The sequence below is a fragment of the Pyrus communis genome, chromosome 1 (assembly GCF_041283825.1).
Source record: "Pyrus communis isolate YQ-2024b chromosome 1, ASM4128382v1, whole genome shotgun sequence".
NCBI classification, from domain to species: domain Eukaryota; kingdom Viridiplantae; phylum Streptophyta; class Magnoliopsida; order Rosales; family Rosaceae; genus Pyrus; species Pyrus communis.
This window is the reverse complement of record NC_142565.1, coordinates 17,448,396-17,520,484: the sequence shown is the minus strand read 5'-3', so window position 1 is coordinate 17,520,484 and position 72,089 is coordinate 17,448,396. Positions and strand designations below refer to the sequence as shown.

Here is a 72,089-nt window from a genome sequence, read left to right as displayed (position 1 = left end):
TTGGCTCTCACTGCCGAAATAATGCCGTGTCTCACGCCGCTACGCTCGCCAACAAACGTAACCATAGGTAGTCCCGGGCGATGAAATGTAACTTTCTTCTCATAACAATCAATATTGGCTCGATTAAAGTGTAGCCAATCAGTGCCCTAAATGACATCAAACTCAACAATATCCAACGGAATGAGGTTAGCTGGCATAACCTCATCCTCCACTAACATTGGGCACCCTGAGTACATCCAGCCCACCTGACACGTCTCTCATCTAGGCATCCAAAACTCTAACTCAAACCCGAGAGGTGTGAGATTATCTTGTGTCAATTGAGCAAATGTATGAGAAATAACCGAATAAGTAGCACCACAATCAATCAACACTCTAGCAAAGTGACCAAGGATATTTAACGTACCCATGATCAAATCTGTGTTGTTCTGGGCATCTTGCACTGTGAGGTTATGAATACGGCCCTGAGGCTGCTAGAAGCACCCTCTCTCTGCTGAGACTGTACTCTTGAATACCACTGTGATTCGTCGGCTGGATAAGGAGGATATGGGGTATACCTTTCAGGGTACTGCTAATATCCGCTCTGGTAGCCACTTGGATAATACGGATCCTGAGGATAAGGGTATGGCACTGCTGAATAAGGGGCAACATCTCCTTGGTAATGGTAAGCACCCCCATGACCTGTCTGCCCATAATCGCTCGGTGCTGGAGCCTACTGACTAGGAACTGGTGGTGGTAAGGAAGGCATTTGGGGCCTCTACTGACCCTGTGGACAATTTGCTGCCCGATGTCCGACCTGTCCACAAGTAAAACATCCTCGACTGCTCTATCTGCACTCGCCAAAGTGTCGGCTGTTACATCTCTAACAAAACGAAGCTCCTGAACCACCAGAACCGCCAGCATCTCACTGCCTCTGAAAACGTAGGCGTCCGGCAAACCTACCACATCTATGTTGGCCTGTAGAACTTATGCGTCCACTAAACGAACTAGAGCTAGCCCCGCTTCTTTTAAAACTCTGAATCTTCCGGGGTCCCTGAGATGCTTGACCTTTACCACTATCCTCTTTCTTTTGATTACCATCATTCTCTTCTTCTTCACTTTCACTAGGCATATTCTCAGAATCCTCAATCTTCAACAAAATCTAGTAGAACTCCTAATAAGTATCGCAAGGAGTAATGGTCACCATAGAATGCCACTTTTTTCTTAGTAACCAATATGAAACGACGAAGCATCTCAACTGGATTAGCAACAACTTCCAGGTGATAATGGGACAAATCAGTGAATCTTCTGTAATACTCATTCGCTGTCAACTTCCCCTGCTTCAAATCAGTAAATTCTTGCTTCTTGCGATCAATATACTCTGGCGGAACAAACCTTTTCCGAAACAACCATTTAAACAATTCCCAGTCAGTAGCTTCCTCTACGGTTAAATAACGAACCTCCTGTCCCCACCAGGACGCCGATTCTTTACCTAAGAACCATGAAGTCATCTCTACCCACCTTTCAGAAGGAAGATTCCCTTGACTTTGCAACACAAGAAAAGTCTTTTCAATATGCTCAAGCCACCGCTCAGCTCTATCATAACCTTTATGACCCTCAAACTTATCCAGCTTAAGATTATACATGGTTTCCAGAGGAGTCCTCTGAGGACGGCAGAGCGTAGACTAAATTGCATGAGCTATAGCTTCCCCCAACTGAGTTATATCGGGGAAACTAGGCTCAGCTGAGCGACGTGGTTCTCAACGAGGCGGCATAGTTTTGACAGAAAACACCAAAAATAATTAGAATACTCATGAATAATGTAGGACTGCCAAACCTAGGCTCTATACCAAACTGACACACCCCGATCCAAAATTTGGGGCGTGCTGGCCGTCACGTGAGGGTGACGTAGCCAAGTGCGCAATGCGGAAGTAAAGGAGTGAAAATATGAGGAAATAAAGTCAACAAAATAATTACAATAAAAAAAATCAGTGAGTGATAGTGACAAACATGGAAGGAAAAAGGCAAAGTAGAAGTTCAAGTATCCTAGGTGCAGTCCAGAATAAATAAACACTACACAAAGTGATAACTAGAAAATCCTACATGGAGGGTGCTCCGTCAGAACTGCCTCAATGCCTCGTTCGCCACCCACGTCCTTGCTACCTAAAACCTAGAGGGGCGCAAAACAGAAAATGTGAGTGGGCAAAAACAAAGTTTTCCAAACCATTTCAATACCAAGTTATAACCCCTCGCTGTAAAACCTATATACTTTCTATAAAATATTATACGTACTCGTATATCAAATCATACTAAAAACGATAAAGCTCAAATATGCCATGCCAGAATATGCCGCGTCAAAATATCCAAACAAATAGTATAAGCATCAAGCAGGTGAGATAAAACAATCAAAATATGCTGATAATATCAGTACGTCAGCTGAAGTCACCTAAAGTGACCTATACAGCTGAAACTATAACTTCTCAACCATTATCCTACACACGAGTCGGAACCACTTATAATGGTATGTACGACAGGCTGGTGCATATAAACACGCTCAGTGCTACGATCACGTGAAGGCTGTGCGATGTATCGCAAGTCACCTACGAGTCGGAACCATCTATAGTGGTCTGTACGACAGGTTGGCACCTGCCTTGGATCCAAGGTGAGCGTACGGTGCGGGAAGTGAACGATCACGTGAAGGCTAGGCCCTACTCTGGTGGAGCACAATCACCAAGGTGCAGGAATATAAGTTATAACTCAATTTCATCAACGCCACATCTATCACTAACAACATACTTATCTGACTTACCTGAACGTCCGCGGCATCAAAGCATAACCAACACAATCACAATAATAATAACAATGATATTCGACATGGCATTTCAATTATAAACCATTTCGATTATAAAATCATTAAAGCGTAATTTCTGGAAAGATACCAATCATAATATATATATATATATACTGAAAACAAAAGCCCACTCATTGATACGTAAAAGGGTCGTAAGCCCCAAGCCTTGCATGGCTGCGCTCGTCATCTGGATAGTCCTCACCTATATGCAAAACAACTATAAAGCCATCAATTTAATGCACATAACCAACCTTAGGTAATAACTTCTCATACATTGCTCAATTAGGGTCTTTGAATATACCAACATGATCTACTCAACCTCACGAACATCCCCATACTTTTAAAATAATTTCCCGACCTTCCACGCGCTAGCCACGCGTGGGCACGTGCCAAGCACACTGACGGAGACCTTAACGGCGTTAGGGAATATTCTGTCCAAGAATGGAATATACCGTTAAAACTAAACTGACGTTGTTAACTGCCATTAGGAATATTCCGTCAGAGTTGACAGAATATTCTTCGTCTTCTCCGGTGATCCTCGCCGGAGCCACCATTGACCGTCGTTTGCGTCGCCGAAAACTGGGAAATTTTTCAAAACTTCATATCTTCTTCATTTCTCAACCAAATTCCATGAAATTTGAACCAAAATGAAGCTTACAACGAGTAGAACAAAACCTTACCACTTTGGGGACCTAAAACCAACAGAAACTCGCCGGAGAAATTCCACAAAATCCGGCCAACCTTAGAACTTGTTATCCTGACATCCAAAATCCTTCAAACTTGTTCCCCGAGCTTCGTGAGAAGGCTTTAAAGCTCCCTACGACCTCAAAACTCGATGAAACCTCCACGATCACAAGTGCATGAACGATGCATGAAAACTGGGTTCTCGGGTTCTCAGGTTTTCGAAGGTCTCACGTCCTAAAATTGGTATGGATGAGTTCCTGGGCTTGCTAGGAGTCCAAAACCAACCTTCAAACCTTCGATCCGTGCATGGAAAGTTGGCTTCGAAGTTTGTCTGTACACTTGCAAAGGAATGGAAGAAATCCGAGAGAGAGAGAAGAGAGAGAGAGAGTCACGGGAAAGAAGGAGATGGGTGTGTGTGAGTGTATGGTCCAGATGGCAGCCCACCAACGAAAACAAAACAAACAACACTTTACAACGCCAATTAACGTTCAGGAGGAAAATCGTCTTTTCACACCTACGGTACAAATAATTCGGGACGGACTGTCACGTAAATAACTAGTTTTTCATTTAGTTTTATTTTATTTTCTATTCATTGCTACTTCTCTCTCTTAAATAATTTTACTTAATTTTTAAAAATAAATATATTATATAGAACTATTTATATCTTTTCATTTTTCATCTTTAATAATAAATTTAATTTTTTACACAAATAAGAACAAAAATTAAATAAAGTAAAAACACCTTGTGCACTAGGCCTCTTTTTTCCACCCACCTACTGCCTAGCGATATTTTGAGCATTACAAAAACCTGTAAACCCAAATCTTGCATAATATTATTTATCACTTTCATGCAAAGATCTTATTTGCGTCGACGTAGATCCTTGATGTCTCTTCATTTTTGTCAATCATACAGTATGCACTTATGTGGAAAGCGTGGGGCCCACGGTTGTCAAGTTGTCATTAACGATCCAAAATCACGAAAAGAACAAAAGAGCATGCAAGTGGCGACAGAGGTTTTAAATTTTATAGGCCGGTTGGTGATGAGTTGGGTCCCCATCTGCTCGATCTGTCAGGACTCAGGACTCACAGGACTCGATACCGCAGTGGGAAGCTGAGAAAAGCAAAGTGGTACGGCGGTGGTCCACGGTTACTTTTGCTGAAACGGACGCATCAACCACGCGTCTGGTATATTAATTAGCACATGAGAGATTCACTCGTGCCGTTAATTTAGCACATGTCGATCGTCTGTTCGATGAACGACATATTTTTTTAAATACGTAATAAATATTTATTATACAATAATATTTTTGAAAGTAAATCTTGATTACATATACAAGCATGCACGCTCGCATCGGTAATTTTAGAGTGTGTGTATATTACAGTCCAACTTAAACATTACTGTTTCCAACCACCAAAACTAATTTGAACGCTAAAAGGATGTGAAGCGAGTCCTACGTCAGAGGAGAAAACAATAACTTAAGATTTAAATCCAGGCGGTTCACTTATAATTGCATCAGGGTTTTGAGATAAAATCCTATACCCAATACCATCTAGGATACTGAGCCTCGTTGGTTAAGTTGAAAATAATATTAGTGCATGGTTTTAAGATAAAAACCTACACCTAAAATTGATTATGCTTCGATATCATCCACAGTACTAGGTTTGGATAATTAAATTTGAACAATATAAGTGCACTTTGGACTTAAAATAGAAAGTTGTCTGTAAGTTTGAACTGAGTGTCTTTGAACTAGACCTGATAATTTCTTACACGACTCGTAAATGACACAAAAATAACAAGTTTCGAGTCAACACGATAACTAATAGGGTCGTTATCGGTTCACACGATAAGAACCCGTTAATAACGGATACTTAACAAGTTTATACGAGGATGACATGCGGGTAACCTGTTTCGGCACGTTAAGAAAAAAGTTACTTTAATGATTTTATTTTTTTTAAAGTACTAAAAATACTTAGTATAAAATACAATAGCCATAGTGTATATGTATATATTGTGTATTAAATATGTATTATTGTATTATTATTATTATTATAATAAATTTTAAAAATTTAAGTTTTATTTATTTACTTATTTTTATAATAGACTATAGGTAAAGAGTGTGACAACTCGTCCCTAATTCTACGATTTTATAAATTTTTAAAAGTATGAATTGACGAAAATGCCCTTATAGGCAAGGATGTTGATTTTCGTTGACCAATGGATTGTAAGATGTATGAAACATTCTTGTAGTATATCCTCGTAGTGCTAGTCGCTAGGAACGCATGGGCACAAGCAGATTTGAATTTGGAACAAAAACAAAATATTACGGAATTCAAAATGTAAGGATATTTTGGTCATTTCACAAATGGAGATATTTCTTCACTTTAGGCCTCTACATGATTGACATTCTTATAGTATATCCGGCAAGCATATACATAGACAACAACCACAAAGACCACACCATCATCACCACCATTTGGATCCCCCCTCTCCCTCACCTCTTTGCGTTCTTACCCTTTCTCTTTGCTTTGCGTTGTGCACAGCCACAGTGCACGTGAAGACCAATGAGGTCTCGAGGTTTCCGGCCAAGGTAAGCTTCAGGGTCCTTTCCTTTCCCTTCATTTAGTTAAAATGGTTGACTTTTGAGCTTAGTTACGGATTGTACACGTGATTTGACGCATAACTCAACTCGGGAAGCATTTGCCATATTTTCCGACAAGGTCCGTCAACTTTTGAGCTAATTTCTGGCCAACTCCAGCTACAACACAACTCCAAAACGTTACGAATCTCTTCTCCTAGTGTCAAGCTTCATTTTAACTTTTGAATCATTACAAATGGTGTAGAATTGAGCTCAAACGGAGCTCGGGAAATATTGCCCAGATTTTGACCAAACCTATAGCCTGAAACTGGGTACACTCAACCCGTGACCCACGACCCCACTTTAAACCTAGCCCAAAACCTTGGGCCTATGTAATCCTAGTCCAAACCCAATCCTTTAAACCCGGCCCAAAGCCTTAACCCAATAACCCATAACCTAGGCCCAAACTCGGATCTGACCCGGACCAAACACATCTTCTTGGGCCTGCGTGTGGGTGTGCATCATGGCCGACACATAGAGCACACGCGCCTCAGCCGCTTTCCACTGCAGCGTTGGCGAACTTTCCAGACAGCCACCTTGTGGCAGCGCGTGCAACGGCGCGTGGAGGAACCTGAGGTCTGTCCTTAGGTTTCTCGACATGCCGAATCCGAATCCGCTCTCCGTTTTCCGAAAATCGACCATTTTAAAATAGTTTCTTTATTCGTACTTTGTACGAAAACACGTTTATACGTTAGTACGTTACGTATTTGCATAAATGGTTTCGTTTCTAGGCAAAACGCATCGCAAGGACTCGATGCTACAACGCAGGTTCGACTCAATGACATGATCTGTGAGTGGGTCATTTCTTTTATAAAGTATATAGATATTGGTTAGTTTCCACACACACATATATATATATATATATATTCATTAATGAATATTCTACGTAGTTGTCATAATTAAATTAACATTTATAAGAAATGTGTTATTGTTGGGAAATTATGAAATAATCTTACATGATGCACATGTAAACTTACTATAAGGGGATGCCTTAATTATATTTAAGGTCATGAATGGTATTATATTGACTAGAATTGTTGAATTACTGTGGCTTGATCATATTTACATTATCTGCTCGTCGTTGTTGCATCAGTGTTAATACTCACCCAGGACCAGGGCCAGTCTTTCACGTGTATGTACACATCACACCATACGCTCACTTTGGATCCATTGTAGGTGCCAGTCCTGTCCTAGTTTTCTATAGGCAATTAGGACTCGTATGTCCTGCGCATATCGCCAGTCTTCATGTGATTGTAGTACTAGAGCGTAAATCATTATTAGATCTAGTCTTGTTCATGTTAGAATACCTTTGAATGAACTCGTTTGTTAGCATATGTTGATGAACACTCGATATGATACGATTTTTTATGTGGGATATTGTGACTATCGAACGTTAGGTGGTTATTTACGAAATATATTGTTACGTATTGAATTCTTGAGATATTACAGGCTACGGTAAGTACTTTCATACTATACGTATTATGTATATTTTGGAAACTAGACTTGTTTTACGGCGAGGGGTTAATATGTTTTCGAAAAGGGTTTTTATAAAACTTTATTTTTAGGCCCACTCACCTTTATTTTTCGCCCCTCCAGGTTCTAATAGCAGAGCTTTCATATCGACGAGGATTCTTGGCCAATCTTGATATAGGTGATTACCTTCGATGATATAATTCTTATTCTACACTACTGTACTTTACTATGCTCTAACATCACGTGTGAATTAGGTTCATTCCCGCTCACAAGTGCACTCTTATATTTAGGCATTTTTAGTTTTAAATTTATTCACAGTTTTTACATCACTACACTTTATGGCTTCGTCACCCTCATGGTGTCTGCCATCACAACTCGATTCGGAGTCCATGTGGACATTCCGGGTCGGTGTGTGTTAGTTTGGTATCAGGGCATAAGTTTGGAAAGTATAGCATTCATCACACGCGTGATGTAAGCATTCTCGGTTGTTGAGCCTAATTTCCGAATCTTGTCACCTCGTCGAATACGAAAAATGTGTTAAATTTTTCTAAGTTTTGAGTGACTTAGATGACTTATTAATCTTCTAGAAGAACATTTTGTCGACCACCTCTAGACTTTAAACAAAGAGTTTCATTGCCAAGGAAAATCCCGATTCGGAGACGAGTTTGTGGCCTTGAAGCAGGGCTATTGTGTCGGTAATTGTGTACCACCAAAGGCTTTACTCATCAATTCCATTACTATTATCTTGTCATCTTGACCAACCCTTTCGAGTTAGCAAACCAAGACTAGTTTTGATTCCTTGGCAAAATCCGTTAGTATACCATCTATTAGAATTCCTACAAAGTTTACTTCGTTAAGATTCCAGAAATGTCTTGAGCGACAACCTGATGCTAAATTGGTAACACTCGGCAGAAGAAGATCTAAAAGGACAACCACTTTTGGTCCCCGATAGCACTAATCTTTTCAAACGCACTAGTGATCATTCCAAATCTTCAGGAGGAAGATCAACTTCCGTTTAAGTCTGTTCTAAGGTAGATTATTAGCAAATTCCTTTTTGATAGGAGCATATTCATGCGACTTAAATGGCTTGTTCTCGTGCATTTACGTTATGTTTCTTTAGTTATTTTAGTCCTTTAAGCTATTTTCGTGTGTTTGTAGGTCCAAAGGGCTAAAGGAGCAAAAAGATGCATTTTGGAGACTTTTGGAGCACTTTTGGGCTAAGGATGGATAGCTTATGCTTGGCGCCAAAATGTTGGACGAAATTGAAGACCAAAGTGTTGGAACTTTGTTCCCTTTAGTTTTAGGACATTTAAACCTTCCAATTCCCTTATGCCGTGCATCTCCACCTTTCTCCCAAAACCATACACATGCATTCATTATTCATTCCCTCACATGCTCCCATTACTTATCATATCATTCACCACTTATCATTCATCACTTATCATTCACCACTTATCACTTATCATATCATTCACCACTTATCATTCATCAAACACATGCATTCACATGTTTTCACAATCTGCCATCATTCCAACCAAAACCGTGCACATGCTATCACCATGCATTCACATGCACTTGTTCCTCCATCATTGCACCAACAACAACATTGCACATGCACTCCCTTTAATTAATTAACCCACATGCACCCTTTATTCTTTCATCATTCCAGCCACTCCACAATCCCATTCATCAACACATGCATCCACATGCATTCACCCTTTAAACCATTAAATCCACATGCCTTCCTATTCAATTAAATCAGCCACATGCATTCATCATCATAACCTAGCTGTCATTCCACTTCATTGCACATGCATCTTCAAATAAATCAGATTTCCATCATATTCACATGCATTCCATCCTTTAAAACATTGCACATGCACTCCCTTTAATTAATTAAGCCACATGCACTCCCATCCATTTCATCATTGCAGCCAACACATGCTTTCACATGCATTTTCAGATTGTCCCCTTGCACATGCAGCCACATTCCCTCCTAGCTGTCATGTTCCCCCCATTTCACCTATAAATAAGCATCCATTGCATTCATACTCATTCATTCACTCTTCCATATTCCAGAAATTCGTCAAAACCTCTCCACACCCTTGCAACAGCCACCAAAACACTTTTCTCCTCCATTACAGCCACTCCAACCACTCCCCAAACCATTCACACCATCAAACTATCCTTAGACCTTGTGCTACAACGAAGAGGAAGATAAGAGGGCCTAAACGTTCATACAATTCAAGTTTGAGTTGTTGGAATGTTTAGGTGTTTCTTTGATTTCAATGTTTAATTTCAATACTCTTTGTTTTGTACGAATGAGGAATGGAAGAGAAGAGGGCCTAAACGTTCATACAATTCAAGTTTGAGTTGTTGGAATGTTTAGGTGTTTCTTTGATTCCAATGTTTAAATTCAACTAAACCCCCCCTTTGCTAGGGGGGGATTCGAAATAAATGTTTATGCTTGCATTTTGATTTGATTACTTCTAATTGCGTTTCATAAGTTGTGGATTCAATTTGTTTAACTATTTGATTGATAACTTATTTATGTATGTTTATTGAGAGTGCACACTTAATTTTCATGCATGAATTTGACGCTAGAATATAAGTGAGTTTCACCTAATAGTTACAAACTTATATTCACAAGTAGTGGAGGTTGCTTATAAACAATCGCGTTAAACGAATTCTTGGCATAAGTTTCATGCAATCATAGTAACGAATGCCCCGTCAACACTTATAATTTTCATAGAGCGTAATGATTCTTGCTTGTATCTCTATTATGCAATCATGTAGGGGACTTGTGGGGAATGTTTTGGGTTGTCGTATGCAATCATCCAATTCAATAACGTTAGGAAGATTTGAAGGTTAATTAGTGCATCACGGTTAACTTGGGGTGTTGAGAATTAATGATTTATTGAAATGCAATTGGAAATCATTTTATTATGCAAGTATAACATGTATGGAGATGAACCCCTTAGCTAGCCTTCATTCCATTCATTCTATCACATTCACATTTACATTTTGCTTTAATTTACAATCTGTACATTTTAGTTTAATTTCGTATAAACCTAAATCCCCCTTTACTTTAATGTCAAATTAGTTAGAAATACATTTAGTTTGTGTTTATAAGTGTTTTGTTTCATTTTGTTTCCCAAATTCGTCCAAAGTACTCAAGGTGCTCAAAACTGCCCAGAAAGTGTTTTTAAGGCAGTTTAGAGTGCTTTGGGTACTGTTTGAGTCTTTTGGTTTGTTTTAGTGTTTTAAAGTTTAGTTTTACATTCTTTGAGTCTAGTTTAGTGTTTTATATTACGTTTTTACGTTTGTGATTCAATTTGTTACATAAATTCGTCCAAAGTACTCAAAGTGCTCAAAACTGCCCAGAAAGTGATTTTAAGGCAGTTTTGAGTGTTTTGGGAAATGTTTGAGTCTTTTGGTTTGTTTTAGTGTTTTAAAGTTTAGTTTTGCATTCCTTGAGTCTAGTATAGTGTTTCATATTGTTATTTTACGTTTCTGAGTCAAATCCAAGTGGTTAACAATCCCTCCTAATCCCCGGTCCAGAACGATCCCTACTTATACTTATACTACAATTGACAAAAAGAGGGTTTAATTTGTGTGCGTATAAATCACGCATCAAATTTTGGCGCCGTTGCCGGGGATTAGCAACTTTGCTAATCCTTTGGATTGTTATTTTCGTTTTCTTATTAGTTTTAGTTTTAGTTTCTGTTATGTATTTTAGTTTTAGTTTTTGATTTGTGTTTTGTCCTAAAGAAGCACAACATGGCACTTGATAATGCTTCTCTTTTGTCACAGCTCATGGAAAGGTCCCAAATGCAAAGCATTGATATATTTGATCTTCAATCAAGGAATAACATGTTTTCCAATACTTACAATTCGGATTGGAGTGATCATTCAACTTCTATGTGGTGGGAACCTCAAAATGTTCAACAAGAAGGATATTGGCAGCCACCTCATATTCAATATGCCCAACCAAACTCAAGTTCGTCAATAGATTATAATCAAAAGCTTAATGAATTAATTTGTTTGGTGCAGGGCTCACAAAATCAAGTCAAGGAGGGCCAAAATCAAGACAAAAGGTTGGACCACTTGGAAATGCAAATTGGGCAGATCGCGGAGTTCGTAGGACAGTTTCGAGACCAAGGCGAACTCCCTAGTTCAACCATTGCAAATCCGAAGGGAGAATTTGAAACTGCCAAGGAAATCATGTTGAGAAGTGACAAAGAGGTTGGAACGGACCCTCAACCATCAAAATCAAATCACAAGGAAGAGGAATACACCCAACCCACGGAAAGGGTGGAAACACCTTTACCGGAGGCACCTATTGCTCCTATGCCATCTAATTCAGGTATGGTTGTTCCAAATTTCATTATTTTTAACCCCGTTCCAACAAATATCCCTATTCCTTGCAGATTCATGACTTCCAAGGAAGAAGAAGGTGAAAAAGACATCTTGGAACCCCTTCCAAAGGTGCAAAATAGGGAATTTCATGAAGGTATCAAAGAGGACATATTTGCAACCACAATTCCCAAGGAAGTTGGATTTTATGACACGGGACAAGTCATAACTTTCGAAGGGGTGTTTATTCTTAAGTTCTTGTCGGAACACAAAGGTAAGACGCCTCCCCGAATTTCAATTTTCTTTTATACTAATATGTCGTTAATGATTCAGGCATCCACCCTAGAATTTAAACTATTACCGGATCATTTCAAGTATCACCGCCCATTCAAAGACCAATTCCATGCCGTTTGATTTGAATAAAATAAAAAAAAATAAAAAATAAAAAATAAAAAAAAAATAGAGATAAAAAGAAAAATAAAGCAGATGGAGCTTCACAAAGGTTGTTTACGTGAAGCCCCACTACGAGGCATCGGAGCGGAAGGCATAGTAGCGGAAGGCATCGAAGCGGAAGGCTTTGAAGTGGAAGGCATCGAAGCGGAAGGCATCGAAGCGGAAGGCATCGGAGCGGAAGGCATCGGAGCGGGAGGCATCGGAGCTAAAGCATTCCAGGCCTCAATACTTGGCCAAGCGCTGGATGAGCCAGGAAAAAGGTGCCTCTGGAGGAAAGACGAAAACCTTTGACGGTCACTGTTAATCCGACCTTCAGACTCTTGCAGCTCATCAAGCTTCCTCTTCATGCCCGTCGAATAGTTGTTGGCAAGCACGTGCAAACTTCTATTCTCGTACTTAAGCTGCTGGATCTCTTGCTTAAGACTTTCCACCTCTGCCATCAATGATTCCACCTGACGGGAGCGGGCAAGCAGGCGTTGGCCCATGTTGGACACAGAACTCGCACACTGAACACTAAGTGCGAGGGACTCTTGAACGGCCAACTCATCGGACCGTCCTGACAGCAGCCTACTATCTTTTGGAGTGAGGAGGTTCCTAGCTACTATTGTAGCTGTTGTGGCGTCCTGCATCACGGAGTCTTCACCTGTAAGAAGACCGTTAGAAGATAAGAAAGAAGGGCGCCATACGTTACCTTGACGCGGCGCGCCCGTATCACTGCTAAGGCTCAATTCCAAGCTAAGGTTCGATGAGTTTGCCATTTTTCAAAGGTGTTCAAAGATAAGGGTTGATGGAGTAAATTTTCAAAGGGTCGTAGTCGATTTTCAAGAATGGGAATTCTTCAGAGTGTGTTTGTTGTGGTGATCGATAGCTCTATAAAAAGCCAAGGCGACGCGTCCACCAATTCAAAAAAACCGGAATTTCCGGCGTAATTTAGGCGACGCGTTCTCGGCTTTTCAGAAAACGCGTTCAACTTTGTCAAAAGATTTCTGACAAAGCTGAAAACACGTGGAGGCCATCATCGCAACTACACGTCTTTAGCCGACAAGCGCAAAGTTCGGCGACGCTTTCTCTGCTTTTCAGTAAACGCGTGCAGCTTTGTCAAAAGGAGCCGCATCTGCACTACCACGTGTCGTTCAGAAAGAGAAGGGGCGTCGTTCAGAAATCGAAGGGGCGCCTGCTCAGAAATCGAAGAGGCGTCGTTCTGATATCGAAGAGACATTTGTCGACAAGGGTAAAAGAACAGTACCACCACTTGATATTATCTCTATATATGTCGACCTTCGTCTTTTATGGCAAGGCAAACCTGAAGAAAATGCCCAACTCTCCCTCACCTCTGAGGGCGCACTCCCAGCAAAGCCTTTCGAAATACTCAATTCTTTCTTCTTCCCCAAAGATGATACCAGATGCCTGGAGTACAGATGACCCAGGAGGAAACGGCGGATTGAAGTATGCTGATTCATTCACCGCTTCTTCAAAAGCAAAGGTATCTCATATCATCAAGGTCAAAAGCAAAAGTATCTCATATCATGCTCTTTCCCTGTCTTTTTCTTTGTCCTTGTTCTTACTCGCATGGCAAAGTAAAAGAAGCAATCAGCCGGCACTTGGAGTCAGTCTTCCGATCTGGAGCCAACTGCCTGGAATCTATTCCTGATTGCTTACCTAGCGTTGCTCTCGAGTAGTCATCTTCAACGGTTGATAAACTTCCGGAGAAGGGACCACTTCTGCAAAGGGGAGCGAGTAAGGCAAGTGAAAATGATACATTGAAGCATGTGGAGACAAACACAGGCTGAGTTATCCTCCAACCCTTTTCAATACGAATTGGAAAGATTGAACAAAGAAACAGACCAAAGGGGTAAGCTCAGACCTTCGGGGAAGACCAAAAGAATCCTCCAGCCCAGTAGCACAAAGGAAAATCAACAAGTGGAGGAGACCCAAAAGAATCCTGCTGCCCAGTTCAAGAGTAGCACAAAGGAAAATCAACGATGGGCAGAAACCAGTTCAAGAGAAAGCCTGTGGAATCACCAAGATCAATGCCTCAATGCAATTACCAAGGAGAAGATGGAATTTACACTCCATAACCAGATTTGCGTCCCTAAACTCTTCTCTTTGTTAAGTGACATTCTGCCATGTTTAGTATGTTTAGTTGCTTTTTGTGTGTTTACTTATGTTTTGTGTGAATCTATGCTTAAAACATTGAGGACAATGTTTGATTTAAGTGTGGGGGGGTAACTAAGTATATTTAATGCAAATTCGTGGGATTTTATCACCCATTACTTCAAATGTTGTTCCTTGCTGTTTTAAGGTGTTTTTAAGTTGTCTTAGAGTGTTTTTAGTATGTTTTGTTTTATAACTTCGAAAATCACATAAAAAGTTGAAAAACATGTTTTAAAAAGCCTAAAAAGAGTGTTTTGAGTCGTTTTTGTGTGTTTGTGTCTTAGGGTACCTTCCAACACAATGATAAGGATTTGGTTTGTAATTGCATGACTGTTAAAAAGAGTTATAAACATAGAGAAAAGTTTGATTTACTCTTGGTATATGCTTGGATATAGTTATAATGTATGACTTCACATGCAATCATAAAAGAAAAATTCGTTTTTGTAACATGCTTGAAGGAAGGAACTCAAACAAACGCTACAACCCTGTGAGACTCGAGCCATTACCTTCTTTGGAGAGTTATTTTCTGTGATTCTTTGTTTTCTAAAGTTGTTGCATGATCTCATTATTCCTTGCTTGGTTGCTACTTAGAATGCAATTGTATCATGATAGAACTAAATGCTAGAACTTATATCCGTTTCATTCAAAGCATGACATTGAATTGCATAACATATATCAAGATGAAGTTGTGTAGTTGCTACCATAGCCAAATAGCCTTACTTCCCATATTTCATATTTGTTGTAAGTTTTAACCCCGTTGAGCCTTGTTTAGCCTTTATTCTTTGTTTAACAACATTATCCTCACCTAGCCTAGTATAGGACAGTCCACACCCTTGTTCTTAAAAGATAGTGAGCATGACTTAAATGAATTCCTTTTGAGTACATTATGAAAGAAAATGAGTGTGGGGGAGAGAATGTTTTGTTCTTAAGTGTTTATGTATGTTTTGAGAGTCAAAAGAAAAAGAAAAAAAAAAAATTGTGAAAAACATATGAAAAAGAAAAACAGAAAAGAAAAGAAAGAAAGGAAAAAGAGTTTGTTCCCCCTTGTTGTTCAAAAGATTGAGTTTTCATTCAAAAGTGAATTCTACGTTAATTCAAATGCTTTGCTCGCTATTTCTTTAAGAACCTTTGTTTTCCATATCCCTTCTTTGTTAGCCAAAACACCTTTAGCCCCGTTTCAACCCGTATGCTTCAATCTTGATCGTTATGTGTTTCAAAATGTGGAGTTTGGAATTGATATGAGCTTATGGAATCACTGGTTCTCGTTCTAAGTAGTGGCATTCCATTCATGAGATCATATATATACATGTTAATAATTCCAGAAAATGCTTTCCTTGTTATAACATATGTGAGTGTTCGTCTACATGTTTACATCAATCTTCACACATATACCTAGTGTAGGGAGTGTAGTCAGAAAATCTATGTAAAAAAAAAACGAGAGTACATCTAGTAAGGAATTGAGCAAATTCTCTAAGGCATGTTACTACATTCAAAACATGGTTTTAAATGATTAATTGTGAATTAGTATGTGGTGACTATGATTAAGAATGTATTCAAGTGTGAAGATGACTAAAATCTATGGGACTAATGATTTTTAACTTGTCATGTGCATTGGAAATCCGTGAGACGATTGTTGGAAGGTGTAGGTTGTGTTTTGTTCGTTTTGTCTAGTTTCGTGTTCTTTTGTTGTTTTGTTTTGCTCGAGGACTAGCAAAAGATAAGTGTGGGGGTATTTGATAGGAGCATATTCATGCGACTTAAATGGCTTGTTCTCGTGCATTTACGTTATGTTTCTTTAGTTATTTTAGTCCTTTAAGCTATTTTCGTGTGTTTGTAGGTCCAAAGGGCTAAAGGAGCAAAAAGATGCATTTTGGAGACTTTTGGAGCACTTTTGGGCTAAGGATGGATAGCTTATGCTTGGCGCCAAAATGTTGGACGAAATTGAAGACCAAAGTGTTGGAACTTTGTTCCCTTTAGTTTTAGGACATTTAAACCTTCCAATTCCCTTATGCCGTGCATCTCCACCTTTCTCCCAAAACCATACACATGCATTCATTATTCATTCCCTCACATGCTCCCATTACTTATCATATCATTCACCACTTATCATTCATCACTTATCATTCACCACTTATCACTTATCATATCATTCACCACTTATCATTCATCAAACACATGCATTCACATGTTTTCACAATCTGCCATCATTCCAACCAAAACCGTGCACATGCTATCACCATGCATTCACATGCACTTGTTCCTCCATCATTGCACCAACAACAACATTGCACATGCACTCCCTTTAATTAATTAACCCACATGCACCCTTTATTCTTTCATCATTCCAGCCACTCCACAATCCCATTCATCAACACATGCATCCACATGCATTCACCCTTTAAACCATTAAATCCACATGCCTTCCTATTCAATTAAATCAGCCACATGCATTCATCATCATAACCTAGCTGTCATTCCACTTCATTGCACATGCATCTTCAAATAAATCAGATTTCCATCATATTCACATGCATTCCATCCTTTAAAACATTGCACATGCACTCCCTTTAATTAATTAAGCCACATGCACTCCCATCCATTTCATCATTGCAGCCAACACATGCTTTCACATGCATTTTCAGATTGTCCCCTTGCACATGCAGCCACATTCCCTCCTAGCTGTCATGTTCCCCCCATTTCACCTATAAATAAGCATCCATTGCATTCATACTCATTCATTCACTCTTCCATATTCCAGAAATTCGTCAAAACCTCTCCACACCCTTGCAACAGCCACCAAAACACTTTTCTCCTCCATTACAGCCACTCCAACCACTCCCCAAACCATTCACACCATCAAACTATCCTTAGACCTTGTGCTACAACGAAGAGGAAGATAAGAGGGCCTAAACGTTCATACAATTCAAGTTTGAGTTGTTGGAATGTTTAGGTGTTTCTTTGATTTCAATGTTTAATTTCAATACTCTTTGTTTTGTACGAATGAGGAATGGAAGAGAAGAGGGCCTAAACGTTCATACAATTCAAGTTTGAGTTGTTGGAATGTTTAGGTGTTTCTTTGATTCCAATGTTTAAATTCAACTAAACCCCCCCTTTGCTAGGGGGGGATTCGAAATAAATGTTTATGCTTGCATTTTGATTTGATTACTTCTAATTGCGTTTCATAAGTTGTGGATTCAATTTGTTTAACTATTTGATTGATAACTTATTTATGTATGTTTATTGAGAGTGCACACTTAATTTTCATGCATGAATTTGACGCTAGAATATAAGTGAGTTTCACCTAATAGTTACAAACTTATATTCACAAGTAGTGGAGGTTGCTTATAAACAATCGCGTTAAACGAATTCTTGGCATAAGTTTCATGCAATCATAGTAACGAATGCCCCGTCAACACTTATAATTTTCATAGAGCGTAATGATTCTTGCTTGTATCTCTATTATGCAATCATGTAGGGGACTTGTGGGGAATGTTTTGGGTTGTCGTATGCAATCATCCAATTCAATAACGTTAGGAAGATTTGAAGGTTAATTAGTGCATCACGGTTAACTTGGGGTGTTGAGAATTAATGATTTATTGAAATGCAATTGGAAATCATTTTATTATGCAAGTATAACATGTATGGAGATGAACCCCTTAGCTAGCCTTCATTCCATTCATTCTATCACATTCACATTTACATTTTGCTTTAATTTACAATCTGTACATTTTAGTTTAATTTCGTATAAACCTAAATCCCCCTTTACTTTAATGTCAAATTAGTTAGAAATACATTTAGTTTGTGTTTATAAGTGTTTTGTTTCATTTTGTTTCCCAAATTCGTCCAAAGTACTCAAGGTGCTCAAAACTGCCCAGAAAGTGTTTTTAAGGCAGTTTAGAGTGCTTTGGGTACTGTTTGAGTCTTTTGGTTTGTTTTAGTGTTTTAAAGTTTAGTTTTACATTCTTTGAGTCTAGTTTAGTGTTTTATATTACGTTTTTACGTTTGTGATTCAATTTGTTACATAAATTCGTCCAAAGTACTCAAAGTGCTCAAAACTGCCCAGAAAGTGATTTTAAGGCAGTTTTGAGTGTTTTGGGAAATGTTTGAGTCTTTTGGTTTGTTTTAGTGTTTTAAAGTTTAGTTTTGCATTCCTTGAGTCTAGTATAGTGTTTCATATTGTTATTTTACGTTTCTGAGTCAAATCCAAGTGGTTAACAATCCCTCCTAATCCCCGGTCCAGAACGATCCCTACTTATACTTATACTACAATTGACAAAAAGAGGGTTTAATTTGTGTGCGTATAAATCACGCATCACTTTTTCCGACCTTAAGACATTCTAGCCAATACTAGTTTCCCGAACTTCTTTTGGTGATGTACTCGTCATTTCGTTGGGTATGGGCACATGTGTATTAGTTGTTATACCTACAGTTAGTAGAAATCCCCGTGTAGCAAGTATTTTGCTAGAATCAACAAAACTAACTCATAGGACCAATTCTTTACCAGTCATCCGAAACTATCCACCTGAGCAAGCTCTAATCTGTAATCAGCCTATTGTGGCGTTACTAATTGACAATACAGTCCGATATCCAGAAGCTATCAACCAGTATTCATGCAGTATGATTTTTGATATTGGACACAGGTACTAGTATCTGGAAGTGATGCCTTTATGCCAAAATGTTGGTTCACAGTTTTAGGGTAACAAACAATATCAAAAATATCAAAAGTATCATATATGCGTAAATTAGTGGTGCGACTAATAGATTGATTAATATTGACTACTTGTGTCGAAGAAACTAAATCTTAGAAACTTAGGAGTAAACTTTGTTGGAGAATGGTAAACATGTAGTTGTTTTAACCATATTTTCCACTTAGGTAACCAAAATCACTTCAACCAACCATCTTTCCAATCACTTCCACAACCAAATATTAGTTTGAAGCACGAATTAGTTTCCCGCTATAAGAGCAAATTGAGGATCGAGAAAGCTGTGAAGACCTATTAGCATGTGGCGTATAGAAAGGAAGTATTATGGTGTGTTTCGAGGATTAATATCTCTAGCGTCATTTCTCAAAATTTTACTTCCAAATTGTGAAATGAAGTACACCATTGATTTACTTTCTTGTATTGTACCAGTTTTCCTTGCGCCTTTTCGAACGACTCCTTTGACATTGAGGAAATTTAGTTGTGAAAGCTTACTGATTAGGAATTTTTCCAACCAAGCACCTTATCTAGGGAATCTCAAACCTATCCGTGAAGGCGAAAGGTTGAACCTAGATTTTAGTAACTCAATTGGGTGACGATTAAAACCCGTTAACCCATACTTCGAATTAATGGTTTACCCGACCAACTTTTGGAACCCGAGTTTTCTTCCATAGCTTGACAAATTCGTAGTAGTCTTACCGATGACTTTCTCATCTACCCTAGCAACAAGAGCAAATTTTCTAAACATCGACAGTCAGCTTATTACCACGTTCCTCAAAGGTTAAATTGATACTTTTCTTGGGGGACATGATCTCAATGGATGATATTCTTTTCTTTTTCCCAAAAGGTTGTAGTGGAAGAAAATGATATTCTCACAAAGTGTTGTGAAATTTGAGATATCTTTGGTCTTGTCGATTTTAACAACAATTTGTTGGCGATTTTTCTGCTATAGTGTTTTCCTCACTTTCGATTGAGGAAAGTTAGTTTAGTTGTGATGTTAGATATGAATAAAATTTCTAACAACTTACGTGTTGTCTCTTCCCGAGCATTATTCTTACATTGTTCAACAACATCGATAATTTGGAGATCCACAATGACATTTTATTTAGATGACTTGGCTGGGTAGATGCAGCATGACGTGGTAACGCTTATGTTTCCCAACGGTTGGAACTGTATGAAGTGAACCACTTAACTCATGACTTAGAGCCAAGAGTTACCATCTTTACTTGAAAACCGGATGACACTTCTCTGTGGAGAAACGTGTCCAAAATCTTTATCAACCTTAGATCTTTCAAATACATCTTCTTTTGAAAAAAGCTAAATTTCTGACAACGACGATAGAGATACCAAACCAATGTCTACGATATCATCCCTACGATATCATCCCGGTTGTGCAAATGTAATTACTGATTACCGCAGCAAAAACATATATATCCTTGAACACTTTCAGCCTGTCTTATTCCATTTCAGTTGGAATTCAGGAGTATTGATATGACGTTACTTACAATCATTAGGAAATCGTTCGAGTGATTATAATCGCTTCTTGTATTCAAATAGAGATGGGGAAATATCATCATAAGCTCCCTGTATGAGCTACCTTGTACATGTGGAGATTATGATGATGTTCTGATGATTGTCGACCGACTTGACAAGTCAGCTCACCTTCCGTTGATTCTAGAGGGACAACATTTTAGACCATTTGGTAAAATTCTGCATTCTTAAATTTATTAGATTTTCTAGTGTTTCGATCAGTATGTACTCTAACTATGATTCCATATTCACCTAATTGTAGTGGAAGGTATTCCAGTTAACTTTGGGTACATGTCTACTTTAATGCACTTCGTACTATTTCTGAGGCAGGTAAACTGTCTAGAAGAATCATTGACATTGGAATTGCAATTGTGACCATTAATTTCTCAATCACCTAACAAATACTCTGCTAAGCGAATCTTTACCATTAGTTATTGAATATTCCAGAAGCTACCATTATAGCGAGATTTCATGCATTAATTCCAGTTACCTTGTATTCTATATTGATGGACTTGTTTGACCCTCAAATTCTTGATTGTTCTTTTAGCCTTCTCGACATAGTTTTTCCCTAAATTCGAGAGAAATTCACTATAAAACTACTCGCTAAGGTGTTATGAATTACATTGTTTGGCTACATGGTGTGCATGTCACTACTGTATCTCACCGTGATACGTGTTTCATTTCCAAGTCTTGGGAAGTCTCCTTGAAAACCATGGGTACTAAGTTTTTGTCCAATGCCACATTTCACCCTCAGACTAATTGCTAGTCTAAACGAACTATCCAAACCATAGTGGACATGTTGCATTTATTCGTTCTATAGTTTTAGGATGGTTATGATTGACACCTATCCCTGATAGACTTGCGTGTAACCACGGTTAAAATTTTCAATTTTGGGTATGTGACTGTTTAAGATGTTGTATGGAGACTTTATGCACAAGTAGATGATTGACAGACGAGTATTACGAACAAGTAATTGAATAATCGAGATTACAATTTGGGAAATTGTGTGCTATTTGCGTTGTCACCTGAGAGGGTAGTATGGAAGCACAGTCGAGGCGCTAATCAGACGATTTATATGTATTTCCCAATGAGGAGAAAAACTTGTGTGAGGCTTGGTTTACCACTAGACTTTGCTAAGTGGCACTACAATCCACTAAAAAATCGCCATGTGACAAGTCTTAAATGTAATTTTTTTTCCCATTCTTTTATATTTAGGATTCTCATAATTATATTTCTCACTAATTAATACACATCAATCTAATGGATATTTTTTTTGTTTTCTTTCTTTTTTTAAAAAAAGAGACAAGTGGTGGCAAGATACGGTTATCCATCCCAAATATTCCCTCCAATTTATGTTGCAGGACTCTTTCAATTTCTTCTCTCTCCCACTTCTTTGTCTCTCCGACTTTTTTCTCTCACTGTTCTTCAGAAAAAATTATGTACCCTAAACACTTTCTCCAACTTTTGTCATGGAAATCAATCAATAATCTTTAAGTTTTTTCGTTATTTATACAATACTTGATTTGATCATGTGAACTTGACATGAATAACCCATATCTATAGGTGTATTAGGGTTAGCCTAATTTTTTATTTGTTTTCGTTAACATGTTAATCTAATATTTGGGCTCAAATGTTAATCAATGTTATGGTTACTATGTTGATACGAATTACCCACATATTTATACAATAGTTTTTTCCGTTCTTTACTATGAGTATTTTATTAATGTGGTAGTCTTTTTTTTTTTTTTTTTTTTTTTGTTCAATTGGTAGGTTGCTGATGAGACAATGGAGTTTTAAGAAGATGTGGTGGTGAATTCTGACATTGAAGCCTTTCAAGTACGCAATGCTTATGCTATGAGGAAAGGGTTCAGTCTTCGTAAAGAGCATATTCGAAGAGATAAATCAAATAATATTACACAATGAGATTGTTTGGGAAGTTAAAGAAGGCAGGCATGCCCTGCAACATAAACTGGAGGGAATATTTGGGAAAAAAAAAGAAGGGGGGGGGGGAGGGACATTAAATTGATGCATATTAATTAGTGGAAAAAATAATTATGAGAATTTTAAATATAAAAGAATGAGAAAAAAAAAATTATATTTTAGACTTGTCACGTGGTGATTTTTGAGTGGATTGTAGTGCCATTTAGCAAAGTCCAGTGGCATGCTAAGCCCCACACAAGTTTTTCTTCCCAATGAGGGGTAAGATGGTTATAATGCACCCTTGGGAATGTGTTGCTTACATATCGAGACAAAAATGAGCTGTCGATATCATGGGCTGCAGACCATAATATCGATAACTTATTTGCTGTGTTCATTAAATAAGTGGACAAGTAGGTCTTTTTACGTTAGCATTTTTAGTTATTTATTGTTTGGGCTTGACCCCAAAGATACTACACACTTATCTTCAGAGTACGAGATGCATTGAGTGCGTAGGTGAAAAATATTATACGTTCAGTACAATTATCTTGACTTTACGTTACCATATATATATATATATGTATTTTGGTATGATGTTATTATACATATATAAATATTTTCGACTTTGTGTTTTTATAAAGAGTATTATATTATAGTATTATACTGAAGGGGAAGGAAAGTATGAGTTTGGAGGTATGATAGAGGAATCATTACACTCCGATCGTGACAGAAAGGCATTCACTTTTATGCAACCACTTTAGCTTGATTTCTTCCTTATATACATGTATGTTGTTCCAATCTTTTAGAGTATATTATGTACAGCAAGTAATTGTAACAACTCATCTCTAATTCTACTATTTTATAAATTTTTAAAAGTATGAATAGACGAAAATGCCCTTAGAGGCGAGGATGTTGATTTTTGTTGACCAACGGATTGTAGACGCATGAAACATTCTTTTAGTGTATCCTCATAGTGCTTGTCGCTAGGAACGCATGGACTCAAGTGAATTTGAATTTGGAACAAAAACAGGATATTACTGAATTCGAAACGTAAGGATATTTTGGTAATTTCACAAATGGAGATATTTCTCCACTTTGGTCCTTTACATGACTAACACGTGGCACCCCATTTCTGGTGCCCTTTTTCTTTCCCCTTCCGTGATCTCTTTCTAGAACTAGCTCTCTCGTCTCTACCCTCTTCTCTCATCTCTGACGAGCACATACACATCCACACACATACACAAACAACAACCACCAAGACCACACCATCATCACCACCATCTGGATCTCCCCTCCCCTCCCTCACCTCTCTGTGATCTCACCCTTTCTCTTTGCTCTACAATGTGCACAGACAAATAGTCATTGTGCACGTGAAGACTAATGAGGTCTCAGGGTTTCTGGCCAAGGAAAGCTTCGGAGTCCTTTCCCTTCCCCTCATTTAGTTAAAATGGTTGACTTCTAAGCTTAGTTGTGGATTGTACACATGATTTGACGCAAAACTTAACTCGGGAAGCATTTTCCATATTTTTCGGAGAGGTCTGTCGGTTCGAGCTAATTTCTAGCCAACTCTGGCCATGACACGACTCCAAAATGGTACGAATCTCTTCTTCTAGTGTCAAGCTTCATTTTGGCTTTTGAATCATTACAAATGGTGTAGAATCGAGCTCGAACGGAGCTCGGGAAATATTGACCAGATTTTAGCCGAACCCATGGCCTGAAATCAGGTTAACTCGACCCGTGACCCATGACCCTACTCTAAACCCAACCCAAAACCTTGGGCCTATGTAATCCTAGTCCAAACCCAATCCTTGAAACCCGGCGCAAAGCCTTAACCTAATAACCTAAAACCTAAGCCCAAACTCAGATCCAACTAGGACCCAAACCTAATTTCTTGGGCTTACACGTGGGCGCATGTCATGGCCGGTGCATGGAGCACATGCAACTTTTCCAGCCAACTTTTCGGTGACCTAACTTGGCGCGTATGGTGGCGTGTGGCCTTCCAGGCAGCCATCTTGTGGCGGCACGTGGAGGAACCTAACGTCCCCTATTAGGTTTCTTGACGTGCCAAATCCGAATTCGCCCTCCGTTTTTCGAAATTTGACCTTTTTAAAATAGTTTCTTTATTAACCGTACTTTGTACGGAAATACGTTTATACGTTACATATTTACATAAATGGTTTTGTTTCTAGGCAAAACTCATCACAAGGACTCTCGATGCTACGAGGCGGTTTCGACTCGACGACAGGAATTGTGAGTAGAATTGTTGAATTACTATAAGAGGATGCCTTAATGATATTTAAGGTCATGAATGGTATTATATTGACTAGAATTATTGAATTACTATGGTTTGATCATATTTACATTATCTGCTTGTCATTGCTGCACTGGTGTTAGTACTTGCCCGGGGCCAAGGCCAATCTTTCACGTGTGTGTGCACATCTCACCATATGCTCACTTTGGATCCATTGTAGGTGTGAGTCATGTCAAAATACCTCTGCATGAACTCGTGTGTCAATATATGTCGATGAGCACTCGATATGATACGTTTGTTTATGTGAGATATTGTGACTGTCGAACGTTAGATGGTTATTTACGAAATATATTGTGACGTATTGAATTCTTGAACTATTGCAGGCAACAGTAAGTACTTTCATACTATATGTAGTATGTATATTTTGGAAACTATACTTATTTCACGGCGAGGGGTTAATATGTTTTCAAAAAGGGTTTTTATAAAATATATTTTTAAGCCCCTCACCCTTATTTTTCACTCCTCCAGGTTCTAATAGCAGAGCTTTGGTATCGACGAGGATTCTTGGTAAATCTTGATATTGGTGATTACCTTCGATAGTCTAATTCTTATTCTACTCTACTATACTTTACTTATGCTTTCACATCACGTGTGAATTGGGTTCATTCCTGCTCACAAGCGCACTTTTATATTTAGGCACTTTTAGGTTTAAATTTATTCACATTTTCCACATCACTACACTTTATGGCTTCGTCACCCTCCTGGTATCAGTCAGCACAGCTCGATTCGGAGTCCAGGTGGACATTCTAGGTCGGGGTGTGTCAAAGAGTGAGGTTAAAAAATTATAAAACACATTAAAAATAAAAATATCAAGTAATTTAAAATACCAAACACATTAAAAAATTATAATAATTAATTTAAAAGTGCGGCAAATGTGAAAAAATATCATGTCCTACACTGGTGTTAGTACTCGCTTGGGCCAGGGCCTATCTTTCATGTGTATATTGACATCGCACCGTACGCTCACTTTGGATCCATTTTGCGTGTCAGTCCTGTCCTAGATTGCTATAGGCAATTAGAACTCGTATGCGATGCGTATAACGCCAGTTTTCACGAGATATTGATAAGCACTCGATGTGATATGTTTATTTCCACGAGATATTGTGATTACTAGAAGTTATATGCCTATTTACAAATTTTGTGATGTATTGAATTCTTGAGATATTGCAGGTTACGGTAAGTATTTTCATACTATACGAAACATGTATATTTTGAAAACTATACTTGTTTTATGGCGAGGGGTTATAATATTTTCAAAAAGGATTTTATAAAACTTTATTTTTAGACCCACTTACCCTTGTTTTTCGCCCCTCCAGGTTTTAGTGCTGAGCTTTCGTGTTGACGAGGATTCTTAGCAAATCTTGGTATGGGTGGTTACATTCAATGGTATAATTCTCATCCTACTTCATTGTACTTTACTTATACTCTAACATCACGTGCGAAATGGGTTCATTCATGCTCACAAGTGCACTCTTATATTTAGGTACTTTTAGGTTTAAATTTAATCACATTTTCCACATCACTACAGTTTATGGCTTTGTCACCCTCCTGGTATCGGCCAGCACAGCTCGATTCGGAGTCTAGATAGACATTCTAGGTTGGAGTGTGTCAATTAGCCATCGGCTAATTGTCCTTTTTTCTTCTTTTTCAGTATAGTCTGGAGTTTTCTTGAGTATATCGGGTTGTCTTCTTTTCCAGAACAACCTCACGCATGGTGCTGACACCTGCTCCCTATTACAAAAGCTTTTGGCTCCAATTGATTATCTATCTAATGCCAAAATTAAAAAACTAGGAAAAGGGGTTGTTGAATCTGCGCGATGAGTGTTTTATTCAAACCTTGTGCTTGTGTTTTTCTTTTCAATTTATTTTCTCAAAAAAATAAAAATAAAAAATTTGTTTGAACTGAGAATCCGCTTATTATTATGGAAAAACTCATCCTTTAGAAATTTTGTATTTTGGTAGGTTTTCTTGTATCTTTTGGATTTCTACTTGAATCACTAAGTTCTTTTGAATTTCTTTTTAGTTGTTCTCTATTATAATCTTTTGATATTATTTTGATTTGATGGATCAAATTAACCTTATGGATTTAGTCTTTTGGCTTGTGTCATTTTGTTGGATTATATTGTTAATTCTTGTATAAGATTCAGGATGCTAATTACTTTTTTTATCTTATGAAACAAGAACAAGGTAACAATTGATTGTGGTTTTTCTTCTTTATATCGATGTTGTGAATTCATTTATTTACTATTGGTTGCTTATGCTATTCTAATTTTGTCTTCCGTTAACGCTTTTGATGAATGGGCTAAGGCATATGTCTAGTTTTAGAGCTTTTACTAATAAAAATCTTCTCTTTGTTTATGTGGATTTTGATCACTGCAATCTTACTATTCTAATACTGATGTTTTTGTTGAGCTTATGCAAATCAACAAGTAAGTATTGGTTCTTGATTATTTTGAAATCGATTGTTCGTTTCAATTATGACATGGAACATAATAAATACTACTTAAGTGTTTTATGTGACACCCCCGACCTAAATCGAGGCATGCTGGCCATCACGTGAGGGTGACGTAGCTATGAGCGTAGTGTGGAAGTGATAATGATACAAAAATGTGAGTAATTAAAACCCAAAACTAACTAATTTACACTAGGTAAGTATATAAGCGCGAGTGAAGATGTTTAAAGCATGGATATACATCATCAGAGCATAGCTAACCTAAGTGCAGTCTAGCAGGCTAAGTACTAATTATAGAGGACATGAAAGAAAACCCTACATTATTTGGAGTCTGTCAGAACCACTGTAGAGTCCTTGTAGAGCCACCAACACGAATGTCTAACTAGAACCTGGAGGGGTGCAAAACAGAAAACGTGAGTGGGCAAAAACAAAGCTTTTAAAAACCTTTTCACTTTTCAAAAGTAATAACCGCTCACTGTAAAATCCGTATAATTTCCCAGAAAATAATAATATATATGTATTTATAGAAATCAAGCTCGAGAGTAAAGAAAACCAGGTATATACCATGTCACTATCTCAGCAGTAAATATGTAATCCAGATGATATAAATCAATGTAAAAGTGATATGCTAGCCGGAGTCACCTAATGTGACCTATACGACAGTAAACTTGCACATGAGTCGGAACCACCTAATGTGGTTTGTATGACAAGCTGGGTGTAAATAAGTACGCTCAAGTGCTACGATCATGTGAAGGCTGTGCGACGAATCGCAAGTCACCTACGAGTCGGAACCACCTAATGTGGTTTGTACGACATGTTGACACCTGACTTGGATCCAAGTTGAGCGTGTAGTGTGGGAGGTGAATGATCATGTGAAGGTTGGGCCTTGGCCACGGGTAGAGCACTAACATCGGGGTGTAGGACAATGAGCTTTACGTGCATCAACTCATAATCAACTACCATGCAACCATACCGTCAATATATACTCACTTGAACTTACATGGGCCTCCGCAGCATCATGCAATATTATGCAAATCATCACAGATCGAAGAAACTAAGGACACCTTCGAACTCGTGAAGCTCGTGCGAGTGCAACCATACCATTTTCAGGTGAGAAATCCTTCGTTTTCACGTCGATTCTAGGTGGTCCGATTTGTGTACTGTTCATGCAAACATTGATCTAGCATGTTTTTGGAATTTTGAAGCTCGTAGATGTCTTTGTGAAGTCCCAAGGAGCCTCGGAGTGCTTCGTTGGACGAATTTGGACGTCGGGTTAGCTTGGTTCGAAGTTGGCCGGTTTTTGAGTTTGGAGACAGGTATGATCGCGTGGTTTTTAGCTTTTAAAAGTAGCCTATCGTGATTCTCCATGTCCTAAGCTTCATTTTGGTTCATGAATCATGAAAAATGGTTGAGAAACGAGTGAGAAAACGTAAGTTGCAGGTTTTCCAGTTTTCCGGCGCCGGCGACGGCACCGGAGATTGAACGGAGAAGGTGACGGAATATTCCTGATGCCGTTGACGGAATCCGTTAGAACTAACGGAATATTCCTCACGGCGTCAGTTGACGCCGTCCATGTGCATCGCACGTGCCTGCGCGTGGCCAGCGCGTACGGCGGAGGAAAATTTTTCTAAAAATATGGTTGTGATCCTGAGGTTGTGTAAAGCACGTTGGTATATTTATTTGTCCATTTTGAGCAATGTATGAGAAGTTATTACGAAAGTTAGGTTATGTGCTTTAAAGTTAACGTTTTTATAGTTTTTTCGCATATAGGTGACACGTATTCCGAGGACGAGCGTGCGCACTCGAGGCAGGGGGGCTACGACCCTTCCACATACCAGTGAGTGGGCTTTTGTTTTCCGTATATACCTATATACATTTATTTTCCCAGAAACTGTTTAAAAAAAAGGGTTAAGTGTTTTATGCCATGCACCATATTATTATCGTTTATGCATCATTGCATACATTAGTAGTGGTACACATATACATATGCATATTTGGTGCTGCGGACGCACAGGTAAGTGCCAGGTAAGTGGTATACATGTTTACATTTCAGTAGTGGTTTGAGATGCTTAGAAAGCTCATAACCTGCACCCCCGGCGTTAGTGCTCCCGCCCAGAGTAGGGCACAATCCTTCACGTGATGTTCACCTCCCGCACCACACGCTCAGCTTGGATCCAAGTTAGGTGCACAGTCCTGTCGTACAGACCACTTTAGGTGGTTCCGACTCGTAGGTGACCCGCGATTATTCGCACAGCCTTCACGTGATCGTAGTACTAGAGCGTATATATTTATTACACCCAGGCCTGTCGTACAGACCACTATAGGTGGTTCCGACTCGTGGGCAGGTTCAGTTATTGATTTTGAGATTTGAGCTCTATATGCAGCCGTACAGGTCACGTTAGGTGACTCCGGCTGCCAGATTACATGTTATTGACATGCTTTATACCTGAGTGCTTACATTTCATCATGAGGTTTCGACATAGCATATCTTGAGCATGATTGGCATACCCTTGAGCATGTTTGGCACATTTATATACATACGTATATATGTTATTTTCTGGGAAGTATACAGGTTTTACGGCGAGGGGTTAGAAAGTATGTTACTAAATGGTTTTAGAAAAGATTTGTTTTTGCCCACTCACGCTTTTGTTTTGTGCCCCTCCAGGTTCTAGTTGCTTAGCAGTTTCGGTGGTCTCCCAGAGGGTTCTTCCGGCTTTTCTGACAGATACTCACCAGCGTAGGGTCGCCTTCGGGTGTACTTATGTCGCAACTTTTCTTTTGGATTGCTGTAGTCTTGCTCTGAATTTGTATCTCACTTACGCTAGCACTTGTTTTAGTACTTTGTATGCTAGTTTTTAATTGTTCGTACTTTTTATACTACTATCGTATTAGCTTCCGCACGTGCACATGGTTACGTCACCTTCGTGTGACGGCCAGCACGCCCTGATCTCGGTCGGGGTGTGTCAATTTATGTATTTGATCTTTATTGATTCAACTTACTTGCACTTTTGGTTGTTAATTAGACATTAACACAAGCCTATATTTTGTTATATGAAAACCAATTTCTCTAGTGTTTAATCTTGCATTTTGAGTGTTTGCCCAATTGGGAGAAATAATGTATTATGGGCTTCACACTCATCAATTTTGCATGCTTTTAATGGTCATGGTTTTGGTAGACAAAACATTACATTATCATACTTGTTTATATTTTATTAGTTATATATGCAACTAATCTTGCAGGAACTCAAGAAGGGTTAATGAGTATATTCTGCTCAAAAGTGTTTAGCTTATTAATTCTTGTTTGCTGTTCAAGAAATTGGACTTGTGATTTATATATTATTGATGGATAATTAATCTGCTCAAAAGTGTTTTCTTATTCAGTCCAACTATTAATCAATGGATGGTTAAATATGAAATTGACAACATTAAATACTTCATCTGCTCAAAAGTGTTGAATCTATATACATTTGTTCTTGTATTTTATTTTTTAGCTGTGAAAACCGAATATAATCAGATTCTATCTAAAGATAATTTTGGAATTATATGCTTTTGTTGCAATCAGAAAAAGTTTCATTAAAGTTTTCTGTTTTCGTCAAATTTTAGATGAATAAAATTGACCATATGATTTTGTATAGCTTTTCGGTCACTCACTTCCTTGCAATATTTGACATAGAGATGAAGTAAAAAAAAAATTAGTAGTTGATGTTGAATTCTCAAAATTCGTAATTATAAATACTTGACTATGCTTGATCAGTGGGAGTGTTTAAGAGGTATGTGTCTATGAGATTTTTTTTTACGCTTTTAATCAGTGGGAGTTTGAAATTGCTTTTGTATTATTGAATTGAAGTGTTAGTGGAAAATGGTTTAATAGTAAATTTTTATTCATAAATCTTGATAAGAGAGGTAATTGTGTAACAGTATACTGCATTTGCATCTTCTCTTATTTTTTATGTATTAATAGATAGAAATATGAGTCTAGCTTGCATGAGGCTCAATTTAGGAGTTGATCTTTTGCTTATCAACCTGAATTTAACGAATGACGTATGGCAACATTGTGCTCATAAGTTAATATTCGTGGTAATAGAATAAACATGTAGAAGCAATTACATGTTATTTTTTATAATCCAATATTTAAACTACAAGTGACAGGTTGTTAAAGGTATAGTTGCAAATTTTGTGGGACTCAGTGATCATCTACCACTTAGCCAAATAAAGATTATGTTCTTGGACACTCAAGTGGGAGAATGTAAGTTGTGAGTGTCAAAGAACATGTAATCGCCGTTTCTTAACATACAAGTAACTTGGTCAATCCAAGTTAATAGTTGAGGAAATTATGGAGCCTTATTTGGTTAGGTTTATGAGTCCTTATGAAAACCTTAATTAGAGGACAAGGAATTCATTACCATTTAGGACTATTATGATATCCTAATTGATATGGAATATCCTATGCAATTAGTTAATAGGCCGGATTATAGGGATAATTATCAGTATATTAGGAGGTTCTTGCACTCACAGTAATCATCCTTGTTTTGTGCTAAACCCTATTCACTAGAAAAAGGACTTACGGCTGCTTGAGTGGAGAAGACTCTCCTAAAACCCTAGCATCATGGTTTCCTCTTCTATAGATAAATTTATTTCATTTTCATGTCGATTTGGCTATTGCATACGTGATCCTAATATGTTGTTGTTTCTTTTATGATTTCAGATTAATGTCTTACATTGAGTTCTTGAATGACTTCCATTATTGCTTTACAGGTATGTTTTTCTTTCAGATTCTGATTGCATGAATCTTGCAATTGACTTTAAGTTCTAAAAAGTTTGCCGATTCACTCTTTTCATTCTATTTGTTTCTTTGCAGATTTACGAAGAAGGATTGGACTTTGAAAAATCACTTCAAGCTTGGCAAATTTTGTGGTGATACTATTCGGTAGGTTCTAAAAAGTTTTCTTCATCATTTTGTTCACTATTTTTCTTTCCACAAAAGGGGTTCAATTACAGAAGGGGTGCATATAACTGTCAATGTGGATTTCAAAGAGAATAAGACTTCATTTTTTGAGCATATATAGAACAAAGGGTTAGTTTTGTCTGTTTATCCAATCCTTATGTTGAGGGAAAATATATAACCAAACAATATTTCCATTTTTAAACCTTGCTAGCCATTTTAATCATTCCATGACCTTTTCGGTTGCTTTCTGTGCAACATTGGAGAAATATCAGCTAATTTTAAAATTGAGTGGATGTGATGTCTTTGCTATTTACTAATTCCATTTGTTTCTCTTTTATTTTTTTTTTATTTTTTATTTTTTTTGTTTAGAGACTTTAAGTTAGTTCTTTTGGAATACTACTTTTTGGTCTTTGTTTTCTTCAGTTGCATGATTGGAAGAAACTGCGATTCTTCTCTCTAAGAATGAATGTCAATAACACTTGTAACTGCCCATCCCCATTGACCTTCTTCAAATTTGGATCACAAGAAAGGAGCATCTGAGGTATTGATCATGGTTTTTTCTTCTTCAATTAGGTTGTTGATCTGCTCGGAAATTTTTCTCTTATTTGTTGCTCGAACTTTTGATCAGCATCTATTTTCTGATGCATACTTTTTCATGGGCAGTTGGTGGAGAGACGTTTTGATGGGTCAGCGTTTGTCAAGTACGACGGCGTTGAATGCGTTATTTTATAGGCATGATTGTTGTTCAACCAGGTGTTGAATTTGTTCTTCAATTGATACCCATTTGAAAAACTTCCTTCTGGTGCGCAAGGACGACGAACTGAAGTGAAAGGCCTCAAATAAAAGAGCTTGGTGTGCTATTGATATATCTTTATCCTCTAACCTTACAACATAAACATAAGTGGTACTTACGAAATATTTGACATGGATTTTCATTATTGACATCACTTTCGTGTTACTTAACTGTCATCGTGATTTTTTTTTTCCTTCTAATGGTATCTTTTCATTTATTAAATAAATTATCGTGTTCATTTTTGTTTTATTTATGAAAGAATAAAAAAATTTAAAGTGGACTTCAACAGATCACGTATGGAGGGAATTGATAAGAGCAATATATCAAACGTTGTCACCTTATCTGCGTTACTCCTTTTTTGTATTGAATGAAATTTTAGTGTTTTTCTGTTTAACGGTTCAATTATCATTTTGTTTATATTAGTATGGTTCATTTACCTTCACATTAAAAAAAAAAAAAAAACCCTTTTCCACTCGAACCAAAATATAGAAGTCTTGAACTTGAACATGTACGAAGTGTTTTTGTAGTACAAATGTCTTTATGCATGCACAAATGTGGAGAGGAAAAACTCGGTAGTTGCGCGTAGTGCGCCATGATGTAAAAAAGACCTTTCGCACGCGTAAAAACGCGTGCAAAAAGGCAAGTACAATTATAAAAATATTATTATACTTACCAAAAACTTAGAGTCCTAAAAATGTTTGCAAAACCACTCCCAATCCTTTGGATACTCCACCAATTCCTTAAGGCAGCCTTCGGCTATAACAATCTCCATGTCGGGAAAAGCCACAAAATGGTTGTGGAGGTCACGCTTCCACTCGGCGTACCGCTTCATGAAGCACTAATCCATGTAGGTGGTCTGGTTGGTGATGCAGATGCTAAGATTAGCTTATGCTATGCAATTATTGATGCACATGGTAAGATGGGTTTGGAAAAAAATAAAAATAAAAAGGTAATTGGAGTCATACCTTTCCAAATCAAGTAATCAAATCAAGAGAAGCAAGTTGGCAAAATTAATCAGAAATTAGAGGTATACCTTTCTGAAGTGTGGAATCAAAGTCAACAGAAAATTGATAGTACCGTGAAATTAATAATAAATTTAACAAATTAAATGATAAAAGTCAAAATAGAGAAGCCCTAAAAAGCAATTAAGAAGGGGGGAGACTACGTTTTCATCTCAAAACCCTAAACCCTAAACCCTAAACCCTGCACCTAAGCATAATATTGGGATCCATTAGTAAAACTGAACTAAAACGATTAAATTTGGAAAAACGGAGTGTGGATTTGGAATCAAGGCGTCAAGATATGCTAAGGTACGACTCCAATTACCTTTTTTTTTCCAAACCCATCTTAGCATCTGCATCAACAATTGCATAGCATAGATAGTAATTCCACCTCACTTCACTTGAATCGGAATTAAAATTAGCTTAATTACCAAATTGCCCTTATTTAAATTTTCATGCTAATTTATAAAATTATATTTTATTAAGCACTTAAACACCCCCCCCCCCCCAAAAAAAAAAAAAAACTTTTTACTGTCATTCCAAACTGGTCTCAACCTATTTAAACATTTCAAACAAGTACCCAACCTATTAAAAATGCCATATCCGTTAAACCCTAGGTAAAAATTTGTTAATTAACTAGGGCTTACTTTGTCTCCAAAATCAATAGAAGTCATGGAAGCATAACATCCATCAACTAATGATCACCACCACCCCTATCATGCCATCAACTCCAAACCCAACACAAAACTATCAATTCCGCCCTACAATTCAGGCCACCAACATCGAGAAGAAGGTCTTGAAGGTTGCTAAAATGGTATGGACTATCATGATGCAGTCACCACCATCTTCACCACCCACTAAGGCTTAATAGATGTAACATTTTCAATAGGTTGGGTACTTGTTTAGAAAGTTTAAAAAGGTTGAAACCAATTTGGAATGACACTAAAAGGTTGGGAGGTTTTAGGCACTTAATCCTAAAATTTATCTATAAAATATTAGTTAAAGAGGTTTCTTTTATTAAAATTTGGTTAATTTGCCCCATCTTTATCTATTCCCCACACCTCCCCTTTCATCCTTGCCTCTCTTTTTTTCCAACTACATAGCCCTCCCACCACCTCGCCTTCATCTTCATCACCCCTTAGCCCCCATAGCCAATGCCCTATAGCTTGGCAATTCTTGGTCCAGTGCAAAGCAGGGTGATTTTAATCCCGATCCACTATGTCTAGTATGAGTATAGGCGATCGGATTCCGCGCTGAAAATCCAAAAGGTGTTCAGATGTTAAGGAAAAACGTGAGGAAGATCACCGTAATCAGAGTTGAGGTCAGTGAGATCGAGAAGCAGATTTGAAGCAAGAGACGGTGAATTTTGAATCGAGGCTTTATAACTTATTGTTGAAGTTGGAAAGGCATCTACTGAGTAAAAGGAGCAGAGAACACTAGAGAGAAGATGAGCAAAGAACACTGGAGAGAATGGAAGAGGACAACGAGATGGAAGGGTATTTTCAAAAGAAAAGTTCGATTCTGGATGGTGCCCTTCTCCCTAGAATCCAAATACCACATTTATCTCGGTAATCCAATTCTAGATAATCCAAAATTCGATTTTAAATATTAGGTAGACCCCACGCATTTTTTATTCCCCGAGTGTTAGTAAACGTCATAATGCATCAAAAGTAGTGCAATTATGTTTCTCCCTAATCCTGCCCCCTTTGGTAAACACACCATCAAGGTATTCCAATGTCCTTTTCCCGCAAATGACATAGAGATCGAAAAAAATTAGTGACAGAAATTAGTGAAGATCGGATCAAGAATAATTAAACTAAAGTTAAGAAACCTTAAATCCAATATAGAAAAACAATTGATAGACTAGCGGTGTAAAAGGCAAGCATTTTTTGGAATCAAAAGCTAGATAGTAAGGAAAATTGGGGTTAGGGATTTGCAAAAAATGGAAAAATTAATTTAATATTGTGATTGGGGAAAGAGAAGAGAAGAGGAGCAACGGCCAAGAGACTGGGCTGCTAGTGTTCGAGATTCAAGGTGTGAAGAAAGGATAGGTTCTGTTTGGGTTAATATTTGAATATCGGGCTTAGTAGAAAGAAAGCCCAAAGACGCTAAAATAGGTTGCATTTGCCCAAAACCCAACCTTGAAGTTTGATGTGGATTAAAAGCCTTCTCATTTAAGATATAAGCCACGTGTCTAAAACTGAAGTGACAAGTGATGGAGACCAACCTATTATTAGCCAAAAAATATTTTCTAATGGCATAAAGGTGTAAATACATGATGACTTACTACCCTCCAAAGCTTTTGGGTAAGAGCAGAGCTAAAAGCAATCGGGCCAAATTGTCTATAAAAGGGGAAGCAAGCATCAAAGACAAAGACACTCAAGCAATCAAACAAACAACATACAAACTTTGCTCTTAAGCCAGATTTGTGTCCAGAAAAGCTGAAACCAACTTAGATTCATTCTTTTTAGTTATAGTCCCCTTATAAAAGCCATCTTTTGCCTAGCTTTAAAGCTCTGCTACCTTCCCTAGTATTGTAGTATCAATTCCCTCGTGTAAAACCTGTTTACTATCTATCCCTTTTTAGTTCAAAACCCCTGTAAACTCAAAGAGAAGTGGCAGCAAGAGGTTCAACCTTGCCCTACAAGGTGAAATCTTGCCTGAGTCCCTTTGTTTGTCCTCTAAATTAAATGTATTTTTTAGCATGTATGCAACTTATTTCCAATTATTTCCTACTTAAGAGTCTCATTTGCATCCATATCTGATGAACTTAATAAATATGTGTTCACTAAGAGCAACCTGGGATCAAAATCATGGTTTAAAGGGATCTAAACTCCCTCATTTTTAAACACACAAGACTATAAACCAAAAGAACTTAATACAAACTTAACCCATCTATGACAATCCTTTGATAGCAAGAAATGTGAGTAACATAGGATGCAAGTAATCGACTTAAAACACACTTGTTCTACATTTGCTATACTGAGATAGTAGTGGCACGCCTAGTTTGTTGTTAGTTTTCACTATGAACCTCAAGGCCTATACCTAAGGCCCTACAAAGGAACCTTTCAAACTAACTTCAAACCTATCTTGTAGGACACCAAGTAGCAAGAGCTCGACGACCAACAAACACGCTAAGTGCCATTTTCCCCATGGGAGCTGTGCGATTTCCTTGAACATAGTTTTGGCATGCCCAATGGGATCCAGTTAGTCCTATATGCCAAGAAGGAAAAGGAAAGAGCGAACCTTCAGGTGGAACATAGAGTAAAGGCTACCTCTTTGTCTACCAAGATTAGACATGACAGATCATTTAGAAGATTTCCCCTCCTTACAAGGACCAGCTATTCTAGAAAGCCCAACTTCATCTGAGAAGTCGGAAGGAAAGGTGACCAATGAAGACTTGCAAGCCACCATGGTGCAAATGTTAAAAAGTATGGAGAAGATTTCTCTAAAGACCAGATGAAACATCAACAGACTCTGTTTTTTAACAAGAAGTTTGCAGAGAAGACTATATCTGGAGTACTCTACCCCTAAAAGATGGTATGCTAGAGAAATGATGAGATAGGCAAGCCCTAAGAAGGAACCAGCTATTCCCTTATTTCCTTTACTTAAGGAAGATAAGGAAAAAAGAAAGGAGAAAGTAGGGCTTAGAGCCAATCATCCAATATTAGAAGAGATAATTGAAACAGATTTGCCCGACCCTTTATTTTTTCCACTAGATAATAGGGGGCAGGTCAGGCAAGATAAGAGGAAGTATGAGATGAATCGACAAGATGGAGAGTCCAATGGGAATAGCGTGTCTACAATTGTGGGCAAACCACCTCCTTATAAGCCACCGCTGATGCTTAATAAATGAAGAGAAGTTAGATGGAGACAACCTGAACCAAAGAATGAGACTTTCTCGGGCAGTGAAAGAAACCCGAAGTGGGGGCCTACTTACGCCCCCACATAACAATGCAGCCAAGCAGCAACTCAGAGATAAGTTAGCTGAGCTAAGAAGAATAGTGGTCCAGAACGCTTAACCTCAAGCTCGACCGCTATTCAGGATCACCTACCAGAAGCCCTACCCCGAGTATATTGATGAGCATAACCCTTTTCCCCTTTACTTCAAGATGTCCGCATTCCCAACATTTAGTGGAGAATATGGCAATGTGTCATTTAGAGATCACATCTTCAAGTTCTCCAATTATTGTATGGCGTTTGAAGACAATCCTAACTATAAGTTAAGGTTGTTTGGGAATTCGTTGGTGGGCCTAGCATCTTAGTGGTATTCCCTGTTGCCCCCCAATTCCATTGCTAACTGGGGGCAAATGAAGATGGCTTTTCACGAACAGTTTTATAGGATGGAGCCCGAGATGATTATCAATGAATAGGTGAAGATGAAATAGTATGAGCAGGAGTCCATAGAGGACTTCATGATGAGGGACATGAAGACAAGGATGAGGTGCCAATTCCTTATCAACCATGCCCAACTTATATCTATTGCACAAAAGGCATTGAAACAGCCCTTGAGAAAGAAGTTTTATGATGTGCAGTTCAATGAGCTACAAGAGTTGGTAATTGCTGCCACGAAGTATGAGAAGCTATTGATTAAAGAACAACAAGTGAAACACTCATCCAAGTGCCTCATTTCTAAAAAAAACAAAGCTACAATTCACCAACTGGAGTTTAAAGGTCCAAAGCTTGGAGAAAATGACAACAAAAGGGAAGGAATAGATTTATGTACGGTCGAGATGACCACTCATTTCAAGCCATTAATAGTGAAAGGGTTGGTTTAGCCAATCAAGGGCCAGAAAGTAGTGATGAATGATGGTGGATTTGTCCCTATGAAACCCTCTAAATACCAGACTTATTCTTTTGATCTTACCAAAGTAGCAGAGATTTATGAAGAGTTGGTGTGGGCTAGAGTGATCGTGCCCGACAGCACCAAAAAAGGCCTAAACCAAAAGAGTTAAGGGGAAAGAAATATTGCAAGCTTCATTACACTTTAATCACTCCATCACCAACTGTGTACAGTTTAGGGATTGGGTCCAGGACCTAATAGTTAAGGGAAAGTTGTTGTTGGAAAAACCTCAGGCAAACATGATGATTGACACAGATCCTTTCCCAGAAGCCCCAATAAACATGATCAACCTGACTTGGGCTAAGAAAGGGAAGAGAAAAGCCACGTGGGAAGTAAAAGCATAAAAGAGGACAGTTGATATACCTATAAAAGGAGCTATCAAGTTGCCCGAGAAACCCAAATTAGCCATAGTAAAAGGGGCGGTGTTGTGTAGCAAATGTCAATGTGAGTGTGAGTTAGAAGTGCCAGCATCATGAGCTATCATTAATCAAGAGTTGATCAGAAAAAGAAATAAAGAAGAGCAGGAGGCCCACTAGAGTATCATGCAGGCAGCTGAAAAATAAACCTCCATAAATGTCATCCAAAGGTTGGGAGGGGACTCTCAACCAATGGGGTTGTCCAAGGTATTCAAAAACTATAAAGCTTCAGAAGAAGTGGATGATAAAGAAGCCAAAACACTGAAATGGATGGATGTAAGGCCTCCCCAGCCAAGTTATAATGGTGGTGATGTCAGAGTAAAGGGGAAACAATGAACCCAGTTCCCCCTATCACAAAAAATGACCTTGCCAGACTCGGGCGAAAATTGTATGTAGTAGGAAAGGATAGGAGGTCAGTCAAAGAAATAGGAACCTTTATGATCATGAGCGTCCAAATGCAACACAACACCCATATGAACTCATTGAAAATCCCTGCCACATCAAAGGCCTCGGAGAATGTAAAGTTTGAGAAAGTGCCCAAGAAGGAATAAAACAGCTCCACTAGAGGAGTAAAAATGAAGTACAAAAAGCCAATAGTAAAACTAAAGGGGAAAGGGATCATATGCCTCCTAACCTCCATCTGGGGAAATACAGAATCTTGAGAATAGCACAAGAAGATGTGGTGATGATGCCAACACTTAGATGGAGTCCAGAACCAATATATTTTGGAAGCATTTCACCTGAGATGGGAATACCTTCACTTTCGTTGATTGATACTCTTTGTGAAATCCCAGAGAAAGTGTAAAACTTTGGTATAACTAGGGAGGAAGATTTGCCTAAACTAAAGTTACCAAAAGAAGCACAGGCCTGGTTAGATGAGTTTATGGACCATATTGGAGGCAAGAATGAAGAATTACCTGGACCTAGCAGCTTCCATGTAAACATGACATATGTTTTATCTGCCATATTTTGCGCCAAATCGGATCAACCTACCATGATGGAGGGTGATTATATGGCAACAAAACCAATGACAGCACTTGTTAGTGTTGAGGAAGCTAAAAAAGGATAATCAAGCACGACAACTTGCCCAAACCAAAAAGGAAGGAACACGAGATAGTGTATTCAAACCAGATGGTATTTGTTCGACCAAGCTTGGCTTTCGCCAACCATCTCAAACCCATATATGTAATTGTTCATTTGGAGGGGGTACTCCTCAATAGGGTGTTGATTGATGGATGAGCCGCAGTCAATGTGTTGCCATACAAATAGATGAAAGGGGTGTATAAAAGTGAAGAATATCTCATTCCCAAAAATCTAATAGTTTCCAGTTTCTCTAGAGCCATCACCAAAACACATGGGATATTGCCTCTAGAAGTTGACTTGGGATCCAAGCAAATCATGCTGGCTTTCTTTGTGGTGGATATCAATTCCATTTATGGAGCTTTACTTGGCAAAGACTAGATTCACCAAAGTCTATATGTGCCCTCCAATTTGCACCAACAGATTGCAGTTTACCATGAGGCCAAAGCCAAGGAACCAGAGTTTTGGGAGATGGTGGAGGCCGAGTCACAACCATTTTTTCCTATAGCTAATGTTGTGAGGTAAATTTCTACAACCCTAGTATTGGAATCTTACAGTGCCTAGGAGCTGATGAGAACAACCGCCAGACTAAGGTGACGGCCTAAAAGCTTATAGAGCAAGGATTGCCTTTCACTAGGGAAGAATGGGGCATACCCGATATTGTCCCAACTCCCCAACACCAATGATGTCAGAACAAAGGAAAAATAACCAAGTAGTTACAGTCAAGTCCTTAATCAAAATATTGTTGGTGTATAGGGGAGGGAGAGATAGATATAGAGATAGAAGAAGCAAAAGATAGCTTGGCCAAAGAAGAAGCATAATCGGGAAATGAGGCTTCAAGCAGCCAGAATAGAGAAAAAGAAGAGCTTTTTGGAAAAGAGTTAGAAGCAGTTATACATATGGTTGAATGTATACATGATTTGGACTGGCCAAATGACATGCCCAAGAGTCCAGAGTTGGTTGAATTTTTATGCACCGAGCCTGATAAGCCAGCCCCAAAAGTACAAGACCCCTTAAAAACCATTAATTTGGGAACTGAGGAAGATCCAAGGCCAATACAACTCAGTGGCTTGTTGGAAGCTGGTGATCGGGCAAAGATAATAGACCTTCTGCACAAGTTTAAAGACTGTTTTGCTTGGCATTACACTAAGATGCCATGTTTAGATTCAACCTTGGTAGAACACAGAATGTCTATCAAGCAGGGGTATAAACCTGTGAAGGAAGCTCCTAGAAGAATGTCAAAGGAGATTGAGGAGAAGGTCAAAGAAGAATTTGAGAGGCTGGTAAAAGCTGGATTTATTAGGCTTACCAAGTATGTCGAGTAATTGGCCAACATTGTACCAATATTAAAAGTTATAACTAATGCAGTTCAATGTTGCGTTGACTGTAGATACATTAATAGGGCCACGCCTAAATATGAATACCCTATGCCCATGGCTGACCTATCCATAGACGTAGTTGCAAAACACAAAGTTCTATCATGCATGGATGGGAATGCTGGTTATAATCAGCTAAAAATGGCTAAAGAGGATATACATAAGACAGCTTTTAGATGCCCCGAGCATATCGGGGCATATGAATACTTGGTAATGCCATTCGGGCTCAAGAATGCTTGGGCAACTTATCAAAAAACAATGAATGCCATTTTTCATGATTTAATTAGCCATAGCATGGAAGTATACATTGATGACATTGTGGTGAAGTCCAAAACTGAGGAACAACACTTAGTAGACCTCAGACAAGCCTTAGCAAGAATGAAGACCCATAAGTTAAAAATGAATCCTAGGAAATGTGCTTTTGGGGTAAGATCGGATAACTTTTTGGGATTTCTTATTCATCAAAAAGGAGTAAAGGTAGACAAAAACAAAGCTCAGGCAATAATGAAATCACCTCCACCTACCAATAAAGTGCAATTGCAAAGGCTACTGGGAAAAATCAACTTCTTGAGGAGATTCATTGCTAACTTGGCAGGCAAGATTCAGCCATTGACTCTTCTGTTAAGGTTAAAGGGCCAAGAAGAGTTCAAGTGGGGCCCACCACACCAAGAGGCCTTTGACAGAATAAAGGCTTACTTGGCCTCTGCACCAGTGCTTATGCCACCTCAAACGGGGAAGCCTTTAAAGCTTTATATTTTGGCCTCTGAAAAATCAATAGAAAGCATGTTGGCCCAAAACAATGAAGGTGGGAAAGAGCAAGCAATATATTACCTTAGTAGAATCCTTACTAAGGTAGAAACAAGATATACCTCAGTTAAGAAGTTGTGTTTGGCTCTGTACTTCACTGCTTGCAAACTCAGGCATTTCATGTTGCCCTGCCACATTCACATTATTGCCAAGACAAATGTAATCAAATACTTGCTGTCAAAACCATTGCTAACTAGAAGAATTGGAAAATGGATTCTAGCACTATCAGAATTCAGTTTTCAATATATACCTCAAAGAGCAATAAAGGGGCAGGCAATTACAGACTTCTTGGTCGAGCACCAAGAATCACATGATGAACTTATCAATATCCCAGGGACTCTAAAAGTGGCCAGCCTCTGAATCCCACCAAGCAAAACCTTCTCGGGCAAAGAATAATGGATTCAACAAGAGATAAAGAGAATAACCAGCCTCTGGATCACCCATTTGAAGTTGTATTTTGATGGATCTTGCACTCAACATGTTGCTAGGGTTGGGGATTGTCATTATTGATCCCAAGGGTGTTCAACATTGTTATTCATTTTTTCTGGATTATCAAGATACTACCAACAATCGGGCAAAGTATGAGGCACTAATAATTGGCCTAGAAATCTTGACAGAGTTGGGGAAGACTGAAGTTTTGGTGTTTGGTGATTTAGAATTGGTGATCAATTAGTTAAATGAAAAGTACAAGTGCAAACACATCACCGGCTGGTTATTATTTTGGCAACAACACAGCTATTGAGCTATTGGGGCACTAAAATATATGTCAACCATATCCCCAGAGAATCAAATTCAATTGCCAATGAGATGACACAGTTGGCCTCTGGAGCATAGATCTAAGAAAGAAGGTTCGAAGTAGATGTGGAAGTACAAATGATAAATCTACCTTTTATCTTTGAAAGAAGGTTCAGCCTAGATGTGATGACTAAAGACCAAGAGATAGAAGACTGGAGGATATCTATTACTCAATGACTGGAGGACATCTATTACTCAGTACCTGAAGGATTATTCCATTCCCATAAGTATGTCATATGGGAGGAAGATCTGCTAAGAAAAACCCCAGATAGACTTCTATTGAAGTTCTTGGGTCGAGAAGAATCAATGAGAGTGATGGCCGAAGTACATGAAGGAATTTGTGAAGCACACCAAGCTGGAACTAAGATGAGTTGGTTGTTCAGAAGGTATGGCTATTTCTGGCCTGAGATGGAAAAAGATTGCAAGGCTTATGCCCGAGGGTGTGAAGAGTGTCAAAGGTATGGACTTATCCAGCATATGCCCTCAGTACCCTTAAATCCAGTGGTAAAGCCTTGGCCTTTCAAAGGATGGGCAATAGACTTCATCGGGCAAATTTATTTAGCTTCTAGCAAGGGGCACACTTTCATAATTATGGCAACAGATTATTTTACCAAGTGGGTAGAAGCTTTAGTTGTGAAGATTATCACTTCAACTGCTGTCAAAAGGTTCATTGAAACTAAGATCTTGCACAGATATGGGGTGCCCGAGACATTTGTTATAGATCATAGGCCATCTTTTGTCTCAAAAGAAGTAGAGGAATTTGCAAACAAGTTCAAGATAAAGATGAACCAATTTAGTCCTTATTACCCATAGTCAAATGGTCAAGCAGATGCTAGCAATAAGATCCTGGTAAATATTATTAAGAGAATGGTGGTAGATAGTCCAGAGAAATGGCATGAGAACTTAGGAGACATTTTTTGGGCCGACATAACCTCTAAAAGAACAGGAACTGGAACTACACCTTATGCCTTAACCTTCGGGCAAGATGCTGTGCTTCTTATGAAGATCAATGTGAGTTTAGTTAAACTTCAAAACTAGTATGGTTTACACAGTGAATAATATATACAGGCTATGTGTCAAGGGGTCAAAGATTTGGATGTAGCCCAAATTGAAGCCTTGAATAAGATTCAAGAAAGGAAGAAAGTTGTTGCCCGAGCGTACAACAAGAAAGTAAAGTTGAAAACCTTCAAGGAGGGAGAATTAGTATGGAAGGCAATTCTGCCCTTAGGAGCTCAAGTTAGAGGCTTTAGGAAATAGAGTCCTACTTAGGAAGGTCTTTTCATTATCCACCAAGTGTTGGATAGAGGATGATATTACTTGGCAAGTTTAAAAGGAACCTTGCAAAGGTATCCAGTCTGCTAAATTTTTGAAGAAATATTGCCCAACTCTGTGGGATGTTAAAGATTGTTATATTGAAGAAGCATAAGCATGTTAAAAAAGGGTTGAGGTTAGCCCGTGCAATCACCACAGGTTAAACTTCAAAGTAAAGTAAAAAGTGAGTCAAGGTGGAAGTTGAAGGAGGAAGTCATTTCATTAATAAGGGGAAGTTACAATGACCCTAGCCTAACAAATTTACATTTTCACCCAAAGTGATTATTCTAGAATAATAAGTTTGCATAATTGTAAAGATTTTGGTAGGTTTAGCTAAGACAGTACTGCTACTAGTCAGTTGAGATTCGGCATCCTCTATCTCTAGATTTTCCTTTTTCACCTCTTTAATTTGTTAGTGAAGTTTACTGGAAAGGGTCATTTGTTTAGCCTTCAGCACATAAAGTTGTTCTTCTAACTTCTGGATCTCAGAAGCCACCACCTTGATCCTATATTCCGAGGCTGAACCTTCATCCACCAGTTGTTGTATAAAGGCCGAAGTTCTGGAATGTTTCTCCTTGAAGCACTTTACTTGATTGGCTTGCCTATCAGCTCGCTAATGTTGATCCCTAAGAGCCCTCAAGTTCTCAAAATTATGAAAGGAACTCGTACTGAACCTTTGATAGTTGATTGGTTTTGTACAATTTAGTAATAGCCTTCTCTACATCGTGGAGAGCCTTGAGACTAAATGAAGCTGAGAAGTCATTCCTAGACCACTTTTGGAAAATCCGGTGCTGATCCTAAAAACTTTGAGGTCGGAAGGATGCCTTGAAGACCTTAGCCTTGGCTTAAGTTGCCTGAACTCTTTGAAGAGCTTGGGCAAAGATGTTGTTGCAGAGATGCATGCAAGAGGGAGGGCATTGCTTTAACTCCTTCAGAAACCGTAGCGGTGAAGGCAATCTCAGCAGGTGGAGAAGGCCTAAGAGTAGAGGCAGCATCAATCTTGGCTTTCTTCTTTGGCCGAGGAATAGGGATCCACGTGACCTCAGAAGCCAAGTAAGGCTTGGGAAGAGCCACTTTATGCACTAAGGGTGGAGGAGATTGGCCCGAGCCCTCGCTAGAACCTTGTTGCAAAACAAAGGAAAATGGATTAGGAAGATAGTCTACAATTAAAATTAAGAGAAAGAAAAAGAAAGAAGCAAAGTTGATGTACCTGGATTGAGCTCAGAACCTGGGAAGAAGGGGAAGGGGTTGTTGTTACCTTTAACGGCTATGGAGGATTGGCTTCGCTTGTTGAAGAGGGAATAGAACTGCCCAAGCCCTCACCAGAGGCTTATAAACATCAAGGAAATGACAAGTGTCAACAAGGTAATTTGTACAAGGCAGAAGACAAAAGTGGAAAAACTAGTATACCTGAGATGAGACTTAAGACTATTGGTGAAGTACTTTTATTACCACAATTGCTTTGGGAGAAAAAGACGGGTCGGCCGAACAGCAGCCTAAAATGCCCGTAGACTAGTTACCTCTGAGACCACAGGGATCTCAAAGACTATTGGCTCCCCAAATGAAGTTGGTAGTGGTTGATTGGTCTCATATGTTGGAGATTACTGAAAAGAGCAAAGTAGAGTATAAGTATAAATATAAGGAGAACTTTAAGCATAAAAGGTTCAAGCTAGAGGTCCTCACCGAGTTATTGTCGTCATCCACGAAATGTAGCATCTCCTCAGTTCTTGGATCAAAATGGGAAGTTGGAGTCACCGCCAGTGTAGAAGGAAAAGTCGAAGAAGTAGGAATAGAGCCTTGCCCAACTGAAGGTGCAGGTTTTCCAATCTTTACCTATAGAGGAATAGGAAATTGTCATAACTTCAAAATTTGTGAAGTCACCAACTGAGCCAAAGTTAAAATAGAAATATACCTAAATATACTTTGAGGGCTTAGCCCAATGAGGTGAAAGTTGAGCAGCTCGGGCAAGAGGATAAGAAGTCTCGGGCTGAGGGATCCCTTCTTCCCTGGAGTCATATTTCAAGCAATTGGGCAAAGGATTAATGCAAAGGAAATGAAGGTGAACTTCAAAAGGGTAACTTAGTGCTCAAAAGAATGCAGGCCATGCCTTCAGCTCCTCAAGGATAGTATCAAGAAGATCCTTGTCCCTCTGATGCATCTTAACACCCAATGGTTCCTCTCTTGCAAAAGTAGGCCTTTCGGTTACTTGAGGTCCTAGTTATGAGATAGAATACGGTATTAGCTCATAACCCAAAAGTAGGCCTTTCTGCTTTTTCCTACCCGTTTTAACTTAAGGGGTAGGGAAGGCTTTGGAGGTTTGGGCCCTAGTTCTCTTTTTCGTAGGGGTTGCCCAGGAACCTAATTTAGAGAGTTGAGGTTGAAGCTGCTCCTCGAGCTCGAACTCAGAGAACTCTACCATAGTTGCCCTTGCTCGCCAAGTAGCCCGAGTCTCCACTACAGGCTCGACTTCATCCTCAATGTCTCAAATAACTCAGAGACATCCCCAGCTTCCTATCTGGCAGCCTTAGTCACAGCCTCCTGAACAACCAAAGCATCTGCATCTTCTTCATCCAACCCGACATCCACTTCTACAGTGTTGCCTTGGGCTGCATCAAAAAAACCAAGAGAAAAGTTAGTGGAGGACAAATTATAAAAGCATCATAAAGTACAAGTTAAGGCAATAGAGAATACCTATTAGAAGAAGCTGGTTCTTCTGGTAGACCATCTTCTTCTAGCTTTCAAGCTCACTCGACTTAGGATAGGACTTGATGGTAAGCTACCCGAAGAGACGTTCGTGAGACTCCCTAATATCCCATTTATACTTTTTGGTCCATTTGGCTTCCCACCAAGTGGAGAAGAAGGGAGTGCACTTGAAGTTCAGTGCTATGGGCTTGTGGGTGATCTTGTTTATCACCTCCAAACTACTCAGAGTTACCCGAAATGTCATCTTCTGAGGAGAACGGAGGCAGTAGAAGGTTCCAAAATTCACTGAGTCGAAGAACGACAATATAATGGCCTGCCCAAACCCCAGCTGCATGCCGCAGAAGTTGAGGTGGTAGATCTCTAGCCCGCACTCATGTCCAGTGTGGTCGCTGCATACCCCCCAGGTCAGATATCGCTGCAGAATGCAGCTTATGAACTTTTCCTTGCAAAGTGGGCTAGCATCTTCCCCAAAGGCATCCTGGAAGATCTGGTCCAAGAACTATAGGTATCTTCGCAGACCAGAGGCTCCCCATTCCAAGTCCGCCCAAGTCCAGCAGACTCTAAAAAAATAAAGGCAAAAGAAGGTGGAGTGGTTGGTAAGAGATGCCTCAGCTAAGATGCGAGCAAGAGCAACTCCTTTGAAGAACTCTAGGTTAGGTGCCCGTAGCTTAGGGAAATACCACTGCAACCACAACTGAACCACCCAAGTTAGCCCGTTAAGGTTAGTTTCAAAAGGTTCACGCTTGGTCATCTCGAAGAAGAGGTGACAAAGATAAGCAAGAAGAAATAGCCCTATAGCCACATCATCAAAAGAATGGAAGGCTTCCACTAATGGGACCCACTCCAGCTTTACCCTCTTAGACCTTTTGGGGAGGATATGTCTATTGAGCTAGTACAAAAGGAAGTACATGTGCTCATGGTCCCTGTTTGCAATGGCAAAAAACGGACCAAAGCTTTTCTTAGAAAACGGGATAAAACCCGTGAATGAAGTTCCATAACTCTTTAAAGTCGAGGGATTATACTCTAATCGAGTGATGGAGTTAGAAGCATCTAAGCCTTCAGCATTCGGGCTAGATAAGGAAGACCAGTCATGGGTTATATCCACGCACTTGCCCGAGGGCCTTAGACCGAAAACTTGGTCCATATCAAGGATGATTGGAGACATAAAACCCATCCTGAAATCGAATATGTTGGTGAATGACATAATGCTAATCCATGTTCCACACAGCCAAGGAAGCATCATTTTTTAATCTCACTAAATAAAACAGTTGTGGTCAAGAGCTCGGGCTTAGCAATCACTATGGTCTTGGAGAGCATTATTAGCTCATAGATGCCATTGTTCATCCACTTCTTCTTGAAAATAGGCTCGAGTTCATTCACCCACTACGCCCAGCCCTCATCTTTCATCAAAGGGAAGCCTCTTCGATAGGTAGACCATTTGAAGGAGGAGATGCCTACTTCGACAAAAAATGGGTTGCGCGTGAACCAGTTTGGCTTAGGCATGTTGTTCTCTATGGCAATTGGGACTCTAGAGGTCCAGGAAGGCCCGAGGGAGGGTATTTCCCCCTCTTCAAAGAAAAGTAAAGTGTACAAGCCTGCCCGAGGGCGATGAAGGCCTTTAAGGAGGCGGCGTATGTTGACAATGCCTTCGCCAGACTCATATGCAGGGTGAGTCGTTTTGGGTGCCATTGAATGATTTTGAAAAGAGGATAGAAGAAAATTAGAGGCAGAAAGCAAGAAAAAACAAAGAACAAGAGGGTTCTGGGAAAATATGGAGATTCTGGAAATTGGAAGGATTAGAATTACTAAGGTGTTGGCCGAGAGATTTAAGTGGAGATTATATAGTAAGCAGTTAGTTAACGTTTGAATTCATGGGTTAGTGCAAAAGTTTGGTTAGTGCAAGGGTTTATGCGAAAACGGTTGTTTAAAATGGTACGAGTCCCGAGTAGAAGAATTCAGTTTGTTTAATCATCATTAATGCCTCGGATTGGAGACTTAATAATGATTAAAAGGGGCACTGTTTGGGTTAATATTTAAATATTGAGCTTAGTAGAAAGGAAACCCAAAGGTGCTAAAACAGGTTGCATTTGCTTGAAGCCCAACCTTGAAGCCTGATGCAGATGGAGACATAAGCCACGTGTCTATAGCTGAAGTGATAAGTGATGGAGACCAACCTACTATCAACCAAAAATCACTTTCTAATGGCATAAAGGTGTAAATACATGATGACTCGCTACCCTCCAAAAGCTTTCGGGCAAAAGCAAAGCTAAAAGCAGTCAGGCCAGATTGTCTATAAAAAGGGAAGCAAGCATCAAAGACAAAGACACTCAACCAATCAAACAAACAACATACAAACTCTGCTCTCAAGCCATATTTGCATCCAGAAAAGCTGAAACCAAGTTAGATTCAGTCTTTTTAGTCATAATCCCCTTAGAAAAGCCATCTTTTGCCTAGTTTAAAAGCTATGCTACCTTCCCTAGTATTGTAGTATCAATTTCCTCGTGTAAAAACTATTTACCATCCATGTCTTTTTAGTTCACAACCCCTATAAACTCAAAGAGAAGTGGTTGCAAAAGGTTCAACCTTGCCCTACAAGGTGAAATTTTGCCTGAGTCCCTTTGTTTGTCCTCTAAATTAGTAGATCTGTCACCTAAATGTATGTTTTAGCATGTCTACAACTTATTTCCAATTATTTCCTACTTAAAAGTCTCATTTGCATCCGAATCTAATGAACTCAATAGATCTTTGTTCACTAAGAGTAACATGGGATCAAAAGCGTGGTTTAAAGGGATCTAAACCGCCCCCCTTCTAAACATACAAGACTATAAACTAAAAGTCTTTGTTTACAAGGCAAGAAAAAGAACTTAATACTCTTATGTGACAATCCTTTAAACATTGGTGGTATGTGGTAGTTATTATTTAACCTCCCATTGAACTCAGATCGTGGGAATCGTTTATGGATAAAACTGCTGACTTATTCAAATCGTGGGAAATTGAGACAACTGAAAACTAGATAGTCTGAACTGTATGCTGTTTTCCTTCTCCTCTTTTAATAGTTAATATTAAACATGTGTCAATTGTCTTTTTTTATTATTTTACTTTTTTGTTTTTTGTTTTTATTTTACTTATTTTAGATATTATTAGTTTTTATTTTTGAAATCTAATAAGAGAGTAGCAATTTGAGTATTATGAAAGCTTCATCTTTTTTGTCTTCTCTCTATTGAACTTACTAACCACTCAACATGTTTTTTTTTTTAAATTTGTTTTTGATGTCTAATAAGAGAAGGGCAATTTGGTGTTATGAAAGCTTCACTTTTTTTGTCTTCTTCGTTTATATATATATATATATATATAGAGAGAGAGAGAGAGAGAGAGAGATTAAATCCTCTTCATCCCTTTTTTAATAATTTTTTTTTTTAATAGACGATATTATCTACACTAGGAGATGGGGTGAGCTTAGCCTTACAAAAGGCTAGCAATAATGTGATTCAAATTTGCCTTTGGTAAGAATTGGAACTGAGACTCACTTACAAGTGAAAAAGAATACTATTAAATTATAGTACTAAATGGCTTTTTATGATTTTTTTAATATTAAATCCTTGTTTTGCACATTATTATTAAGTGAGGGTATTTTATAAATTTTCAGATTTTTGACCATTTGGTGCTCTAACTTTGTAAATATATATATATATATATATATATATATATATCGAGAGAGAAAGAGAGAGAGAGAGAGAGAGAGTTAGCCAAGCTGATTACAGGAATAAAATAAACGTCTTTTGACCTCTCAATCAGTCCCTGAAGTCTTACCATTTATCAAAGGAAAAAAAAAGGGTAAATTAAATTTTACCCCTTAGGTTTGGGATCAATTTCAATTTCTTACAATATCTTTAGAACATTTCAATTTCATACATTTACTTATCATTTTATTTCAATTTCATACCTCCGTTAGAAAATCTGTTAAGTTAACCGTTAAGTGATGATGTGGCAAATATAGGGTACCCATTTGTATTGACATGGCTTCCAAATTTGTGCCACATGGCTAAACATTTAATAAAAATTTTAAAATATTAAATAATTATAAATAAATAAACAGAAACCTAGACTTCGTCTTCCTCACTGAGGACCTCTCCATCCCTTCCACCCCCTCCACCCCCTTCGTCTTACCCACCCAAAGCACCCCCTTCTCCAATCCCCATCACCCACCCTTTGCCCACCCAAGCCACCCCTTCTCCGATCCACTTCTCCCTCTTCACCTCCCCGACCCACCTTCTCCCTCTCCTCCACTCTCTTCACCTTCCTTTCCTTCTCTCTCCCCAGATCAACCTTCTCCTTCCCTCCTCCACTCCCTTCTCTGCTCCATAATTTGCAACTGAGATGGCGTCGTTGGCGCAGCTCCGGCTCATGTTCGATCTCAGAACCATCATCAACGAGCCCCCCGAGGTAAATTCCGATCAAGTTTACCTCAAATTCCTATCAAATCCGATGGCGATGGAAGTTCTTCATTATTCCCGTCGCCAAGAAGGTGAAGATGAAGGTGAGAAGGGAGAGATTGTTGCAGGCCATGGCGACCCGGCTAGACGCAGGCGATGGGCTTGGTCTGGGCCTTCTAGGCCCAGGAGTGGTGGCGGGAGGTGAGGTAGAGGGAGAGGAGGAAGAGGGTGATTAGAGAGAGAGAGGGAGTGTGTCTGATTTGGGGGGTGGGGAAGACGAAGGTGGAAGGGGATTTCTAGGTTTCTTTTTTTTTTTTTTTTTTTTAATTATTTTAATATTTAAAATTTTTTTTATTAAGTTTTAGCCGCATGGCATAAATGTGTCAGCCACGTCAGCACAAATGGAGATCCCATATTTGCCACGTCATCACTTAACGGTTAACTTAACAGATTTTCTAACGAATGTATAAAATTGAAATAAAATGATAAGTAAATGTATGAAATTGAAATGTTTTAAAGATGTATAAAATTGAAATTGACCCTAAACCTAAGAGAGTAAAATGTAATTTATCCCCAAAAAAAAAAAATGTAAATTTCATATTGGGTTATTTCAAGTGCCCCAATTTGCATGGAACAACCGACTGGCGGAGTAGTTAGGTCATGGAAATAGTTAGCTTCTATGTTGAAGGGTTTGGATGGATCGTATGGATCATGTTGTATATAATCTGCTTCCTCTTTATACTTCCCTTTAAGTAAAATGAATTTCTCCCTTATTCCTTTGTAACAATTTCTATTTATCAAGATGAACCGCTTTGCTGGAACCCTAATTATCCTCTCCATCCTCCTCTTTTCTTCTCAGGGTAAGCGTGCACTATTCCCATAGGATTTTATATTCAATAATGTTACAATATATTCAGCAGAGTTTTTAATCATTAGATTCTGATTTTGATTTTTGAAATTAAGGATATAACAGTTAAAAAATCCGGAGCACCATAGCAAATCCTAGATTATTGCTCAATAATGCAAAAATTTTAAAAGTGAGGAGACGGGGGCGTTGGCGGTGAAATCGCCGCCGCCGCCACCACCTGTTGTGGGCTGTTGTTGGTCCCGCGGGCGCTTGGTGTGGAGGGTACAATAATATGGTGTGTCACAAAATTCTGATTGGGATACATGTGGCAATTTTTTAAAATTAAAAAATATATATATAATAAAGAGCTGTCAAGTTTCTATTTGTTTAGATGGATTTCTCCTTTGAGCGCGCGCGAGCAACATAGAGATGTTCTATTTTTTCAATTTACTTTTTGTACAATTGTCCAATTTTCCACAGGTAAAAGCCACATAATTAAGCCATGGCATCTTTGCAAGAGCAAGGAAGTTTCCAACCCTCCCACTTTGTGCAAGCTACCGGACTGTAGCCAGTCGTGTGCAAAGTCGCACCCCGGAGCCGGAGGCTTTGGATTCTGCATTGCTGAATTTTGCCTCTGTATGCATACCTGCCACGGAGACCGCCAACCTCCCACAGATGCAGAGGCAGAGCAACTTCCCAGCGTGCCGTCTCTTTCCTATAAACCTATTACGCCGTGATCCCGTTCACCAATTAATGAAACTCGTGTAATGTAGCTCCAACATAAACAAAAAGAAATAGGTTACTGTATCAATAAATCTTCTCATGCTAAACGATATGATAAGGAAGTTTCTTAATTTCTTTCCTCCTTAACCTTTCTGTATTTTTGGTATTTCTTTCCTCCTCATCCCAACAAGCATCAAGCAATCGAGACTAGATGCTGCCAACAAGCATCAAAGATGATAAAATCCGTTCAAGACTACATACAACACAACACAACCAAGCCGATATAACAACCACATTACTCAGAGACCCCCGGTGCACAATCAGAATACTAGTAAAGGAAAAAATATACCTTTGGATATCATATCTTACTTGTTTTCTCAATGCAGCATAAGAGGGTTAGAGAACACAGAAATAGAATATCCAAAACTTTAGGTACAGCATGGTAATCCAGAACATAGAAAGTTTGTCTTACACTGTCGCCTTTTCACACTTCAAGCTGAGCTGACCTCGTTCTCCAGACAAGGCGTAAATGAATTTTTCATATCTGTCTGGGCAGTGGGCACAAAACCACCACCTGGGAAGATGAAAATTTGGATTGTACTAAGAATCTTCTTCGTCAGTAGAATCAAGCAGATGAGTCTTGTAAATAACCAACAATTCTCTGCATCACCTCTCAATCTTGATATAAACTTGTCAAAAAATTCATCCTCCGGCAAAATAAGTGCATCATAAAAAGTTGGATCTCTCTTCAATAACTGTTTTGACTTTTGACTTTATAACCTCTAAAACCCTATATCGAGCACTCACTCGGTTCTCCATGCTATACATCAAAATCCAAGGTGTATGAATTAATACCGACTTTTTGAACATAATCATATTCAAGAAGAAATCAATTCCAAACTTTTAACTTCTCCTCTGAGGTCCTAAGCAAACCTGGTGTTCTTCTAAACATTTCCACGCATTCATCCTTTGAGAAGCCAAAATCACAAAGCAAGTCCAATTTTCTACTAATTGTCCCATTTCACATACAGCTAACAGTATACAGAGCATGAACAAACATCCCAGAATTCAACGAGAAACCCATTTCCACTATTCACGCAACAAGGCATCTAAGTACAGATTCTTGAACAATGAAAAGCCATGGCTGCCTCTTCAACAGCATGGAAAGCTGAGAACCAACAATTCCACAACTCTCCATATAGGCACTATTTCTTAACAATCTCAATTCTGGGTCCTTTGCAACTACCCAATTGCATATGCATAAAACCCGAATCAAATTTTAACCATTCTCATCAATCCCCAAGATTTTCTTTAGAATTTCAATGCAGGGTAGTAACTTTCTGTCCAAACTAATAGTCAAAAGTGTGAAATTCTTGGAAATGAACCTAGGAAGATGAGAACCAAAAAGACCCAATTGTTGGAGGAACTCGAGCTTAGGCCTCAAGGTTTTGTCAATATTAGAAAACAAAAACTGGGGCGAGACACGCACAGCGGATTGGACATGGGTATCAGAGAATCCAAGTTATCGAAGAAAGCTATGCACAGATTGGGGCTTTTCAGGGGATATGACCCATGAGAATCGAATTGAGATTGAGGAGGCTTGGGTTTTGGTGAATTCGAAGGTATTGACATGGTAATAGGCGATGTGAGAGTTTCCGTTTGGATTTGGAATTCTGGTGGGTGAAGATAGAGATGAGAAAAGCGAGATGGAAAGTTGGGCTGCACTGGAGGGAAGGTACTGGAAATACAGAGGCGAGCGAGAGAACACAAGTGGTTTCAAAGCTTGCATTTGCATCTATAGCCATATGCATGCAAGTACATCCAATTCCAATACCCACTCCATATTTTTCAATGACTCCCTCTGAAACACTACAAGTACAACACCATTGCTGATTTCTCGTAACAACACACAACTTACTGAAATGACAAATCAATTTAATCAAACTCAATGACCCAGATAGACTTGTACAACAATTATTAATCAAAATAAAATAAAGTTGTAATCTTTTATATAATATTCATCAATTGGATTATCAGAAGAATCAGAGAAAATGGAAAGAGAGAGGTGAATAAATTTAGGGATTCTTACATGAAACACAAATCGGAGGAGGAGAGATGCGGCTGGAGGTTTCTGTGGTGAATTTGGACTCAGTCTGGGAACGGAACCGAGAAGATTCAGATTTGAGATATAAGTGGGTTTCGTCATATCAGACGGATGAAGAAGAAGAAGAAGAAGAAGAACCAGACATAAAAAAATAAAAAATAAAAAAATAAAAAATAAAGTTGTAAACCAATTAAAGTCAGCGTTAACGATTGGATTATTATTAGGAATTTTAATAAAAAATTTTAACGAAAAATCATATTTTTATACTAAAAGTTAATTTTCGTATTATTAATTTTAACTTTTATTTTATCGTTATTGTTAAATTCAAATCTTTTTTATTAGTTTTTATTTATTATTAAGTATTGATTAACGCGTGTTTATTTTTAATTTGTGACACACCCTTTGATTTGCAAATTCGGTTTACAAAATTTAGTTTAAAATTGAAATTGATCTATGAGTTTGTCCACCGTTAATTATTTTGGTTATTTTGTGAAAAAATCTACGTTAAATAAAGACCAAAATGACAAATATACTCTTAATTTAATAAACAATGAGATAAAATAATTTGACAAAAATTAAAGTTATTTAGTCATTTTCTCCTTATTTAATGTTGGTTTTTCACAAAATGTCCAAAGTGATTATTGGTAGACAAACTCAAATATCAGTTCTATCAATTTTGAACTCAAAGTGAAAATTATCCCAATTTTTAAGATCATTTGGCTAAAAAGTTAAAAAAATATACAGAGAAACAAGAAAGAGAAGAGAGCGATTATAAATATATTAAAAATAAAATATTAGAGTGCTGATAAGCTCAGCCAAGCATTCACTCATGCCAAGACCTCGCTTCCCTTTTTAATTTCAGTTAGAATTCCAAAGTCAGTCACTTTCCAACTCTCCAACCGATTGCAACTTCCCTTCCATCTCTCCAGGCCCTTAACTCAAGCCCCTCACCTTCTCTTTCCAAATTCCAGGACCAAATCTCATGCCGCATTTTCAAAATTTATCTTCACCATTCTCGCATCTGCGACAACCCATTCCCCCACTTCCAAACAACCCCAATTCCTTTTTCTCGTCACCCTTTTCGTTTTTCAATTTTTTAAATAATTATTTCATTAGTAAAATGTTTTGAACAACTACTGTCAATTTTTGCTTTTGGTCTCCCATTTTGTTTTTTAAAATTTTAATAATTATTTCATTAGTTAAATGTTTTGAACAACTATTATATATGATTCAACTCTAAGAACAAAAAATGAAGAAATTTGAAGTTCCACCATAAAACTAATTGGCAACTTGGGAAAAATCAACTTCTTATAAGCTTCTTTCACCTATGTGAGACTCTTTGCCTTCACATCTTGACAAAAGAAAATATTTATTTGAAGGAATTGAGATAGTTGCAAAGAGATATTGAATAGAGAAAAGCCTTTTTTTTTTTTTTTTTTGAGTAAATTACACAAAACTACATCAACTGCAGGTCGAACCACAATCTCATACCTCAACTTATGAATTTGTTGCAATGTCAAACCTTTGTTAAATATTTTGTCAATTTTACTATTAAGTGATGACGTGGCAGGCACGGGGTCTACTCATCACCTAATTGAATTTAAAAATTAATTAAATATTAATTTTTTGCTCTCTCCCTCCTCGCGTTTCTCTTCGTCTTCTCTTCTTCGTCTACTCTGCTGTCAGGTCCGACAAGGCCGACATGGACGTCCAGACCTTCTATGACAGCATCATCGCCGCCATCTTCATCGAGGAAGACGAGACCGTAGTAGGCACCGGCCCATGTGGCCAAATTATGCCTGCTAACGTGGAGGTAGCTGTCGGAATTGTCAAGCATACGAGACCCGACAAAGCCGATCCCACTCCGGTGACCGCTGCTCCACCCAAGTTTTCTGTTGCAGCCTCGCGTCTAATTCCTCTCTTAACCGTGGTGCCACTTACCATGATGTAGGCTGCTGTTTTGAAGAACATGGTGGAAAGTCTTTCGATGCCGACTTTCGTGGTCGAGTATCCTATGAACAGTGACGCCATCTATGATATGGTAAATTGTGGATAGTGTATAGACCAATTGAATTGTTAGTTTGCTACCAATTTATTAATAAATTGTTAAATAAAAAATTTAACAATTGTTAAATAAAAAATGGGTAAATATCAGTTTACTACCTTCAAGTTTCGTGGTTTTCAACATTTGGTACATCAAATTTTTTTCGTCCCAGAGTCATACCTAAAGTGTTAATTTTGAGACAATCTTATACATCCGTTAGTCAAACTGTTAAATCTTCCATTAACTAATGACGTGGCGCTCATGTGGACAATGACTGGGTGCCACATGTCATTAAAAAAATTACAAAAATTAAACTATTAAAATAATTAATTAAATAAAAGTTATAATAAATATAAAAAAAAAAAAAAAACAATCCTTCTACCTCCCCCAACCCCCGCCCTCCCTTCTTTCCTCTGCAACCCATACCCTCCATTCTCTCCGCTCCGAGGTCCTCTCCCACTCCGACCTCCTCGCCCAGCGCTCTTCCCTCCACCACTCTGATCACGCCCTCTCCACCGTCCGATCCTCCGTTGCCGCCCTCCAGTCCTTCATTTGCCACACCCGATCTGAGATCTCCGACCCCTTCGCCTCCTTTGCAGGGTTCGCAGCTTCAATTTGCAGAAACTTTTCCCATCACCGACCCCACTCACTCTACAACCTTCAACCCAAAATCACAGCAAGTTTCAAGCACTATCGCTAAGCAGCAAGATTTGGATAACAATTCATCCAAAATGCTGCAAAATCCAGGTGTGTTCAGGCATATACTATCAAACCAAAAAACAAAAACAATCGAGGATTGAATATAAAATTGTTTGAACTAAGTTCCAAAAAACAAAAAAAGAAAAAAAAAAAAAAGCATTCAGATTCGAAAATTGTGATTTTTTCTGCTGATTGAGAAGTGGAATAATATATATGTGCAACAACGATACCTGGTTAGGGTTTGATAACCGCCATTAGAGATGCCTCTGGGAGCTTTGCGAGAGAGATAGAGAGCCAGAGAGAGAGAGAGAGAGAGAGAAGCCGTATATTTCTAGATCAAGGATGGAGCCGACGAGGTCTCCGGCGAAGGGAGAAAAGTGCTCGGACGACGGTGGGGATGGGTCTTCCTTTCTCCATGTTTGTGGGATTAGGAATGGAATTTATGAAAGAGAATTGGAGATGAGATTGGGGTAGGGACGACAGAGAAGGGGATGGGAGTGGATCCACGGAGGAGGGGATGTGTTTAGAATGGTGGTCAGATGAGGGGTTTGCAGGATGAGATTGATGGAAATAGGTTTGGACACGGGGCCTGGGAAGAAGCAAGCAAGCACGGAAGAAGGGAGGGAGAATGGAGGGGGTCGAGGTGGAGAAGACAAAGGTGTTCTTGGTTTTTTTTTTTTAATGACACGTGGCGCCAGTCATTGTCCACATGGGCGCCACGTCACAAGTTAACGGTAGACTTAACAGTTGGATAAACGGATGTATAAGACTGTCCCAAAATTTACACTTTAGGTATGACTCTGGGACGAAAAAAAACTTGATGTACTAAATATTGAAAACCACGAAACTTCAGGATAGTAAACAATCTTTTGCCCATAAAAAATTAATAATTTATTAATTTTTAAATTCAGTTAGGTGAGGTGTGACATCCCACATCGCCCAGGGGAGTGATCCTTAAATGTATATTCCCATCCCTGCCTAGCACGAGGCCTTTTGGGAGCTCACTGGCTTTGGGTTCCATGGGAACTCCGAAGTTAAGCGAGTAGCGCGCAAGAGCAATCCCATGATGGGTGACCCACTGGGAAGTTCTCATGTGAGTTCCCAGAAACAAAACCGTGAGGGCGTGGTCGGGGCCTAAAGCGGACAATATTGTGCTACGGTAGTGGAGCGGGCGGGGAAAGTGGTCCCGCCCGGGCCGGGATGTGACAATTTGGTATCAGAGCCTAACCCTGATCGCGTGTGTACCGACGAGGACGTCGGGCCCCTAAGGGGGTGGATTGTGACATCCCACATCGCCCAGGGGAGTGATCCTTAAATGTATATTCCCATCCCTGCCTAGCACGAGGCCTTTTGGGAGCTCACTGGCTTTGGGTTCCATGGGAACTCCGAAGTTAAGCGAGTAGCGCGCGAGAGCAATCCCATGATGGGTGACCCACTGGGAAGTTCTCATGTGAGTTCCCAGAAACAAAACCGTGAGGGCGTGGTCGGGGCCTAAAGCGGACAATATTGTGCTACGGTAGTGGAGCGGGCCCGGAAAGTGGTCCCCCCCGGGCCAGGATGTGACATGAGGACTGGACCCCGCCCATGTCACGTCATCACTTAACAACGAAATTGACAGAATATTTAACGGAGATTTGATATTGCAACGAATTCATACGTTGAGGTATGACATTGCAATGTTTAAAACATGAGGTATGAGATTATGGTTCGACCCATAATTGAGGTAACTTTGTGTAATTTACCCTTTCTTTTTCTTTTTAGCTTTGGTCCTTAGATGTTATTTACGTTTAATACTGGCATCAAATTTTTTATTGAAAAGTGGGTCAGGAGATAAGGCAGTGGGTTGAGTTTATCAGCATTCATAAATTATTAAATCATTTCCATCATATCATTTTTAGTCATTTAACATAATCAAATCAGTTTATATAAAATGATACCAAACACTCGTACACTTATTTTGTTGCTAAGAGCACTTTTACAAAAACAAAAACAAAACAAAATTTAACAAACACTCCACTGCTTTATTTTATAGTTGTTTATTCTCACAGTATAGAAGCAATTTTTTTTAATAAAGCACAACAATACCAAACTAGCCCTCAATCTATGGTGGAGCTAGGCTTGAAACAAAACCACTTGACATTTCTTGCCATTCTTCAAGCTTGCACTCATGTAGGTCTTCTTTAGAAAGTATTGAAGCTCTTTCACAGATGAGAAAATTTTGCAAATTAAATTTGGGTAGACCATTATTTTCTATAATGCATAAACACGGACACGGACACATGAATACTACATAAAAAGACAAAAATATGTCAAATTTCTAAAAACGAAGACATGATACGACATGGACACAACAATTAAAAATAAACTCCAAGTTCCAATTGATTTTAATAAACTCCAAACATTTAAAAAGATAATTCATCAAACATCCAAATTAGTCTCCAAACTTGGAAACCTAGAAAGAGCAATCCATACCTCATAATATTTTATTATTTTTCTCACCCACAATTTTCCTCACCGACTGCCCCTTTTTATTTTTCCTTCCATGGAAAATTGGTCAAGCATTTGATATTAGAGATTGCATATTTATATCACATTCAAATTTTATGAAAGAAGAAAGGCAAAGTTTTAATGAGCATGAGTTACTAGTAAATGGCATGGGAAATGAAGATAGATTAAGAGAACATATAGTTTCCTAATTCTTAAGTATGGAGAATGATATATTGATAGTACTAAAGCACAATATAAGGGAATTGTGGGGTGTAACTCGCTTATCTTTGTGAAATAGATGTATACAAGTAATTTTCTTTTAGAAGAGAAATATTATCTCTTAAAATAGTGTTTTTAAGGTATTGAAAGGTTGGAGACCTCTTGGAAAATACCTTAAATGTGGGGAGTTTGCCCCCAAGTGTTAGCAAATTACTTAGTAGTCAACCTAGTGGCACCAATTATAAAAGACTGATTAGAGAGTAAGTTTTATCATTGAGGGAAAAGAGGCTAAAAATAACTAATGAATCAGCCGGACAGAACCTAACTTGGTTGATTGGAGATCCCATTGTCTAAATTCAATAGGCAAACTAGTGAGGCATGATTCAAAGAAATTAACACATTATACACCTCATTCCTATGGTGGGAGAAGTGTGTTGTCTATAGAAGATTTAGGGTGTATATACTTAATGAAACTAACATCTTATTATAAATAAGAGGAATATTGCAGAGTAATCTTAATCAGTGGTCACCTATATGAGAGTAGAAGTGGGGTCACTTTTATGAGAATAAGATGGCTAAATTATCTAAAGCTCTCATGAATTCGGGATTTGTTCAGGACCAAATGAATACAACCATATGAACCACAATATATCCGGATAAGAGATGTGTGTTACTTATTGTCTTGGTTTACTATATATGGTGAACAATTCAATGTCTCCTATACACACTGCGTCATCGGTGAATTCGATAAGTGTTCACTAGGGTAGCTTCAAGTCCAAAAAACACTTCTTCCGAATTCTTCCTAATTTTTCATTGATGTGGGGATTGTTGGAATTTAAATATTATAATATTGTTCGGGGACTTTTAGGTCAAGGTGGACTTGGGCTTTGAGAACGTCTTCTTGTCTCTCTTGGTTTGGATTCATACCAAGTCCTGGAATATCTCGAAAGAGTTAGCTTGTCTTAGGAAATACCACAGTAATATCAATGATTGGAAGATAACATGATTGATCAAGATAATGCAAGCGCTACTTTTAGTAGCGTGCCTCATGGCTTTTCGCGCATTGGTTGTCTATAAAATGTAACAACCCGTTCCCAATTTTACAGTTTTTATAATTTTAATAAGTGAATTTACAAAAATGCCCTTCAAGGCAAATGCATTAACTTTCGTTGACTGCCGTGTCGCGTCACGTAAGACTCGTTTTCTTGGTGTATCCTCGTAGTACTCGTCACTACAAACGCATGGGCACAAACAGAATGTAATTTGAAGTTATAACGAAGATTCTACAAACCTTTAAACGTCGAGGGCATTTTAGTAATTTTCCATTTGAAACACATGTTGTATTTGCAGTAGTGTGACACATGGGACCCACAGATTGGTCCCCAAAATATCTGGAGCCTTCTTTCATTCCTCTTCTTTCCCGTAACTCTTCACTCTCTCTAACTCTCTAACTTTCTCTCAGCTCTTCCTTTCTCCCGTGAAACAAACCACCATCATCACCAAATCTTTCGACTTGTTGAACATCAAAACCACCATTATCTGCATGTCTTCACGCCTAGAAGTCTCGGCCCAAAACCTTGTTCTTCGAACTTGTGTTTCAGGTTTGTTTTCAATGAAACAAAACTCAAAATTGGGTTTATGGTGGTGAAGACATGCAAATAATGGTGGTTTTGACGTTCAACAAGGCAAAATATTTGGTGATGATGGTGGTTTGTTTCATGGGAGAAAAGAAGAGCCAAGAGAGAGTTAGAGAGTTAGAGAGAGTGAAGAGTTGCGGGAAAGAAGAGGAAGGAGAGAAGGTTCCAGATATTTTGGGGACCAATCTGTGGGTCCCATATGTCACACTACTCCACATACAACATGTGTTTCAAATGAAAAATGACCAAAATACCCCCGACGTTTGGTAGAATCTTCGTTATAACTCCAAATTACATTATATTTACTCCCACGCGTTCGTAGCGACGAGTACTACGAGGATACACTAAGAAAATGAGTCTTACATGACACAACACGGCATTCAACGAAAGTCAACACATTTGCCTCGATGAGCATTTTTGTAAATTCACTTATTAAAATTATAAAAACCGTAAAATTAGAAACGGGTCGTTACATGCAAGCTAGGAAGGGAAAGTCAGCATTAAATGCCTCACTTGCTAGGTTTAACATACATTTAATGCAGGAATCCAGTTTAGTCCTAACTAAGAGGGTTGGCTTGCTAGGGAAAGAGGTAAACTAGGCTAGTTCTCTCCCAATGTTTGCCTGCGTGAAATGCAAAGGGTATGAGCTTCCATAACCCCGATTTTGAGTAGCCCCATAACCTTCCATAACCATCCACACCACAATTCACTTGAAAAGCCCCAAGTATGTGACTTGGGCTTAGCATGAATAGTGACTAGCGTGAGGAAGCTTGGCATGATGAAAGGCATGAGCATGGCTTGATTTGTGTAGATATCCGACTTCATTACCATGGTGTGGCATGTTTGTAAATATATTTCCTTATCGATCCGCACCTTGGCATGTGTTTGGGCTTGAATGAAGGCTTGCATGACGATTGGGCTTTGAGACTTGGTTGGATTGGTGTGTGACATTTCTGGGCCTCAACAAATATTAGTAATTATAATATTTAATTCAATGTTTGAATGAAAAGTTCTTAACCGTTAGTATCAAACAATATATGTTATTCAAATGGTGCCATCTTATAAAAAAAGGCACTACATTGCGTATTGTCATCAATCAATGTCCTAGATCCTATATAAACCCATGAAACTATTATCGTTGAAAGTTGAAATTTTGAGTTAATTATTACTCCTGAGAAATAGGGTTTCCCTACTCTATTTCTCTCATCCTTCATTGTTCAATTATGAGTCGTGTTATGAAAGTGCGGAATATATTAGGTGAGCCAGAGTCCAAAGATTGCAGTGCTTTGACTTCAGATTATATATTGTTAAATCCTGGGAGATGGACGCTTACCAAACTAAAAGCACACAAGTAGGAGCGAAATCCTGCCTTTAGGACATTGCATTTATGCAAGCCTCATTCTCTAAGTTTGTCAGTCTTTCTTACTTTCTCTCTACATTGTTTATATTATTTTTACACAATTGATATTGTGATTTTCTTTATGATTATTATCATCGAAATTCTTTTATTATTTTCATATTTTCTAATATTGCTCCAACAAATTAGAGTATTACGGAGCATTTCTTGTAACCTTTATTCAATATATACGAGTACTACAATGGATGTAGCCCAGTCTTTAGAGATAGACCCCTCAATCTTTGTTGTCTGGTTCTTATAGATTTTATCCCAACTCCACCAAAGGTCAACCATACCGATCTTTGTTGACTTCCCAGTTAAGAACGTTAACAGTGGTATATCCTCATACGTGAAAAGGAGGTGTGGACACGTGTGATTGCTTTCCAATTCCATAAATTCAAAGGATTGTGAAGATTGACATGGTGAGCAGCACAATTTAAATAGGTTTGGGATTCTTTATAACATATATGGACATGCGTATGGGTTGATGTTGCGTGAAAGCAAGATGGCGTTTGAAAATTTAAGCAAATATATCTGCTTAACTAGTTAACATTAGTCAAGAAAGAGAATTCAACGTTACCATGATAAAGCCGGCAGATATATCCTCCGATAAAGTTGCGTCAATACAAACAAACAGAGGTCTAGGGTTAAATACTAAGCACCACGCAACATAAAAAGGACATTAACTCAACACACAAATCAACTCTCTACACGAAAATCTCTCATTTCTAAGAAAAACACTAATTGCTCTACTAACACGTCAACATATATTCAGTTTGGTTAAACATCACTGGATTGCCAAATTTGTGAAAATTCAGTTTGGTTAAATATAAATGGAGTCGTAGAATCAATTCGGCCAAGAAGTTTCTTCAGTTTGGTTAAACAACACTTACCCTTCTTTCGACTGGTTACATATCCAAGTCTCTGCCGGCGAGGAGTCTTTGATTCTCTTGCTAAATGAGGTCACTTTATTAGCTTGCCCGGCAAAGTGAGGTGTTACCCGTGTTAGTGTACTGTACATTGAAAGCCGAACCATTATTGAACTTCACGGCAAAAGATATAACCTTGTATTTAGGTTAGTAAAACCCTCAACCATAGTCGCTCAGTGCAGAAGTCAACATCGCATTTCACCAGTACATCACATCCATATATTCGCCCAACCGAGCTCGGTTACGAATTAGCACGCCCGCATCAACAATCAACCACAAAAGAACATAGTTAGCTCAATAGTCACCAAGTAGACTTTGTAATTCTTAGGTCCAACAATAACAAAACCAAAAGTTAATAGAGGAAAGGAAAAAATGAGAAAAAAAGTGAAGGGGAATATGACAACACAAAAGAATTTGTCAATTAAATATCAAAATCAAAACACGATCAAGTGATAAATGGATAGGTTAAATATCCCTTTACAAGAAAAATTTCACAGGAAAAAATGTGACAATTAATAATAGCCCAAAGTCAAAAGGCTAGAAACCAATTAAGGAGGAAAAAATAATAATAAAAGGGGTGAAAAATTAAAAAACCGAAAACAAAAGGGGTCAAGGAACACAAAAAAAAAAGAAGCTAATTCCAAGACGCATGTACAAAAACTTCAACTGGATATAGAATTGACATCCTCAAAGACTTGTCTGATGTTAGGCCTCTCATTTACAGGTAGAATGCACCTGAGCGATATTGCTAGCAATTCATCCATTGCTTTTGAGGGTTCTTCCCCACCAGCAATGTCTCTGTCAATGCAATCCATTCCTCGTCCTTCTCGATCACACAGCCGAACCCAGTCTGTGAGGTCAACCGCCCCCGACTGTCCCGATATAATGTCTCCTGCGCTTCTTCTGGTTAACAATTCCATCAAAATCACCCCAAAAGCATACACATCAGCTTTGAAAGAAGGGACTGGTTTGGTTGCGGTAACAAGCTCTGGAGCACGGTATCCAAGTGCTCCCATAGTTAAAATCTGTTCCGCGATACCAGCTGGTGTCATCAGACGGTGAAGACTATAATCAGTTAGGTGAGCACTGTAATCAGGACCTGCCAGTAGCACATTACTTGGCTTTAGGTTCCCGTGGGGCAGGCCTCTATCATGTAGGTAAAGCAAACACTGAGCGACCTCCACAGCAACCTTTAGCCTCTGCTTGAACGATAATCGAGAGTACCTTCGAGGTGTGGTCTCTGCATAATACAGATGCATACTTAGAAAATAAGAGAAATATTAAAATCCAAGATTTAAGACATTAATATCTATGAAACCCTGAATACTGGCACAACATAGAAAATAACAATTGCTGCTCGCCAATATTTAGACACGCTCAGACAATTCGGAACAAAGGAAACAAGCTTTATCCAGAAGTGCACTCTCGTGAACATCAATCTGAGACAGAACAAATCGAATCTAAAATAAAGGGCAACAAATAAACACTAAACTTGTCTTCGAAGGCCTCAGTTCATTAAAAAGATTCTTGTTCCTTTATATGTACGTATAATTATAATTTTAATGTGCGTATATTATCATTTTAATGTACGCATTATTATCTTTCCATTTCCAAATAAATATAAAAGAAATCAATTAACAATCAAGCCACCCAAGCACTTCAAAAGTTGAAAACAGATGACAATTATAAAACTCTCATGTTGAAACAAATTTCAGAAACCACCCCACCAATCTTATCATAAGCGCACTTATAATACCAATTTCCTTTTTTTTTTTTTCACTTCACAAAATGTACACCTTTGACCAGTCCTATGAATCCTATCTGTTCCTCTGTAAGCTCACAGTTTGTATCAAGTTCAAGAGACTTATGATGATATATCCTGTTAGACTCAAAAGTAAATTCCCAGAGCTGTTCATGCCTGACGGTAAAGGTATTCAGATGGGTCAGTTGTGGTTGCTATATGTTTCGGCAAGTACCTTTCAATGGCAACTAACGAAATGTCAATGCCTTGTTTGATAAGGTTTGAACCATAGAGTGAAAGGGGACTGGGAATGCTAACCTTCTAATTTATTAACTCTTTCTCTTCGTTCAATACCATTCAGAGATGTGAATGTTTCAGAGACTACAAGCCTAATATTTAAAGTAAGCACATGCTAAAATCTCTTGTAAGCATCAAAGAAGTCCGTCTGACACATGCCTTCATGTTTGAATCTTCATTTACATCCCAACAGAAATTTTCACAATAAGCTCTTTCTATAATAGATAATAGTATTTAGTGTGGTCTTTTTGTAACAATGCATAAACTGAATTGTTTCTGATTGGTCCTTCAATATAAAGAAAGTTCAACAGTTGAAGGCAATAATCGAATAAATAGCAGCCAGATGAAAAGGTCTAAATCACAAAGTAAGGAAAAACAATCATCTTGTCAGATTCATAACCATTATCCTCATAACATCATTTTAACTTCGTAGTCCAATTACTCCTATGAAGTCAAACCAAAAGGGGATGGGCTCACGAGGAAGATTTTCCTCTAAAACCCTTTCCAAAATTAGGTACCACGTTGAATTTGAAAATGAGATTTACTAGGGATAAAAATAAAAAGCTCCGTCCAGCCATCGCAGTTCTAAACAGCCTAGAAGTTATTGAAATCTTTCCCCCTAAAAGATTTCTGACACGTTTTTCAATTTCCTTGACTCTATGCCAACAAAAAGTTACACTACAACCGTTTAAGAACCTCTTAGCATAAATGTCTACACCTCACCCTTTCACTTCGAGATGCAAGTCTAAAAATCAAATGGAACTGATGATGACTGATAGAGATCACTATAATTAAATGAACCAAGGGGCAGCAACTGAAAATTTTCCCACTTACCATGTTCATAACAAGGAAGGAGAGTAGCATCACCCACAAGTAGGTGACAGAGCATAGCTCACACCCAAGTATTCAGCTTACCACTCATTTGACTACAACGATTGAACTATTTACTTCATTTAGTGCATTTTAAAGTAAAACACCATAAAATGTAATGGGTTGAAGAGTAAATAATTTATCGTGAATTTCCTATAGATTTAAAGTAAAATTATTACAGCCAACTTGTATTGATTATGCTTCTGCAACAAGTTTAATTCTTCTATAGCTAAACCAGCCAAAATAATGGGTTGACAGGGTAACCAGTTTTATTTTATTAAGAAAAAAGAAGGTTTATAGAGCCCGATCCATCCAAAATTTAACAGGAGTAGTTAGTTTTGTTTTATATGTTCAAGAAAAGGTTTATAGAGCTCTTACCGTACAGATGTAGGGCCAAGCTGTCTCCCTGGACATAGTCTGCCAAAAGAAGCCTCTCTTGTTCCCTGGGCCCCCAGTAGTATGCTCGTAATGGAACAATGTTATCATGCCTTATACAGCCAATTCTTTTAACTTCCTTAGCAAAATCTTTCTTGTGTTTGACGAGTCCCACTCGTAACCACTTCACAGTCAACATATGTCCACTATCTAGAGTAGCTTTGTAAAGAGTTCCGTGGCTGCTTCTGCCTAGAACTTCTGCAGGAGCTCGAGATAATTGTTCAGCAGTAAACTGCAAAGAAGAATCCAGGAAAAACAGTTCACCAGCCAACCGATCTGGTGAGTATACATCCAATATCACAGGTTGTTCACGTGTCTCCATAAAACGAGGTGAAGGAGAGAGAGGAGAACCCGGGGAGGACTTCCTTCCTGATGTTGTAGGATAATTATCTAGAAGATTTGTAGGTGCAGAACTAGTTGCTGTTTGCCCAGGTAAAGCATGCTCACCAATTTCAGTTACAAACTCCGTCTGCCCTGATAATGACTTTGATTGTGAAGTAAGCAAGTGATCATTGGAAAAACTCAATGAACTTGGTGGAGGCTGAACATTTGTATGAAAATTGAAAAGTGAAGGCCGTGTAAATCTTCCTATCTTAACATCTCTCCCTGTATCTTGGCCACCAAACCCACTTCTTCCACTAAATTCTTTGATATGTGTTTGGTGATAAGCCAAAAAAGCAAAGATTATCATCAAGGCAACTCCAACTGAAGCAACAATGATTGCTACTCTGATATGACCTTTTGAACTATGATTTTTCCCTTGATCCGAAATACGACCCGGAACTGAAGTTGTTGCCTGACCATTCTCTTGTAAGTTTAGCATGTCATTTCCAGGACGAAATGAACTTGTAGGGAAGTGTTTTAAATTTTGGGGAACAGAACCTGATAGATCATTATTGGAAACATTAAATACACTTAGGCTGGATGGAAGCTTCTCAGGAATTCCACCTTCGAATTTGTTGTCTGATAAATCAAGGTACTCCAATTTACTAAGTTTGCTCAGTTCACTCGGCAGCTCTCCTGAAAAGCCATTCTTTGCAAGGTTTAGCAATTTGAGTTCCACCATGTTACCTAAGTCTCGAGGCAGGCTGCCAGATAAAGTATTATTGGAGAGATCAAGACTCTCAATCGGCAAATCTGGAGGTAGAGATAACAATTCCTTTACATGTGCGCCTTCAAGAGGAATTGACCCAATTAAATGATTCCCTGAAAGATTCAGTCTCTTTAGGGTCGCTGAAGAGAGGAAACTTCCAGGAATGGACCCATTGAAATCATTTAGGCTCAAGTCAACTGTTGAGAGTCTAGGACAGGCCTTCAAGATTGAAGGTAAAGGACCAACTAATAAATTATCTCTGAGACTAAGCGTACTTAATTTCTCAAACTGTGATGTCAAGTATGGAAAGCTTCCATAAAACTTATTTGAACTCAAATCAAGCAATTCTAAAGCAGCCCCCAAATCCTGCACAATGGATATGTCACCTGAGATCTTATTTCCACTGAGATCCACCACTACACAACTCCTCATATCCACGTTCTGCAACGTGCCAGACAAACCATTTGACGAAAGATTCAAGACTTTCAAAGTTGTAGAGTTAATTCCATGAATGGAACCTGTACATATAAATGGTGATAAATCAGAGTGCAATGTTAAATTCCAAAGGTTTCCGATTTCTTTCAAAACATGCAAATATTGACAACAATAAACAGTCGAAATATACAGGATTGAAAACGGTGAGGCCATGGTTAGCAAAATGAGTGGTGGAAAAGGTATACTTCAGATCTCTACTACCCTTAATGCATATGATGTTTTAGTGCTCATGAAAAACGTGAAAAATTTTACAGTTTGATGATTGAACTCAATAGATAGCACGATACGACAAGATGGTGAATGAAGTTCAAGTCCATACCTGTGAAAGCATTGCCACTAAGATCCAATTCCTCCACTCCCATGGAACTCTCAAACAACTCCTCCGGTATTTCCCCAAACAACTGATTACTCCCGAGCCTCAAGACCCGCAAATTCGGTAACAACCCAAATGAAGGGAGCTTCCCTGTGATATGGTTACCACCTAAATCCAAAACTTGCAAGTTCCTAAACAACCCAATTGAATCAGACTTAAAAAACCCACCAGCAAGCTTATTGTAGCTCAAGTTCAAGTACCGCACTGTGTTGGATAAGCTCGAAACATTCTCCGAAGCAAGCGAAAGCCCTCCGAAAAACTCGTTCCTGCTCAAGTCAACGTATTCCACATTGTGCAATCGCGAGAACAAATCAGCAATGTCGCCCCACAGCTGATTGGAATGCAAATCCAACACTTTGAGCTGATTGAGATTCCACAACCGATCCGGAAACCCGCCTTTGAAGTGATTGGCAGACAGGTTGAGATAATTCAAGCCCCACAAGTCGTATATCCGAGCCGGGATCGGGCCGTAGAAGCGGTTCCCAGACAGATCCAGGTGCTGGAGAGATGACATTGTGCCGAGAATCGGCGGGACCCGACCCGTGAAGTCGTTGTTAGAAAGGGTGAGGTTTTGCAATGCAGTGAGTCCAGTGAGAGTGTTGAACTTGAGCTCGCCGCCGAGGGCAAGATGGTCGAGAGCTAAGGCAACGACACTGCCGGTGGTGTCGCAGAAAACGCCGGTCCAGGGAGGACAAGAGTGAGTGTTGGAGAGGGAGCTGAGGGTCCATGAGTCAAGGACTTTCCGGAGCGGGTCGGTTTGGATCCCTTTCTTGAATTCGTAAAGGGATCGGAGCTCCGAGTCGGAGGCGGAGGAAGCGGAGAGGATTACAAGGAAGAAGAAGTAGAGAGAGAGAGTGAGATTGTTCATTGTACCCAGAAAAACCCTAATCATTCATTTGACAAAGCTTAAGACTTGAAGACTGGGGGAGAGAGAGAGAGAGAGAGAGAGATAGAGAGAGAAATGGAGGAGATTTCAAAACCCTAGATTGAGATTTGTGAGGAAAATTAAGACAGGAGGAGAAAGAGAAGGGCGTACTGCGTGGGGTTTTTTTTTTTTAATTATTTGGTTTTCTAGGGTTGAGAGGAAAATTCCGTTAAACATGGCGGTTTGGCAGATGGAGAGTGGTGGTTGGTGAGGGTGAGTAACTACAGTCTGTAAAGGGAGAACAAGGCTACTTAGGGTCAAAAAGACTAAAACATCCTTCGGTAATAAAGAGTGAGCAGACCCATATGCCCCTGCTCACCTCACATGCTTTTTCCACGCCGTTAGCCAGACGACAACCATAAAACACTCCAGACGTGAGCTGTGTTACATGTGTGTGCTTAACTATTTGTGGTTAGCCCATGGGTATTTCCACCAAGAAAATTATGCAGATCTATTTATTTGTAATTCAGAGATTTTAGATTCGACTCTTATAAATACAGAGTTTAAGGTCTCAAAATATATATTGAGTTTGGAAGGAGGACTTAAAAGTTGGTTACAGACGGTTAGTCCGTAGCTAATAAACGCTTATTTAGTGAAGTCTGACAGAGGGAATCTCATACCCAATTCCAGGTACCAAGGCTGAATCCAGGTACAAGGACGTTCTAGGTTGGATGAATCCGGGGACTGAGAGTGGATATGTTTGCCGGCCTCCCACTAGATGATGTAGTCGTTGAGAATATTATGTCTGGGTTGTATGAAACCATCGCAATCTTCTTGTTT

At 38.7% G+C, this 72,089-nt stretch overlaps 1 protein-coding gene, 1 long non-coding RNA gene and 1 pseudogene across 3 annotated transcripts; 1 reads left to right on the top strand and 2 right to left on the bottom strand.

The window, feature by feature from the left end:
- The first annotated feature begins 52,434 nt into the window (after positions 1–52,434).
- Positions 52,435–53,696, top strand: LOC148699288 (uncharacterized). The gene is made up of 2 exons (XR_015966122.1): positions 52,435–52,855; positions 53,323–53,696. It is a non-coding gene; the product is annotated as an uncharacterized LOC148699288 (long non-coding RNA).
- A 195-nt stretch (positions 53,697–53,891) lies between these two features.
- Positions 53,892–55,814, bottom strand: LOC137721301 (uncharacterized; annotated as a pseudogene). The gene is made up of 2 exons (XR_015966121.1): positions 55,655–55,814; positions 53,892–55,482 (listed from the first exon to the last, which is right to left on the bottom strand). The product of XR_015966121.1 is annotated as an uncharacterized LOC137721301 (transcript).
- Positions 55,815–65,477: 9,663 nt separating this feature from the next.
- Positions 65,478–71,515, bottom strand: LOC137721316 (Leucine-rich receptor-like protein kinase family protein). Its single transcript, XM_068460417.2, has 3 exons — positions 70,331–71,515; positions 68,367–70,034; positions 65,478–66,320 (listed from the first exon to the last, which is right to left on the bottom strand). Exons 1-3 carry the CDS (start codon positions 71,274–71,276, stop codon positions 65,743–65,745), a joined length of 3,192 nt encoding a protein of 1,063 aa, XP_068316518.2. The 5' UTR covers positions 71,277–71,515; the 3' UTR covers positions 65,478–65,742.
- Positions 71,516–72,089: the final 574 nt, after the last annotated feature.

Bases quoted from the DNA above. Each gene is read 5' to 3' on its own strand.
- LOC137721316 (XM_068460417.2), bottom strand. From the start codon at position 71,276: ATGATTAGGGTTTTTCTGGGTACAATGAACAATCTCACTCTCTCTCTC. The intron at 70,035-70,330 runs GTATGGACTTGA...TTATATGTACAG, and splicing joins TAGTGGCAATGCTTTCACAG to GTTCCATTCATGGAATTAAC. The intron at 66,321-68,366 runs GTAAGAGCTCTA...TGTATTATGCAG, and splicing joins CTTGGCCCTACATCTGTACG to AGACCACACCTCGAAGGTAC.